A 72,089-nucleotide genomic window follows, 5' to 3' on the forward strand; every position below is an offset into this window, starting at 1 on the left:
AAAAGAAAATTCAGATTTCATAACTCTATATTGTAAATTAATTCAAGCAATTCTTTTTCGTTTTTTCCCATTTTAATATTTTGTTTCATTCGACAAGATTATTACTTGAAAATATAGAAAGTTGGAATTTGGTTAGGCTAAATATTTTGTGAGGCTCCATGTTAATCACTAAATTAGTAATGAAGCAATCTCAATAAGTTGCTGAATAACTCATATCTATGGATATTTATAAGGCCAAATTCCTTATACTTACTATTTGTACCTTTAATTTATCGAACTTATTTTTTATGATAAATTTTAAATATTTTACAATAAGAAAGCACTAAATCTTTTATATCAAATTTTTGGAACTTGTTTAAAATTATAAAAAGTTTTGGATAGTTTAAAAATATAATTAGAAAAATTTTTGTTTTTAAAATTGGAGAATTGAGCTACAAATACTTCTCTATTAAGAAATTCATTCAAAAAGGTAAATTTGACATCCATTTGAAATATTTTAAAGTTCTTGTGGGCAGCATAAGCAAGTAGCAACCGAATTGCTTCTATTCTTGCTACCGGTGCAAAAGATTCATCAAAATCAATACCTTCTTCTTGATCGTAACCTTAGACCACTAATCTAGTATTGTTACGAACAATACCATTATCCTCACCTAATTTATTTATGAAAAATCTATTTTGTACCCCTTACATTCTTACCATTTGAGTAAGGTACAAGAGAACAAACCTCATTCTTTTTTAATTGACTTAATTTTTCTTCCATGGCTTTTACCCATGAGAGATCTTCAAGAGCTTGCTTCACATTTTGAGGTTCTAGATGGGATAAGAAAGCAACATTGTTGGTTTCGGCATTTTTTCTTAAGGATCTTGTAGTGACTCTATGAGATGGATCTCCAATGATAAACTCGTGGAGTAGTTCTTCAAGAACTTCCATTCCCTTGGCTTTTGAGAAGAGGTTACAGCTTGACTTTAACTTGGTTCTACTTCATTCATTGTTCTGACTTCTCTGGCATCATCAGGAGACAAAACAGAAATGTCTCATTCGTTTTGAGAAGCAAGTACAAAACTAACAGTTTTCATAGAGGATCTGAATTGACATTTTCTTGATTCACTTGAGGACTTTCCTCAACTTCATTTCCTGCATCATCGTTCACTTTACCTATGACCACTATCTTTCCTTTATCATTGTCACTGAAGGTTACAAACCCTCTATCATACTCGTCTAACTTGATGAAGAATATAGACCTTCCGGTCATATGCCTAGAGCATTCGCTGTCCAAATACCACATGTTGTCCTTTCTTTTGGATGCTACGCAAACCTACAAAAATTTTCAAGTGACCTTAGGTATCCAAATCTTTTTGGATTCTTTGATGTCAAACCATCTCTTTTGTACAAGACCATTGTAATTTTCAATTATTTTATACACTTTATTTCCAATTATTCTTTCACTCATGAAACATTGAATAGAAAAATGCCCATTCCGATTGCATAACCAACAAAATCTTTTTGGTTGCTGTTTTTTCACATTGATTGGATTTTGAAATTTTATGTCATCCGAAATGGAAGCCATATTTGAAAGAGGAGATTTTTCAATAAATATTTCAGATTTTTTGTGAAAATCCAAACCAGCTTTATCATAAAGAGGTTTTTGACTAGTCAAGAGTTGATTCAAATTTTCAGAACTTTGAGCAAAGTTAGTTAGGTCTTCTTTTAGACTTTTTACCTTTTTGTGCAATCTTTCGTTTTTTTTCAAAATAATTTAAGTATGCAATCACAGAATATTGTTTCTCACAGCCCTTAAGTTCAGCCTTTAGCCGCTTAAACAGTGATTTCAACTTTCCTTAATTTATCTTTGAGAAAACCATTTTCTGTCTTTAGAATGATATTTTGATACTCAAGTTCATGATTTTCATTCAAGAAGCATCTAAGTTTTTCAGTGAGATGATCAATCATAAGATGAAGATCTTCAGTGGTAGGTTCAATGAAACGTACCTCATCAGTTTGATCGGCCACGAGACATGTTTGAGATTTGCTGTTTGATTTTTTCTCATCTTCAAAATCGTTTTCCAAATCTTTCCAAGAGGCCATCATCACTTTCTTCTTATCCTTCTTGGTCTTGTCTTCCTTTTTCAACTTTGGACATTCAAACTTGTAATGTCCAGATTCTTTGCAGTTATGGCAGATGATCTTGCTTAAGTCCCTCTTTGGTTTTCTTGAACTGCTTCCTTTGTTTCGTTCTTTTTACTTCATCATTTTCCTGAATTTCTTAGCAAACAAAACAAACTCATCGTCAGATACATTATCACTAGATTCATCATTCAGGGACTTAGTGAATGATTTGAGAGCAATTTCTTTCTTCTTTGAATCATTTTTCAAATAAGTGATTTCAAAAGCAAGTAAATTTCCTCTCAGATCATCATATGTCATTTGATCAATACCACTACTATCAGCTATAACTATAGCTTTTGTTTTCCACTCTTTAATGAGACTTCTTAGAACTTTTCTCACTAGCACAGGTTCAGGGTAAGTGATCCCCATAGCATCCAAGCCATTGATGATGACGTTGAATCTTTCAAACATTTCATCAATCGTCTCTCCTTTCTTTGTGGAGAATATTTCGTACTCTTTGCTCAGCATATCTATTCTGGTTCGCTTGACTAGTGTAGTGCCTTCATGAGTAACTTAAAGCCTGTCCCAGATTTTCATTGCTGTTTTGCATCTAGATACCCTTTCGAAATTTCTCGAAACTGATAGCACAGTTAACTAAGTTGACAGTTTTGGCGTTGAGCTCTATTTTCTTTTTTATCTTCTTCGTTCCATTCGGCCTCAGTCTTGGGAGTGACCACGCCATCTGCTCCTATTTTGGTTGGGACTTGGGGATCATTCAGAATAATCTTTCAGATATTGTAATCTACTGATTGAACAAAGATCTTCATTCTCTCTTTCCAGTAGCTGTAATTCTTTCCATTGAAGAACGAAAGTCTGTTGCTGGATTGTCCTTCTGACAGAGTGTAGGTCACCACATTAGAACCACTGTTGTTTGCCATCAGGACCTTTTTTCTAAGTTGCAAAGTTTGATCTCTTTGAGACCAAGCTCTGATACCAATTGATAATTATCAGTGGCTAAGAGAATGGGGGATTGAATCTTAACTTCTTTTTCTTATGTATAGTGCTTTTACTTTCTCACAAAACTTAGGAGATGTTTTTACTTTTGTCTCGTACTGAGTTGAGAGTATTTTCATTTTGTCTCATAAGTAACAGAAATAGAATCGAAGTAGAGAAGAAGAAATAACACCAGATGTATCTTGGTTCAGCTACTTAGTGCAATGTAGCCTCACCATGTTTGCCTTTTATAATGAGACTCAGACAGATCAAAACTGAGAAAAAAAATACTAAATGAACTACATGAAGGAAAAGAACTCTAACATCTTAGGTAGCTATGGGTGTGAACTCTGTACTTTTTACTTACTATCCTTACTTTCAACCCTAACACTGTATTCTTCTCCAACCTCAGAGATAAGCAGCGGCTTCATTAGAGAGAATAGAAAGAATTGAGTCTGTTGCATGCATGCTCACTTTTTCTCTCTTATCCTTTTTCTTCAAACTTCTTCAATCTTGACCATTGAGCTTGACATTGGCCCCAAGTTTTGATTCTGAGCGTTGATGAGTTTTTGAACCATGTTGACTTTACATTCTCCATGGTTGCTTTTTCTGTGCTTGAGACCTTGTGACTTTCTTCTTCGTTCCTCGTCGTAGCACAAATAATGAAATAAACTTTTGTTGTGCTTTGACTGAGAGAGACTGGCTACTTAGTTGTAGCTCCTTTTCTTTGCTTTGATTTGGCATTAATTTTTTTGCCTTTCTTCAAAACCTTCCTTTTGTACTTTTCATTTTTCTTCTTTCTTCTTCTTTGATTGAGTGATGTGGCCGAAGCAAGAGAGAGAAGAAAGAAGCTTTTGGTGGAAGTTTCAAAAAATTAATTGAAATAAATTTTAAGTTCCAGTTACCAAGAGTGAAAGTAACCGAAAGGGCTTTCAAGGACTTGGGCCTTTTTTGTTTTCTTTCTTTTTCAAAGTTCAGCCACTAGATTTGAAACAAATTGGTATAAGGCTAAACTTGTTTAGTGATCAAAATGAGCTTGTTTAATTGGGCCAATATGAAACTTAATTTTCTTTCCTTCACACTAAACCAAATATATCAAACAAACACTTGGTAATATTTTAATAACCTTTTAATTAATATTTTAATAATATTTGATCATCATTTTAATATTAGCTTTTCAAACTCAACAACTTTAATATATTTTATATATATCTATATATAAGAGGAGTGTTAGAGGCCAACAAATTTTGTAATTTGTAGCTATAATTAGTTATTATTAATATTTTTAATGGTACGAGATTACATCTAATAGTATAAAATTATTCATTTTTTTTGTGCTAGTTAAATATTGACTAAATTTTAATAAAAATACTACCTCCTAAACTTTCTCTATATATAATATGTCTTATAATAAGATAAGCTTAACTCGTGCATGACTTAGCAATTATCGAAATTGTTTGGCATTTAAGAATTATTTCGGTAAAATTTTTTTGAGAAATATTTATCTTACTTTGTGTTTGATAAATAAAAAAATTAGTACTCATAATTATATATTTTAAAAATTATAGGTACTTTAAAATGATATAAGAATATATTTTTTAAAATTAGTTTGTATTTTAAAAATTTAATATAATTTCATATATTAATAATTATCTAATTAAATTTAAAATTAATTTTTATAACCTCATATATAAATAAAGGAAATGGATCCTCTCCATTTTTTTGAACACTTGAGAGAATAAAGTGTGATTTCTCACCTTTAATTTTATAAGTGGAACCAAAATTAAATAGGAGAGAGAAAGCAATGAATGGTAGGATTAAACACTGAACATTATCCAATTTTTTTCCCACTTGAGAGGATCCACTCCCATAAATAAATTAAGTTTCATATTTTGCCTCATAAGATGAATATTACCAAAAGTTCAAATTTATTTTTAGTATGTGTTTACACATCCTCTTAAAATACATCGACAATCTTTTAATTTTTACACTTTTTAAGGGCAATTTACCATAATAAATAAAGTGGCTTCCAATATTATCAATATACACAATTTACAAAACGGATACTAAAATACATTTTTTTTCCATAAATTATGTAAAGCGCGATAGGGGACCTGCGGTTTACAAATACACGTAAATCGCTATAGTCTACAGGAGTATCGCGATTTACGTTCTAGGCCAAAATTAACATAATCCGCGATAGCGGTGTCGCGGTTTATGTGTGAATGAATAGTGTACATAAACCGCGACAGGGGTCCAGCGGTTTATGCGTGAATGAGCAGTATGCAAAAACATAAAATAAACTAAGTCCATGGTAAATAAAAACATATGTAACACATATATAAGTCCATGGAAATAAACTAAGTACCATCACATAATACAAAAGTACACGACAAATCAGACATACATAGGTATCATCAATGAAAACATAAAATAAACAGCTACGGCTCCTGCCTGTCCTCATCCTCCTCGTGAGAGTCATCCCCGAATGCGCCTAGGAGATGCGACCCTGTACCACATCGAGCAGCCCATCTCACTCTGGTTGGCCTCTGGCGCTGTTGTGCTAGAGGATTGACGGGCATGCCCACACCATATGTAGATGGAGGCGTCCCTCCCATGCTGAACCAACTGTCATACAGGCTGCTAGCAGGCTCATTCAGGTCTACATGAAATTGTGGTTGGGGCTGGTATCCCTTAGGGTCAGACATCTACAACTGGTACCGCTGAATCTCCTCCATATCTGGGCGGTACCCCTGCGCAACGTCCATCTGGGGCTGGGACTCCGGCACCTGATCCCGTGGGGTCTGGTGCTGAAAATGCGGAGGGTCGTCATCCCAGATGAGATCTGCAAAGTCGGAATAGAACTGTGAACTGCCGACCTGATCGTCCATATCCATCGTGAAAGTCGGCCTTGCCAAGTCATCATACATGTGTCCATGGATCTCATGGTATATCTGGGTGCTTGAAACATGTATAAAAGGAACCTCCTGGGACCCCGCCCCTGCCTGCTCAGTGGGTCTATCACCAGGACCACCAGATGTAACTCTTGATGCACCACCTCGACGCTGAGGACGGCCACGCCGGACACGATGATCGACATGTCCTACTCCGTCGCCACTAGCTGTGTCATCCTGAATCATCTCATCTAGCCATCGCCACTCCTGATCTATAGCCTGGGTACCAATGCGTCATTGCCTCTCCACGCACCTGTTATCAGGCACCCTGAACCTCTCATGAAACCAGGTGAAGTGGACTGTATACTGCTTTACCTTATTCTGTGGTGGAAGCTCGCCAAACAGTTCCTGAAACCACTTCCACACCGGTTTGCCTTCTTCCATAAGCTTCTCAAAATCTGTAAGGCACCCGGATACAGGTAAACCATCCACGGGCAGCCCCAACTGGTATGCTACATCTTGCAGCGTGATAGTGCACTCTCCAAAAGGCATATGAAAGGTATGCGTCTCAGGACGCCACCTCTCAATGAAAGCGCTGACTAAGGGCTCGTCCAACCAGAACCACCTCGCGTTGAGTCTCGCCAGGTGGTACAAACCAACCCTCTCCAAATAGGGTATGATCCTGTCATCCAGAGACATGTTCTGCTGCCTCCGGACTATAAATACACCTAGTCGGCTAGAGCATGTGATAGAAGAAACCAAACAAATAAAAATTCCAACACTAATTTAAAGTAATCTAACACAAAAAATACAATATTAAAGTTTAAACAGGTAACATACAGTTCCTATTTTCTAATCACAAAATTCAATAAAACCTGCATAAATGATTTAAGACTTTAATTTAAATTAATTAAATACTAAATTTTATGATTTTAAAATAATAATTTAAATCTAAATTTAAATACCTAAATCACAAGCCTTGAAAAAATATTATACGAAATACATTAACTAAAAATAACCAAACTAACCTCTTCGCTTATGCTGTCAGTAACGTGCGCAACGCCGTTGAGCTTGTAAAGACTGCGTTCCTCTGCTATAGTCCCAGCTCGAACAAGCTCAACCAACCCACACTTTTCTCTCTTTCTCTCTCTATAAGACCTCTCCTCTCTCTAAAAACATGGAAACAACCACAAATGAATAATCCGCGATACCCTGAAGCGTATTTATACTAACGCATAAACTGTTGGACCTGTCGCGGTTTACGCACACTACTCATTTAAACATAAACTGCGACACCCCTATCGCGGATTATGTTAATTTTGACATAGAACGTAAACCGCGATACTCTTGTAGCGGTTTACGTGTATTTGTAAACCGCGGATCTCCTGTCACAGTTTACATAATTTATAGAAAAAATACATTTTGGTATCCATTTTACAAATTGTGTATATTAATAATATTAAAAGTCACTTTATTTATTATGATAAATTGTCTTTTTTTAATTTTATTTTTACGTGGTCTACAACTTAAAATATTATTGAATTTTTTTTAATTGTTTTTACTCCTCCGAAGTCAACTTTAATATTTTGAATTTTTGACTTTATTATCGTCAGAAGCAACATTATCCATTGCATTCTCACTTTTTGTGTTTTGCATGTTACATTATTTTCTCAACTAAAACGAAAAAGAATTGCTTGAATTAATTTACAATATAGAGTTATGAAATCTGAATTTTCTTTTTCTTACATGAGAGGAAAAAAACTCAAATTGAACACATGCAGCTTTTTGTTTTGTTTTGCTAATAAAAACAAATGGGAAGGTTATTAGGTTAGGAGATAGTAAACAAGGAACAAACAAGTTAGAAGAAAAAAATCATTAAAAAAATTGGTCTCCTATACGGCTTTGCTACAACGACGTTGATATTTAAGACTACAAAATAAGAATCAATCATATATTTTTAGGTTTTTTTTTTCTCTCTAAAAGGAAAAATTGAAATTTCCATTTCATTTTAGATTTTATATTTAGAATCTTTTTTTGTCGGATTCATTGATGTTAGTTAAGCATGCAGCAATAAAGAAGAAAACCATAATTGGCAGAATCAAATCGGTAATTAAATCGGTAATTAAATCGGTAATTAAATCGGTCAGATTATTAATTTATTAGTTTATTAATTTAGTCAATAAATTTTTGGTTAAATGATTTAAATTATAATTAATAAATATAAATTTTAAAATATAATGAAAAAATTTCTTTTATTAATTGTTGATTTACGATTTTATTTGATTTTGATTGATTTTAATCCATTTTCTTTTTTAAACCGTCAAAATACTAGTGTTGAACCGAATTGGTTTATAGTTCAATTCATTAGTTTTCTTACACTTTGTTTAGATGGAAGATGGAAAATGAAAGGAAAGAAAATTGGAGAAAAGAAAATGGAAGGAAAGAAAATGAAAGGAAAAGTTGATTTTTTTTATATTGTTTGGATGAAGAGAAAATAGATGGAAAGAAAATAGGAAAAATTTTTTCTTTTGTTTGGATAGAAAGAAAAGTAAGGAAAAAAAAATCATAACTAAGTGAAATTACATTAACATCATTCTCTATATTATATATAAATAATACTATATCAATGTATTTTACCCATTGTTTCTATAAAGGATAAATATGTCTTTTACCATTGTTTATACTTTTTTAACCAGTTTTCATCTCATGTCCGAGAAGAAAACTTTTCCATTTTATGTTTTCCTTCCCATTTTCTATCTTAATCCAAACAGAAGAAAAGTTAATTTTTCATTCATTTTCCATCCTTACGTTTTTCTTCCACCCAATTTCCTTTAAACCAAACAATTCATTAATGAAGGGTTTAACCGAAATAAATGAGTAAATTTTTAACTTTGTCTCTAAAATAAGTATAATTCAAGTTAATAATGGGTATATATTTTGATATTATAAAAAATATTAAATTAAATTACAAATATAATTATAGGGACTAAATTAAATTATAAATGATAAAATCAAGACTAAATTAAGTATTTTATAAAATAAACTATTATTTTTTATAATAAAAATATTTACAAAATTACTTGATTGAACCTAACCTTTATTAGATATAATAAACTAAGTTAATAGATTATTTAATGTAAACAGGAAGAATGTTTAAGAAAATTGAATCACATTTGATATAATTACTTAACAAAATTACTTGATTGAACCTAAAATTTATTAGATATAAAATAAATTTATATTTTTTGTGGTTAAAATCCTCAATACTCAAACTGAGTATGAAATGAATAACTAAATTGCTTATAATAATTTTAAGAAGGAAATAAAATTTTGTGTCTGAAATGATTGTTGAATAGTAGATGTCACGTGCAGTGCATGTGAGAGTAGTGAAATGAAGGTGGGCTACGTGTCACGTTTCCAAACACAGACCTCGAATCAATCGACGGCTTCGGCATTCACACTTTGCAATTTTTCATTCATGATCATGGGTGAAGAAAGGTAAATATTGACGTGTATTTATTTTTATAAGAAGTTTTAAAAATTATTAAATAATTTAATAAATTTAATTAAATTATTATTTAACAATTTTTACTATCAATTTTAGATAAAAAAATTAGTATGTAAATTTTTATGTTGAGTAAAACCAATTTTTGGCCGGATTTTTTATTTAAATAAATAAATTAATTAATTATAATAATTAACGAAATAAATAATTTAAAAAATATTTATCGAAATAAATATTTTTCTTATTTCGTTTATCTTGTAAATAAGATAATTTTGTATGTATCTCGTTTATAGTGTAAACGAAATAAGACATATGGATGCGAAACGTGTATATCTCGTTTACAGTGTAAATGAGATACATATATTTTTAAAAAAATAATAATAATAAAAAATATTAATATTATCAATGATCCAAAATTTTAGTATGCAATTAGTATATAAAAAGGTTGGTAGAAGAGATTAAAATGGATATGTTTGATCAATTGGTACTCAAAAAGTTGATGGAATAGTGGGAAGCGTGAGAGATAACGATTTCCATTCTCTTCTCACTATTCCATTAATGTCTCTTAACAATTGGCAAGCGGTTATTTTTATTTTTCAAATTTAAATCAATCCAATTGGATCATAATTTAATTTAAAATTTTTTAAAATGGATATGTTTGATCAATTAATACTCAAAAAGAGTACATAAAAATTTTTAGTTTAAATTATAATCCAATTAGATTGAGTTAAATTTGAAAAATAAAAACAACCGTTCGCCAATTGTTAGGAGAGATTGATAGGAATAATAGGAAGAAATTGAAACGGTTATGTTATCTTCCACTATCCGAGATAACCATTTTAATTCTCTCTCCACTATCCCATTAATGTCTCCTAACAATTGGCAAACGGTTATTTTTATTTTTCAAATTCAAATCAATCCAATTGGATCATAATTTTTTTTTAAAAAAAAAATTATGATCCAATTGGATTGATTTGAATTTGAAAAATAAAAATAACCGTTTGCCAATTGTTAGGAGACATTAATGGAATAGTGGAGAGAATTGAAACACGTAAATAGTGGGAGATAACGTGAGAGATAATCGTTTCGATTTTAATCTGACTATTCCATCAACCTTTTTGAATACCAATTGATCAAATATATCCATTTTAATCTCTTTTATCAACTTTTTTATGTACTAATTGCATACTAAAAATTTGGATTATTAATAATATTAATATTTTTTATTATTTTTAAATTAAAAAAAATACATATATCTCGTTTATATTGTAAACGAGATATACACATTTCGCGTCCACCTGTCTTATCTCGTTTACATACGAGATAAGTGAGGGATATTTATTTCGCTAAATATTTTTTAAATTATTTATTTCGATAATTATTATAACTTATTTATTTATTTAAATAAAAAATTCATTTTTGGCCCTACTATCTTCATATTTATATTTTATAGAAATGTTTTTATATATTTTTTGACAAAGAATTTTATCGTTTCAAAAGATTAGTTTTATCGTATGAAAATATGGTTTCAATAGGCATATTTTTATTAGAATTCTCACAAGTTCAAGGCGATTTTTTTTTAAAGGTTTTTGACATTTATTTGAACTTTATTATATAAAAATGTCTAATTTGATTTAAAAAATTATGATTCATTGTTTTTTGAAAAATTATGATTTTTTTTTTTAAATATCTGAACTCAAAACTATCAAAATAAGAGAAAGTATTGGAACCAATATTAATTGTGTACAATGAATTAAAAAAAGATAAAATTAAAATTAAAAATTATATCATTAATTAATTATTTAATTTCAAATTTTAAAATTTGAAAATTAAGATTAGTATTTAAATCCATTCATACTATTTACAGTTATTTCTAATTTTACCATAACCTCCAATACACGTTTAAAATTCACCATCATCTTTTCCAAATTTCTTGCCGGCCAATTGGGATGATTATTGATGAAGGTGGGGTGGCTGCCGGTTGAAAAAGAAGAGAGTATCGGAAGATTTTTTTGAAATAACTAACTGTATTTTTTAAAAATTTAAAATTTGAAATAACTAACTGGATTTTTTAAAAATTTAAAATTTGAAATTGGAGAATTTGAAATTTAAAATTTGATATTTGATGTGAAATAACTTAATAGAGTTTTTAAATTTATTATTTCGTAGATAATTTTTATTTTTAACTCGTATTGAGCTAAATAAGCAGCTCATTGTACACATTATACAAATACTTCATTGGCTCCCTAGCGGGACTCTCAAAGTAAAAAGAAATTTACTTATCACTTAACTCAAATGCTATTAATGAGTAGATAAACATATTTGAAAAAAATCAACTTATTTCATATAAACTAATAATTTTTATAATTTTTTCTTATTTCATTTTTCATTTGATTTTGATAAATTAATAATATAAATGTTATAAATAATTATTCAATTTTTCTCCTTACAAATTATTCAAATAGTATAGTAAAAAATGACTATTTTGTTGAAATGACCAAATTAGATGTTTATATAAATTATTAAAATTAGTTTTATTTTACATGTGAAGTATTAGAAAATGAGAGTCGGTGAGGTGATGTCACTAAAAATTAGATATATATATATTTTAGAGGCAAAAGAAAAAGATATCTTGAAGGAGTGGGTTACGACCACATTTTTCTTTTTATTTTTATCTCTCTTTTTCCTTTTTTCCCTTTCTCTCCCATATTTATATATATTTGATTATATTATTATTATTATTATTATTATTATTATTATATAAACACTTTCTCTGCTTCATTTCCTCTTTTCACTTCATAAAAAAGGACCTTCCTTTCTCTCTCTCTCTCTCTCTCTCTCTCTCTTCCTATTCTTTTTCTTTTTCTTTTTCTCAATTTTAATAACCCTATCGGATTTCGGATTTTTGTGCAGAGTTTCTGGTGAGTTCAATTTTCTTTTCCATTTTGGATTTGGTGTTGCTCTGTTACTCTTTCCCTTTCTTTTCTTCTCTGCCTTTGTTAGCTCAAAAGCTGCTTCAGTTAGGTTTTCTTTATTTATTTATTCATTTGTTTATCTTGTTTTGGAGTTTGCGTTTCTCGATTTTGGTTTCAATTATTGTTGAATTGTTGTTATTATTATTATTATTATTATTATTATTATTATTCGGTTCTGTAGTTTCATCTTCTTATTAAGGTTACTGATTCATTAATTGAAGCGTTTCCCAATTGTGGATTATATACTGTTATGGTTTATTCCATTAATTAGTGTTTTACTTGCTAGTTTAGCTATACGTATGTACTTGATTATTGTGTTCTTTTGTAATCTTGTGTTAGTTTTTGATCTCTTGGTTTATTTGTTATCATCATTAGCTTTTTCAAGCTCCAAGTATGTTGTAATTTGTAGATGGGTTTTAGTTGGAAGAAGAAATGGATAATTCAGAAGAAGCAAAATGATATCTTGAAAGGACCACACGAATTAACACTTGATTCCTTCCTTGAACTTTATTTCCATGATTTCTATTAGTTTTTCCAATAAGATGTAATGCTTTGTAGGCAAGATAATGTGTTGTGAGCTTTGGCATCCTTGGTTTTGGTCATCTTTATTATTTCCCAAATGGTTAGAAATATCTTTGATGTTCATTGTATGTTTGAAAGGTATGATCAGCGGATCTGTTGCTCTATCTGATAACTTGCTTTGAAGTTTGGTTATTATCATTGCTCTGCTTAACAAGTATTTTAAATTCCTTTGCACTAAACTTCTTCTGAATGTTGTTTTTCCCATAACAGTTTTATATATTCTATTATTTTTTCAACTTTGAGGAGGAAGTTAAATATTTTGATCTATGACATGTATGTACAAGTGTTTATTCTCATGGCTGTCATGTAGTACAAAATTTTTCGATTGATGCTTGCCGTGGTGAATCTTTTTGTTTGTTAATAGATATTCTGTTTTTCAAGTGTGTTACTTGTTGCTTAATATTCTTCATAAAAATTGCAGCTAGCTATTCAGGAATCATGGCTAGGGTTTTGGCTCAGTCAGTTAATGTCCCTGGTCTAGTGGCCGGGCATCGGCGTGGCCAACATAAGGGATCAGGAAAATCCAGAAGATCTGTCAAAATGATGTGTGCTTTACGAACAAATGGACTAAGAATGGCAGGTTTTTCAGGACTACGTACAGTTAATCCTTTGGATACTATGTTGAGACCTGGACTGGATTTTCACTCGAAGGTGTCAATTGCAACTTCTTCACGGCGAGCAAAGCCTATCAGAGGTGTTCCTAAAGCCATGTTTGAGCGTTTCACAGAAAAAGCAATCAAGGTGATTATGCTTGCCCAGGAGGAAGCAAGACGTCTTGGTCACAATTTTGTTGGAACAGAGCAGATTCTTTTGGGTCTTATTGGTGAGGGCACTGGTATTGCCGCTAAGGTTCTGAAGTCTATGGGAATCAACCTTAAAGATGCACGTGTTGAAGTGGAGAAGATAATAGGAAGGGGTAGTGGGTTTGTAGCTGTTGAGATTCCATTTACTCCTCGTGCAAAACGTGTTTTGGAACTCTCATTAGAGGAAGCTCGCCAACTTGGTAAAAACAATTTTTTTTTTTTCACCGATCTTTATATAGTTATTTGTTTGTTTTGGTTGCAAAAAAGCATTCGTACATTAACAGTGGTTGATTCCCCGTATGCTTATCTTCCTATTTCTATGAAGTTTTCCCTTTTTAATTAATTTTTACTTGAAATAAGGTAGAAGTGATTGGTGATATGGGACACAATACAATTATCTATTTTTCTCAAGTGGTTCATATCTAAGTTTGATTTCTTATAGAGGATGATGAGCAAAGTGAAAAAGCATTTTCAATAAGCTGCCATATTGTGTAAAGTGCAATTGTGCCAAGAGTAATCTATAAGTTGGGTCCAATGTTGATGCAAATTGACACTTCTATCTTGTGATAAAATCTCGCTTCTAATTATTGCATGCCCATTGCGGCTTAACCTATTCATGGTGTGCCACAATCAAATGATTCTCTTGTCTGTAATACATGATAAATATTTTATGTTCAGTGATTCAGTTGTAATTATTTGGTCTTAGCTTGTGATGTTGAAGTCTTAAACCTTGATATTTACAGGTCACAATTATATTGGATCTGAGCACTTGCTTCTGGGTCTTCTTCGTGAGGGTGAAGGTGTAGCAGCACGTGTTCTTGAAAACTTGGGTGCTGACCCAACTAATATTCGAACACAGGCTAGTTTTATTCCCTTATTTACTTCTTTTCCCACTTACTTCTGCATGCACACTCTGCTTCCTTGGTGTTGTATAATACATATATACCTTCTTTAATCTTGTCTAATATGTTTATGCTGAATGGGCACAGGTTATTCGCATGGTTGGTGAGAGTGCTGACAGTGTTACTGCAACTGTTGGGTCAGGAAGTAGTGGCAATAAGATGCCAACATTGGAGGAGTATGGCACCAATTTAACCAAGTTAGCAGAGGAGGTAATTGAGAATTCCTAGTTAACTGGTACAGATGTGTGTGTGTGGATGATTCCGAATTCTTCATAAAAGCTCACTTATTTTCCTCTGCAATCAGGGAAAATTGGATCCAGTTGTGGGAAGGCAGCCACAAATAGAACGTGTCACTCAAATTTTGGGTCGTCGCACCAAAAATAACCCTTGTCTTATTGGAGAACCCGGTGTTGGTAAGACAGCAATTGCTGAAGGTCTTGCTCAGAGGATTGCAAATGGTGATGTACCTGAAACCATAGAGGGAAAAAAGGTTTGTTGAAATAATTTTATCATAACAGATCTTAAATATTTTGTAGTTAAAATCGTGATTTGTCATTATCGTCTTCAATACTATTAAACATCTTCAAGTTATTGGATTCATTCAAACTAATTATAAAATAATATCCTGTTTCTTCACTGATTTTTACGTCACAAAAAATATTTGTTTCCTAACATTGTTCGGCCATCGTTTACATCATGCTGTCTCATTTTTGTTCTTCTGATTGTGTGATAGTAATTTCATCTCACTTAAGTTTGGGATACATATTTTTTTAAATTTCAGGGGTGTCTGGTATGATTTTTGGGATTCTAAATAATGATTTTTTTTCTCAATTACATTTGGCATGCAAATGTCTGTTTGACACACTTTACTAATCTATTACAATAATGGCACTTGAGGAGAAAATCATGCATTTTTACATCTCTTCTTTTCTTATCTTGTCAAATTTTGGGAAATAAAGTATTGGTAGAGACAAATACTGTTTGAAGGGGTCATAGATGTATTTTTATTTGGAGTTAGTAGTTACCCTTTGATAACGTTTCATTATATTCTAATTATGTATCCTACTATGTATGTTTTAGGTTATAACCCTTGATATGGGTTTGCTTGTTGCTGGAACTAAATATCGTGGTGAGTTTGAGGAGAGGTTGAAGAAACTGATGGAGGAAATTAAACAAAGTGATGAGATAATACTTTTTATCGATGAAGTGCACACTCTAATTGGAGCTGGAGCAGCTGAAGGGGCTATTGATGCTGCTAACATACTAAAACCTGCTCTTGCAAGGGGTGAACTGCAGGTAATTTCCCTTTACATGTTAAAACTGGCTTATGGATAAACTGTGTGATGAACATTTATTTCAAAGTCAATATATTAAGGATATTTGGCTTTTGGATTTTACTGGTATCATCATTTGGGAGCCTTTTAATCAAAATGTGGAAAAAAGGGGACAAAACACCTTTCTGATAATAAAATATCCATAGCCACTTCATAGTCCAAAAAGTTAAAACATTGGAGGTCTGCTATAGGTTAGCTATCACATCTTAATTATGATACACGGTCAGAAGTTGGTGCTAGCTTGTACTCAAACAAATAATGGGCTCAACTTTCTAAATTAGCATTGGAAACTTCCATACAAAAATAGAAATATTGGCATTGAGTTGTTTCAGTGTGTTAATAATAGGATGCAGGATGATCAAATTATGCCTATTTTGATGGGTTAATTGTCTATGGCCAAGCTACACCAAAAATAATGAGCATCTGGAACTTGATTGATATTGCTAAATTCAGATGCTACTTTCCCTGGAATGTGTGCTAAAGAAGTGTTTTGTTTTCTCCAGTGTATTGGAGCCACAACACTTGATGAATACCGGAAACACATTGAAAAAGATCCAGCTTTGGAGAGACGATTCCAGCCAGTTAAGGTGCCAGAGCCAACTGTAGATGAAACCATACAAATACTGAAAGGACTTAGAGAACGCTATGAAATTCACCACAAGCTTCGCTATACTGATGAGGCTCTTGTAGCTGCTGCACAGCTGTCTTACCAATATATCAGGTTGGTTATTATTCATATGTTTTGCTCATCCTGTTTATTTGCTGTGAAATTCAATCTAGGGTAGAGAAAGCCGCCTTGTCCTTGTACTCAGGATGCTGTTCATGTTAGATTTATTGAATTTAGCATCAGCAATTGCAATTGTATAATACAATTGCTCTATGTTTTGCCATATTTCCCCTCTCAAAAATAATTGTGTATTGCAGTGATCGATTTTTGCCAGACAAAGCTATAGATCTTATTGATGAAGCTGGTTCACGTGTCCGGCTGCAACATGCACAGGTATGTTGTTTGCCTACCTTAAAACTAGCTGTTCATGTAGCAACTAGCATCCGTTTTTGACCTAATTTGGTTATATTTATGTACTTCTAGTTGCCTGAAGAAGCAAGAGAACTTGACAAGGAACTCAGGCAGATTGTTAAGGAGAAAGAAGAAGCTGTTCGCAACCAAGACTTTGAGAAGGTAATGTTTTTCTCTAAATGTAAAATGTGCAAATGTTTTCTTTCAGCTACGATGATCAAGTGGGATAATATTGTTTGTCTGAAAACAATGATTCACTGATGTATTTTGCTTAAGGGTTTACGGTTGTTTTAATACTCATTATTCAAGTGTACAGTTTCTTGACCCGTAGATTGACAAAAGATGGAAATTTTAATAGGCTGGAGAGCTACGAGATAGAGAAATGGATCTTAAGGCACAAATATCAACACTTGTAGAGAAAGGCAAGGAGATGAGCAAGGCAGAGAGTGAAGCAGGAGACTCAGGTCCCATTGTGACGGAAGTTGACATACAACATATTGTCTCCTCTTGGACTGGTATCCCTGTTGAGAAAGTCTCAACCGATGAATCCGATCGCCTCCTTAAGATGGAGGAGACATTGCACAAGCGTGTCATTGGTCAGGATGAAGCGGTAAAAGCAATTAGCCGAGCTATTCGTCGAGCCCGGGTTGGATTGAAAAACCCTAATCGTCCAATTGCCAGCTTCATCTTTTCTGGTCCAACTGGTGTTGGGAAGTCTGAATTGGCGAAAGCATTGGCTGCATATTACTTTGGCTCTGAAGAAGCCATGATTCGGCTAGACATGAGTGAATTCATGGAGAGGCACACCGTCTCTAAACTCATAGGTTCACCTCCTGGATATGTTGGTTACACCGAAGGTGGTCAACTGACTGAGGCAGTTCGGCGTCGTCCTTACACTGTTGTGCTCTTTGATGAGATTGAGAAAGCCCATCCTGATGTATTCAACATGATGCTTCAAATCCTGGAAGATGGTAGACTTACAGATAGCAAGGGAAGAACCGTGGATTTCAAGAACACGCTTCTCATAATGACGTCGAATGTTGGAAGCAGTGTAATTGAGAAAGGAGGCCGGAAAATAGGATTTGATCTGGATTACGATGAGAAGGACAGCAGCTACAACCGAATCAAGAGCTTGGTGACCGAGGAGCTAAAACAATACTTCAGGCCAGAGTTCTTGAACAGGCTGGATGAAATGATTGTCTTCAGGCAACTCACAAAACTCGAGGTGAAGGAGATTGCTGACATAATGCTAAAGGAGGTGTTTGACAGACTAAAGACCAAAGATATCGAACTTCAAGTGACGGAAAGATTTAGAGACAGAGTAGTTGAGGAAGGTTACAACCCTAGCTATGGAGCTAGGCCTCTAAGGAGAGCCATAATGAGACTTTTGGAGGACAGCATGGCTGAGAAGATGCTTGCTAGAGAGATCAAAGAAGGTGACTCTGTTATAGTTGATGTTGATGCTGATGGCAATGTGATTGTTCTCAATGGTAGCAGTGGTACTCCAGAGTCCTTGCCAGAGGAGGCTCTTCCTGTATAATGAGGTTATAACCTTTGATAATAGTAATACCTGTACTAATAATAATATATATACACATTTGATCTAAACCATAGTCATAGTTTCTGTTTTACTTGTCAATGGACGTTCAGCTTTTAATGGATCACAGATTCCCAGCCAGGTTTCGCCCATAGCCAATCAAAACTAGTAGAGAAGAAAGGGGTGACCATGGAAGAAGACAAATGGTATGTGTGAAAGGTGAGGTACGTTGATGAATTAATTACTTCAAAAGCTGGGTGTTTTTTCAAGTTTCCAATGGTTCAATCTATGTAATCTCCCTGCATTTGTTGTAAATTGTTAATTTGTTATGGTGTATTCAAATGCTTGAAAGGAAGTACATGTAATGATAGGTTCCAAGTAATTAGTACAATTGCTTTAGTCACAAGTGCCTCCATAGAAAAAATGTTGCTATATGATGGCGGATTTACTGTCACAACATTGCAAGATTACCAATTACAGAGGATTAATGCTTAGAACTTAATCCAAGATACTAAAAACAGTTTAAATTACTTAAATTGTTATAAAAACCTAGCTACTCCATGTGAAAAAGCTTCACTCTGGCAGTTCAATGCTCCAAAACTCGTTTGATGTACAATAGGAGCTAGATTAAGGTACTAAGATGTACTGCATATTTTTGTTTAACCATTAGGGAGGTTTGCTAATGCGACTGCTATGTATTAAATGACAACGCAGTGTTAATGTTACTTAATCCGATATTAGAACATTTTTGAAATAAAATAATAATCAACACTCATTCCTGATGGCATGATACCATATGACACGTTCATGTCTTCAGGAACCAATTTTTATTTTATATTTAATAAAGTAACAAAAGAATTGAACTATAACCGCATAATTAACAAGCCCCTTTTTCTACTTTACACTTTGCATAAAGAAAAACAGAGAAAATACAATGAAAAGCCAACAGAGTTGAGTAACCTTTCTTCATGTCTTGCTAGAGTAATCTATTCATCTATCATTGACTGAGACTGCCTCTGTGTTGGGCTAACACTGCCGCCGCGGCTAACCTTCAAAGCCGTCAGTGCCTTCTGTATTTCCATTGTCATGGCACTGTCTACACTCCCGGACGACAGCTTTTTATGCAACTTCTGGAGATGGAGCTTAAGTGAGCTGCTGCTTAATCCGGCATTCTTGCCGCAGATGGGGCAAACTTTCATCGTTGGTTTTCGTTGCTGCCACTCCATAGATACCTTTCCATGCAGTTTTTTATCCAGTTCCTGTAAGATCTTCGCAAAACCATCGTTCGGCTGTGCTCGGCGGTGTACTCGTTTCAGTGTGTTCCATGCTTCTAGTAGAGTGAACTTCCTATATATTGATATAAATTACACTGATTTGTTAGTGTGTCAAGTTTCAAAATGACATATTTTGAAAAGGAGTATAATATAATAATTAGCTATTAAGATTCAACAACATTTAACTATTTAACAAGATTGCATAATTTCAAATCTCTTTTACTTACTTTCTGAGCATTAAGTAAGCAAGAACCAGAGTAACACTTCTGCTTCTCCCCTCAAAACAATGAACTAAAACTCTTTGACCAATCTGCTCAACATAATCTATAAAATCACAAGCTTCTTCAAATATGCTGCTGATGTTACAATCTTCATTGTCACTCACCTGTTTTCAATGAGAAAGAACAGGACCAATATAAGAGTTAAATCACTGACATAACTTAATAAATGAAATGATTAAGCAAGGAGATTTCGATGGGTGAGACATGATAATACGACTTACAGAGAAATTTTTATACGTAAATAGATCAGGAAACTGAGAATCGGCCTGTCCAATTTCGTTAGTACACAAACACAATATATGTGTGATTCCCAAGCGTTGCAACGTGTATATAGATCTTGCAGCCAGTGCTCCACCAACATAGAGAGTGTTTGTAACGGCGGAAGGTTTCTCTGTATTCGCAGCCTCAGATATCAACACAATCCTCTCAAGTATATGCTCAAGTCTTATCTGAAAGTTCAAGGAGTAAATGCTTTATATGGAGATACATAAATGTACCAAGTTTAAGATGTTAGTTTTTGGTGTATTAAAATGAATTTACCTTCAGTTCATATGCATCAATGACAAAGTTGTCGTCACTACCTTCGAAAAAACCTGTATTGAAATTGTTGTCTTGGCATAACTTGATGACATCATTTTTAAGCATTTCATTCCACTGTTCCAGTTCTTTACTAGATTCGGCATCAACCTTGAAGATTGAAATTAGAATGAAGTATAAGACACAAGGAAAGTTAAAAAAAAAGAAGCGGATTTTACACAAGGAAATTTAATTTTCTAGACTTTAATTTAATTATTAATTACCTGCATAACTTTCGCCAGTTAGAAACAGATCTCGGTTCTTGTATTGAGGGAACTTGTTGAACCAGCGTTGAAGAAATACAACATTGTCCCTAGCTTAAGAAATTTAAAATTAAAAAAAAAAAAAAAAAACACTTTTTCAGAAGACAAAGTGTGTAAATAATGATTCAGGGACAATAAAAAGTTATAGTATTCCGATGATTCTATTCATATATTCCTTAAGGAACAAGAGATGAGTAATAATGATAATAACGTAAAGTTACTATACCAAATATGTGTGAGCATAACTATTCTTTTTCTTTTTTTTTTCTCTTTTTTACCATTAATCACTGTTTTTATGCCAACTTTTAAAAAAAAAAAAGCATAAGAAGCATGGATATGGATTATGGTATGTGTCTTTCCCAATACAGGGTATAATTTAAAAGGGTCTTTCTGATGAGCAAAAAACTTACTTTTCCTTTTGTAATTTATTTTCTTTTTCCCAAAAGATTGAAGTAAAAATGAAAATTAAATGGTCCGAAGTAAGGTTATGTTCTATTAAGGGTATTATTAACATGGAATTGGACTAAGACTATTTTTTTTTTTAATTTTAGGTTAGAGTCTTAAAAATAGAGAAAATAATTAAAATTTAATTATTCAATTGATCTATATAGTTTTATTAAATTTTTAATTCGATCTCTATATTTTTTTTTTTTTTTCATATCAAAAAGACAAAAACCCTAAAACTAACATAATATTTCTTCCAAAATACATGCGGTCGTCAAGATCTAATTATGGTTTTAATTACGAATACTTTTAATCTACCAAGAAATATTTAGTTCATTCTAACATTTTTTACATTACGAAAGATCTAATTATAAAATTAAAAACAGTATAAAGATCCACTTGAAAAAAAAATATATAAACATTTAATTACAAATTTGATAAAACTATAAAGACCAACAAAATAATTAAATCTTAAATAAATCGAGTTTGAATTTGGATAATAATAATAATAATAATAATAATAATAATAATAATAATAATAATAATAATAATAATAATAATAAAAAGTTGATAGATACCTGTTGCCTCGTCATTGATTTCTAAATAGGAGGAGGTAGCTTTGGCATAAGAGAACCCCACTCCAACTGGTGTCTCCAAATACAACATATTTGCTTCTGAAAATCTCAATTAGAATTATAATTATAATAATATATTATAAGAAGAACATCAATGAACCAATGAATGAAATTCACAACATTTTATGCTACTACTTATTAGAAATTGCATTAATATTGAATTATTATTATTAGTACCTTTATTCCAACTATATTCATTCTTAATAAGAAACTCTCCATTTGGCCTAAACGGTCCATTTTCAGAGAATGCACCAACTCCAAGTGATGAACAACCAGGTCCTAAATAAATAAACCATGAATAAAAACATTGATCAATATTATGGAAACAAATTAATATATCCAAATTCACTTGTGTTTATGAATGTAAAAAAATAAATAAATAAATAAGTAAAGTGATGATAATAATAATTATTATTTGATCGAAAGTTAGAAATGAGAATAATGATGATGAAGTAGTAGTACCTCCATTGAGCCAGAGAACAAGAGGTTTTGAAGAAGGATGAGTTTGTGATTCAACAAAATAATAGAAGAGATTCTTGTGCTTCTTTTGATCAACAGTTACATATCCTGAGAACTGTTCAAATTCTATGTTTTCTGGTTGTCCTGGAAGCATTCCAATTCTATCTTCATTTCCATCAAAAGAAGAAGAAGAAGAGGAGGAGGATGGAAAACTCAACACCTCCATGGAAGATAATAATAATAATAAACTCAGATGAAACAACAACATCACTGCCATGGCATTTGCCATGCTTTTGGATTTAGAGAGAGAGAAAGAGAGATCAGAGGAGTGAGGCAAAGAACACTATAGTCAAGAGTTTTTGTGTGATTTGTCTTCTATTTAAAAGGACAACTTTTGTATACCTATTAGATAATATCCTTTAATTTTTTTTTATAAAGTTAGGAATGAGACTCGAACTCGCAATCTTTAGCTTGTTAGTGATAATATTCTTTAATTAAGTTCATAGTTGTTGATGAAATATACATATTTTTTAGGCGAGTACTGAGCTCCATTTAAGGGTTTGTCGCTGGCCAATGGGTTGCTGCATGCACAAAACGGGATTCGAACCCCCGACACTTGCTTAAGTAGACTAGTGAGCTAACCACTAGACCAACCCAACTTGGTTATTTAAGTTATAGCTTGTTAGCGATAATATTCTTTAATTATTTTTTTTATTAAAGATAGGGAGACTCAAACCCACGATCTCATAGATGAGTATGAAAAGACTATGTTATTTGAGTTATAACTCATTGGTAATAATATCCTTTAATTAAGTTAATAGTTGTTGATGAAATATATTTTTTTCTAAATTAATAATTATTGGATATAATTAATTCCATATCAATTGATATTGAATAAGACATATGTTAGGAGAGAGTTAACTTGGATTTTGAGGTTAGTTAATTTGAGAAATAATGGTATATTTTCAGTGAGCAATAATCTAATAAACATGTAATAATCCAGTCTATCTGTTTGTGGATATTGTATATTTTGGTATTAATAGAAGATCAAAATATTTTCATAAAATGTGTGTTTTGTTTGTTTTTCAATCGATGTAGGACTTTACATTAATATCTTAATGAATTATTCGTAGATATTGTCTCTTTTAATACTTCGAAGTTTATAGTTTTGTTATTGATAAAGATCGGAAAAATAAAAAATACTTAACTCATCAAAATATATCTACAAAAAAAATATATCTTTATAAAACATATTTTATTTCTCTTTCCTTAAACGGATATAATATAAATCTTTTTAATTCACATACTAGTTACTATTATTATTAGTATAAAATCAATCCAAATAGAATTCTGTTAAATAAATAATAAAAAACGTGAACAACGTGAATAATAGACTACACTTTAGACCCATTACATAAAAAAAAGACACATTCAACCTCTAATTATTCTTCCTAACCCTAATTTTACCTCTCACATTTTCACCTTGTGTTAACACACGCTTTCTTTTCCGTCCCAACAAGTCTCAACGCTGTCATCTACTATAGTCAAAATATCTATATCTCATTTAATGATAAATATTGCATAAGTCAAAACAAAATTACATATATCATATAGGAAGAGTTTTAAGTGTACTGAAAATATCGGTGTTCCAGTTGTTTTAACCGTTGATCTGAATTATAAAAAATATATATAATATATATTAATTAAAATTAACGATTAAAACAATTGAAACACTAGTGTTCCCGATACACTTGAAATTTTTCCTATCATATATACATAAAACCTAACTATTAAAAAAGAAAAAAGAAATGGTAGCCGGTGAGTAGAGAGCATAGAAAAAAGGGGTTTGAAATGTGGGGCAGAATGTTGGATGGAATTTATGTATTCTATTCTAAATATGATTGCAGTGTTAGCTTTATGATTGCAGGCCTGAAAATGGTGTTGAAAGAGATGTGACACAGGTACTAATCACCAAGCTGTGCCTCCTTTGTCTCATAAACTAAATTAAAAAAAATAATTATGAGACATAGTCTAAGTTTTCATCATATGAAAATGAAATATGTATATGCCTTGATTGAAGGACTAGTTTAATTCCTTCTCAAAAATAATATTTGCATTTTGTTTTTTTCTTAATTGATGCATTAGCATCAAAGATCTTATATCCTTTTTGCACCTTGGGAAAAAAACAAAAAATAAGTTATTATATATATATATATATATATATATATATATATATATATATATATATATATATCCTTAGGTATCTTTCTTGAGTTTGTCGCTTCCAAGGAAAAATGAAAATGCTTTATGGGTTACTTTTCAAGAATTAAAAAAAAAAAAATAGCAAAATCACTATCATAATAGTTTTCCTTTTTAATAACTTTTTGAGCAAATTATTATAATGAGATTTTTAAATATTTGATAAATTTAATGTGATTTAATTTGTATTATTTTCTTTTTATTTGTCCATGTGACATTCAACTCATTTTAAAGAGATTAATCAGAATTATGTTTATAAATAAATATAAGTGCATCAAATACATTATTAGTAAAATAACTAAGTCAGAAAAGAAAAAAGTTTTCAATTTGAATTTTTAAAATAAAGAGAAGCTGAATTGAATTTCACCTATCCTTAAAAAGAAGTAAATATAGTTTGTGCTATTTTATTTATTTATTTTGTGGAATGAAATACATAAATAAATAAATAAAATGCCACATTTCTTCATAAGATTAAGACTTGAGAGATAACATAAATCTGAGATACACAGTTCCTTTTTGGATTTCCCAAAAGAAAATTGTTTGATTGATTAGCTTTTATTGATCAACAAGTACGAGCAAGATTTGGAACATAGACAAGATAAATGGTTACAGAATGGAGATTCCAATGAAAATAGAGCCATCCTATTTTTCCAATAAACCATTGCATTTGTGCCTTTGTCAGAGAACCTACATGTTCTAAAGTGTAATCAAATGCTTCACTGACTATAAAAAGAACAAGGAAAAAGAAAAATACTCACTAATGAATTTAAATGATTAATATATAGGAAAATTTTTATGGGTTTTAAGAACATTAATATTAATTATGTATATATTTTATAATAAAAATCAATAAAATATTAATATTCTTAGTACATGTGATAACTACTTTTCTAATGTATATACTAGCATGCTTTTATATTCTTTTTAGTTGAATTTTAATAGTAAGTTTAATTATTTTACTAATTCTTATAGTTTTATCAAATTTATAATTAGATTTTTATATGTTTTTATTAAATTTTTTACACTATTTTTAATTTTGTAATTAAGTATTTTTTAGTATAAAAATTAGAATTAACTAAATATTTATTCACAAATTAAAATTATTAATAATTAAGAATTTAATTAGATCTTTGTCTATATATTTTTTGAGAAAATTATATTTTGTTAATTTTAATATTTTGACATGAAAAACACTTAATTATAAAATTAAAAATATTGTAGAAATTTAATTAAAAAATATATAGAGAATTAATTATAAATTTAATGAAACTATAAAAATTAACAAAATAATTAAACTATTTTAATATTAGTGATAACAATTATATTATTATTTAGTAGTATATAACCCTTTCACACAGAATCTATGCTATTTAAAGAAACAAGATATGGGAATGAGGTTTGATTTTCTCAGGCCCATAATAAGTGTACTGTTGAAATTTGATATAGATTATTATTATTATTATAACACAAGTGGAATTGGAAATGAAATGAGCTAAGCCCTATTAAAAAGCCTAATATTTTTTTTATTCCCCTTTGTGGTGGTTAAGAGTTAAGACTTATCTTTATGTACTTATGTGGGAATGAACTTGTTCTATTTGACCAGTTGTGTAAAGGCATTTCTTATAATCATGATATTTGTAACACATTGATTCTTATTTATTTATTTAATTATTTATTCTTCAAATACACCTTTTTGTCCTTGTGGTGCAAAAGCAAGAATACCCCCCCCCCCCCACCATTAAAAACTTGTATATTTCTTCTTCTTTTTTTTTTAATTTTCATACAAACTCACATGCTAGCCTCTATGGAGCCACATGTCTCCCATGGTGGCCTCAAACCTTTCCACACCAGCTTCCATGTGGGTCCTTCATCAATTCACAATTCACAATTTCATTTGCACAAATTGTTGCTATTATTGTAATGAACTTCACATCTAGAATTTAGGGTTTTTTTTTAGCTTTTTCTTTTTATTTTTAAGTTAATTGGTTTATTAGTTTTATTACCAACTAATTTTAGCTAATTTTACCCAATTTGCATTACTTTTAGGGAAGTATTAAGTCTTTTAGCAATTTTATGTTTATTACATAGAAAAAGTGTCAATACAATTCATAAACAAAAACTCCCTACATCATGGAAAATGTGAGTTTAATTTTTATTATAAAAAAGCATTTTTTTTATGAATAATCTATAATTATTTTTATAACATTCAAAGAATCTCAAATTATATCTTCCTACTAGAAGGACTAATGTCAAACCTCCATGATTCGTTTAATTTTTATTATCAATATAAAAGCATTTTTTTATGAATAATCTATAATTACTTCTATAACATTCAAAGAATCTCAAATTATAAATTCCTACTAGAGACGCTAATGTCAAACCTCTATAATTTTTTTTTTCAAAATATTATATTATGATAGATATGCAATCAGGATATTTATATGGCTAATTTTTTTAGATATTGAATAAATTTTAGTATAACACTTAATTATTAGATTTTATGATATTTTTTAAAAATTTTGAAAATAATATAATTCGCAAGAGATATATTCTACTTTTAATATTTAAATATACAATACACAGGAAACATATTATATATTTTAATATTAAATATACAATACATAGAAAATGTATTCTCTTATTTTTAAAATTTTAAAAACACCATAAATTTAATAACCGAATATTACATCAAAATTTGGTCAATATCTAAAAAAATTACGTATTTACTATTTATAGGTGTTTGAAAATTGAAATGGACAAAATCACAAAATTCAACAATAGATGGTGAGAAGAAAAAAATGGTTTGGCTTTAGTCATAGTGTGTGTGATTGCTACAAAACCTTGTCTCCATAGACCACTCTATTTAATTTAATTTTATAGGCCTTTATTTTATCTCCGTAAGATAAGGAAGAAAAAGGAAATACAACATTTTGAATGAGTATGAAAAAATAAAACCAAACTATAAAATGACAAATTTGTTTGAGAATGATGCTTCTATTATACGTGCAGCTCAAGGAGCTGGTAAAGGAAAAGAGAAATTAATTAAATAAATAAATAAATAAAAAATGGTCCCTACCTAGTAAGCTTTTACAAAAGGTTTCTGAAATTTCATCATTACTAGCACTACTCTAGTGTGTCACTGATTTCTTTGGTATTCTATTTGACCCTCAAAACCAAATTCTAGTCCTAATCCTCAACCAACTCCAAAACAAAAAGTGATGGATAAAAGGAATAGTAGTAGGTGCTTATAATAATGCTTGGGAAATTTTATGTAAACTAGGAATAATTGAATATGAAATGAAATGAATGTGTATATTATAATTATAACAATGTGTATATAGAAGTGGTTAATAATGTGACTTTTGAGCATCATACTTGGAAAATGTGTGGGAAGAAGAGTGCTAGTGAAGCCTATACTTTTGGATTCTTGCAAATATGGCAAAGGCATGCCTTCTTTTTTATGAGTAATAATATTTGTGTTTTATTTAATTTAATTTTTTTTTACACTTGAAATTTTGGGTCCTTTTCATCATTCTTATTAAAATATACAAGTGGAGGCAAAGCTTATCCACTTTTAGTATTAAACTATGCAAAGGCTTTGATTCTTTTTATGATATGGGTAACATACATAGCCACTATTGGTGTCCAAACAAATAATAAAATATAATAATAAATTAAACTCCGCGTGAGTATAGAGCACCATATATATATATCTGAACTATGTGACTATATATTATCATGAGACTTGTTAGGTTAAGTAGAAAAAATATATGTAATGATTCTTATGCTCAAATTAGTATGGGGCTCCGGAGATAAGAATTTATAAGGCATATTTTGGATTTGTGGGGTAGGCTCATTTTTTCGGTTATGAAAACCACGAATGTGTTATGCTTGGTTATGGATTTTTGGGGTGTTAGACTAATGTGTGGGGTAGTTCTTTTTGAGCTGCAGTGTGAAGAATTCGGATTATGCTGAATTGTGTGTATGGAAAAGGTGATGATCAAATCGGAGGGTCCGTTGTAAGTAGAGAAATTTTGAATCTTCAACAAAGCAAATCGGATCGTTCGTGTTCTATATATAGTTAATTTTTTTTTTAGAAATTCGTGTTGTTAGAGCAAATCGGACCGTCCGACAAGACCCCTCCCACTCGCACCGTTCGATTTCTCTTCTACTGACACCACATGCATGTAAAGCACACCTGAATTTTATAACGGAGTCGTACCCCATCCTCACCTCCATAATAAAATTAAAAAGTGTTGTGGAGTATGTGATATTATTTAATGGATGATATAATGCATCAGGTTATTTATAAAGATGTTGAAATATGAACGGGTGGCATATGGATTCTGTATTGGATTGGATCACTTAAGAGTCTATAATGTCTCTGACTATGATTATTGACAAGGTTCTCAAAATGGTTATTAAATTTAAGTGGTTAGAAATTTAAAAGTTTAATTAAAGTTGAATTAAATATAATAAAATAATATTTTTTATAAAAACTATATATTTTTAAGAAAAATAAATTTTAACTAATTATTTAGTAAAATATTGAATCGATTGAATTGATGCAAATATTGGAGAAGTAACCAATTAAGCTTTGATGTAATAATGTATTGATGGGCTATGTAAAGAGGGGCTAGTAAATGAGGTAGAGAAAATTTTGACTAAGATGATTGGACGTGAGAATTTTTTACAATGTTGTCGGTTACGGGTCACTCTATTATTTAGATTGAGGTGATATAGAGAGAAAAAATAAATTCTTTTTATAGTTATTTTTGATTATTTTATTACTATTCAAAGTATAGGACCTATTTTTTTAATTTCTCTTTCATCCCATATAATGAAAGATCTTTAAACTTATATCTTTACCGTATAATTCACCATGGTGGAAACTAATATTAGACCTGACTTTCATACCTATATTTTTTTTTATGGTACTAATCCGTCGCAGATCTGAACTCTATTTAAGGGTTTGTCACTGGCAAATTAATTATTGCATGTAAGGAAGGAAAAACCAGGGAAGCCCTCAAAATGTTTGTAGGATGTTGCAAAGAATGCTTCAATAGATGGATATTTTCTTGATAAGGTGAATGAGGCAACTACTATATTTGATACTTTGACGAAAATGGACTTAAAACCTAATGTTGGGGGGGGGGGGGGGGGTTATAGTATCATAAGTGATTGATATTGAAAGAATAGAAGAGTGGATGAAGCCAGGCTCTGTTTAAAGAGATGCCTCGAAGAAATTTGATTCAAAAGTTGGAGACTTAAAACAACACTACATTTTGAATGTCACAAAATATAATAGTATGATCAGTTGGCTTTTGTAAAGAGGACTTGTTCAGTGAAGCCTTGATCTTGCTTTCAAAAATGGATAAACATGCTTGTTTCTTTGACACATCACTCATGAAATATTTATAAGGTCTCTTTTTTGAAAAGAATGAAAAATGGTTAGCAACAAAAGCTTTGTGAAGTGATTTCTAAAGGAATTATAAATAGAGATGGCATCGGATCCCCATGGGAACAGGATATGCCACCCGCCCCCTAACCCCCGCTCAGCCCGTCCGAAAAGTTCCGCGTTCCCACCCCGTATTCGTGACGGGTACCTGATATCCGCCAGATATTTGGTCCCCACGGAATTTTTAAAAAGAAAAACTGAAAAAAAGAAAGAAAAACATAATCCTCCATCAAAATGTAAATACAATCCATAATAATATAAAATCAATACCAGATTAACTCATATTCTTTTAATAGTTAGATACTCCAAGGGCACTCAAACAGTAAGAGGTTTAGTGGTTTTTTTTTTTTTTTTTTTGGACGTAGAGGTTTAGTGGTTTAAACACTTGCATCAAAAGCAACAAGCACAACATAAAATAGATCAATCAATCTGAACAAAAACAATAACAAATGTATCCTCATCCTATTCAATAGATTAAGCAAAGCAACAACATATTAAGGTGGATACTACAATGAAGATTTTATAATTGTCTTCATGTGAATATATTTCTTTTTGATCTTTGGATAATAGATTGTATGGTTAGATTTTGATATTTATAAAAGTGTTGTTTTTGTTTAAAGTGTGGCTAAATAAATAAACCACACTTTTAAACAAAGCATCTTCATGAAAAGATATTTTTGTCATCTTCATTTGAGTAGTTGCCATTATGTATATATGTATATCTGATAATAATATAACCAAATGGTTACAACTTACAAGGTACAAAGGCTATCCAGTCCTTCTTCTCGTTCTTCTTTACTGGCCCTTCCACCCAAGCATCATAACATCCCCTTCTGTTCCCATGCCATGTCCAGCAAAAACCTTCAATACTAGATTAATTGCTACACCTAATATCAAACAATTTCTCACAGAGAAAATTAACAATGGAACAAATCCTAAACCTCCAAATAAAAATTCAGCAACAATTGCACAAACAATTGAACAAACAGAGATACAAACTCAAAATTAACAAACTTTAAACCCCCAAATGTTGAAAAAAAAAAAACTCAAAAGAAACTAATTAGAGAAAGGGACTTAGTACAGAAGGTGGCGACATACAAGAGGTGGTGAGACAGAAGGAAAGAATGATGCAGCGTAGACAACGAGGCTGCGGGAGCAGCTATGATGAGCGGTGAAAAGGCTGCTGGTGACGATTCGGCTGGAGGCAGCAATGATGAGGAAGACCAATTAGGAAGCCGCGACAACGATGAACGAGCATGGAGTAGGAGGTGGCGACGCTGTTGAACGAGCGCAGTGTAGGACACGGCGACGATGAGGTGGCGACAGTGAGTGAGAGGGCGGTGAGAGTTGGTAGAATGTGCGGGGAGGGAGGGATGCGGCGCAGAGAGGATGATCAAAAAATGGGTTTCTCCATATATAAGTGATAATTTAGTCATTTTACAGAAACGGGTAATATACGGGTACCCAAGGGGCAGGAATTTATTTAACGGGTACTCGTTCCCCATCCCCGCGGATAGAAAAATCCCCCGATATCCGTCCCCAGACGGGTAAATCCCCGCCGATACCCGCCATTGCTCCAAAGCTGCTTTCGCAAAAAAATAAATAAATAAATAAAAATAGTACACGTCAAAATAAACCTAGATGAACTATGATTTTTACCCACAACACACAAACTTCATATATACAAGGAGGCAACCCACTATCTCCCGTAAAGAATTCTTATTAAATTGGAGGTGATTGTTATGATGCCTAAAAGGTGATGCTTAATTTTTAAAAAGTATAAAAGTAAATAATTTTTAAATATTTAAAATTTACTATAAAAGAACAAGTTAGTTAATTTAGGTACCAAGTAATAGACACCATAGAATTCACCTTAATTGAAATATTAGTTCAAAATTGTGAATGTGGTTTTGTGTAAAAAGCCAACTTTGCTATTCTCTTCAGTCCCCTGCATATCTCGAATCACGTTAGTTAATTTCTAGACTCATTGCACCAATAGAAAAATTAGTTTCTGACATTATATGCATAAACTTATTCCATGCCAACAATAGAAAGCCAATTTTATCAATAATGCATGAGGGAATGCATACCTGTGCCGAAGAAAGAAGGGTTTTGAGGCTAAGTTAACTAGTAAAGCTTGATTCTAGTATTGATCGTATTCCTGCAAATGGTAACACATGAATAGAACATTTTTTTCTTTTTTTATTATGGATCACCAGCCAAGTTATTCAACAATACATTTCACAGCGAGTGATCTAAGGGTACTGTACAAATAAAAAGAATGCATAAATTCACAAGAAGCAAAACTAATATTTACAGGAAGATGGAAAGCATATGCTGTTTTCATCAATGAAAAATTACCTCTTGATTAATTTCTTTCATCCCTCAAAATATCTTTGAAGTAATTTAAATGATGTCTCAGTTTCAAATTCCATAGAAACCTGGTATAAGCTGGATTTTGAGCGTTCATGTGATTGCAGTTGGGCAACCAATTCCCAACAATCATTTGAAATCTATGTAATGTAATGAATGCTAATGGAAAAATTGTGATTGTAGCACAAGCACAATGATAGAAAATTTAGCCTGTTGCTAATCTTCAACATCTTCACTTGAACATGTTTCCAGCAAAGAGTCTCCTCTTCTTGAACTTAGTAGTTTTAGAATGGCTATGATATCTTCGCTCTGTGGATGAGACTGATCCGTAGAAACAAATGAATGTAAGTGATCATTGACATTTATCCAAGACCAACCTGGCTCTTTTATTACCCCCTTTGACTTCATTAGCTTCCTTATGTGCGCAACTTCCTCCCATCTCCCCTTGGCAGCATATATGTTAGCCAGGGTGATGTGAGTTCCTGCAGAATTCGGATCCAAAGAAAGTATTTTTTCTGCTGCTCGTCTTCCTCTGTCAATGTCCCCATGAACCCTACAGGCTCTAAGTAAGGTAGACCACACAACATCATCACTACAGAAAGGCATGCTTCCTATCATAAGCTCAGCTTCACTCAATCTTCCTGCTCTGCATAGAAGATCAATCATGCAACCATAGTGCTCTTTTGAAGGACTGATCCGATACTCGTCAATCATTGACATAAAGTAGTGGAAACCTTGATCAACCAATCCAGCATGGCTACAAGCTGTCAAAACCCCAATGAAAGTCACATAGTCCGGTTTTAAACCAATACTGGGAATCTTCTCGAATAAATGAATTGCCTTTTGGCTGCATCCATGTTCAGCATACCCATTGATCATGGCTGTCCATGATATAATGTCATTAGTTTTAGTCCCATCAAATACTTTAGAAGCTTCTTTTAGACTCCCACATTTTGAATACATACTGATTAGTGCACTATGAACCATTGCTTCATGATCCAGGCCAATGCATAGGACATGAGCATGCACCTGCTTCCCAGGCTCAAGAAGCGCCATGCTTCCACTCACACTAAGCAAGCTAGCAAGAGCAAATTCATTCGGTTTTGGCCCTTCCCTTCTCATCCATGATAGATAGTCAAAAGCTTCTTTTGCATAACCTGCTTGAGAATAAACTGCAATTATAGTGCTCCAAGAAATAATATCTTTTATAGCCATACTACAAAACACCATTGAAGCCGAAGTTAACATCCCACATTTTGAATAAAGTGTAATGAGGGAATTCGACACTGACAAGGCATCCACCAGACCTAGATGCAATACATGGCCATGTATCTGCTGGCCCCATTCTTTAACAACAAGATTTGCACATGCAGAAATTACTGCTGCAAAAGTGTATTGATTGGCACTAACCCCTGATTTTCTCATCCTTCTAAATGCATCCACTGCATTCTCTTCTTCTCCCATCTGCACATATGTTGTAATAAGGGTTGTCCATGAAACTACATCTGGCATCCTCATTTTTTGGAACAATCTCATGACATAACTTGGTTTTCCACATTTATTATACATGGAAGCAAGGGTGTTAATCACAAACAAGCTCTCATCAAACCCTTGTTTTATTGTTTGTGTGTGAATAGCTTTCCCACAATCTAAAGAATTCGAATCAGCAGATGCTTTCAAAGCGATGGCGAATGCATATGAATCACAACCCACTTTTGATCTCCACATTTCAGAGAAGTACAATAATCCCTCTATACTATAACCACCATGAACAAGCCCTGCAATAATGGACGTCCACGATACCACGTTTCGGGTTTCCATTTCTTCAAAGACTTTGCAACCATGCTCTACTTTGCCTACTTTCATATACATGTCCACTAGTGAACTGCTGACAAATACCGAGTCTACCAAACTTGACTTCACAGAAAATCCATGCAATGATTCCCCGAAATATATGTTCATGCCAAGAGCACAAGCCTTGAGTGCAACACTAATCATAAACTGGTCTTTTTGAAGACCAGGCTGGATCCACAAATTTAAGAACAAGATCAACGCTTCAAAAGGGTCTGAAGAATTGACATAACCAGCTATTATTGTGGTCCATGAAACCTCATCTCTGTGAGGCATTTTATCAAACATGTGCCTTGCTTTATGCAGTTGAGAACATTTCACAAGTTGCTTCAGTTCGGAGTTAAGGTCAAGCATATTATGAACAAAATGGGGCGTGTTTGGATGGACGGAAAATGAAGAGGCACATCGATTATGTTCCCAAACACGTCCCCAGAAGCCTTTTGTGCCACGCAAAACGGCATCCTGCGGCCGCCATAATCGGAGGAAAGAGGATGCGGAGGGAGGAAGGCGGGGGAGCAACAGAAGGAGGAGGAAAGGCGGAGAGGAGGAGGGCATGAATGGAAGATGAAGTTCAGTGCTCTAACCACCATGTGAGGCTTAAGAGGTGAAGAAGAAGAACAGCGAAAGAGAATAAGAGACTAGTTAGACTTCATTTGTAAATTAATTATGATATTTTAAAATAGAATAAATTATCATTTGTATCATAAAAGATATAGACGCTGACAAATGTACTCATATAAGAATAAAACGACAATTGTAACCACGGAAGATGACCTCCGTATGCCAAGAGTACCCAAACGTTGGTTACGTAATTGGTCTGTTAGGTACTCTTGGCACACGAAAACCATCTTCCGTAGTTACAATTATCGTTTTATTCTTATATAGGTACATTTGTTAGCATCTGTATCTTTCATGGGTACAAATGGTAATTTATTCTTTTAAAATATAAACCAAACTTATTCCTACATTTTTATAAAAATAACATTTTAGTCATTAATTCCATAGTTATCAGAATCAAACCGGTAATTACGACCGGGTCATTGGCTCACTGGTTCAATGGGTGGGTCACTGATTCGCTGACCCGATCATAATTAAATAAAAATGTAAAATTATAAAAATAAAATTAAAATCAAAAGTTAAAACTTAAAATGCATGTGTTCACAAACATTAATAACAATCAAGTATCAATTTTTAGACATAACTAATGATGTAAAAAGAGATAATAAACTAGCCACTGGTACAAAATATTTTCTCAATTTAAATGAATAAGAGAGAGCAAAAAATAACACAACGGGGTGATCTCGACATCTATATCCTCATAGGACAAATTTGAAGCTTGACCAACATTTCCTTCATTTTGATTTGCATCTATATATACATTTGTGTATTTTTTTTCACAAATCAATACCAAGAATAATTCATAATAGCAACTGAATTCTGATGAAGACATTTTTAAAATTCTAGCAAAAAAGCAAACAAAAAACAAATAGAGAGCATGGGAACAACAATTTAACTAAACAATTTTATTCTGAGTTGCAGAGAGCATGAACCTCATTTTTCAACAACAAATTCAACTGTGATAATTTTCAGCAGCAAAAGATGATTTACAGATTTACAGCAACAAAAAATTTAGCTAAGTGAGCAAGACAACAACAATTCAAGATTCAGTGATGATAATCAGTAACAAATTCAACTCAGTGATAATTTTCAGCAACAAAAAAATAGTTCAGTGATATTTTCAGCAACAAATTCAACTTTTAGCAACAAAATCAAGGTGCAGTGATGAATTACAGCAACAAAAAATTTAGCTAGGTGATTTTTTCAACAAGACAGCAATATATTCAAGGTTCAGTGATGATAATCATAAACAATGCAACTCAGTGATGATTTTCAGCAAGAAAAAAATCAGCTCAGTGATATTTTCAGCAATAAATTCAACTTTCAGCAACAAAATCAAGGTGCAGAGATGAATTACAGCAACAAAGTTGCGCAAGAAAGAATAGGAGAATTTGTTGGAACTCACCAAATCGGGGACCAGCTGCTGACGGCGAGGAGGAAGCTGATGCAAGGCTCAAAGCAAAAATACGAGAACAACGTCCAGCCCCGGGACGTGCTGCTTCTGCCGCCAGCGATGACGAGTTGCGCGCGCTGACTGAGAGACAGTGAGGAGACAGAGAGCTACGATGAGCTTGAGTGCGAGACCGGAGGCAGTGAGAGAGACCGGAGACAAGAGAGCTTGAGTGCGAGAGTGCGACTGACGAGACTGAGACACTGAGGAAGAGGAAGGAGCAAGGTTCTGAGAACCGGACCGATCATCAAACCGTTCTAGTCACTAGTTCACTGGTTTACTGATCCAACCGATCTAACCGTAGTTCAACTGAAAAAACCGTTTTAAAATAAAATAATTAATAAATTATAAATAAACATCCTAAAATATAATTATAGTCTACTATAAATTTTAAAACATCTTCCAAATTTAAAACCTACATGAAATGTCATCAACCAAAGCCACATGATCTTATTAAAATACAACCAAATTGATGCTTTCATAATCAATTGTTGAAGTCAATTTTTTCCCCTAACCATGTATTTCAGCACAAATTTAAAGCACACTCACCATTTTTCTTTAACTAGCGTAATGTCTTCGCAAGTAAGGTAAAGAGCCATTGCATACCTCATCGCCGGGTGAACAAACTACAAGCACTGCCTGAGCAATACTCTGCTTTGCTCCATTGCTTACCACAATCCAATCAGGAGTATATGTAATTCCATTCTCCTCTGCAATAAAAATTCAGGAAAATTGTCAAAAGCCACATAAGCCCCCATCTCAAAAAATCAGTAAAAAAAATTAGCCAAAGTAACCAAAACACAAACACTTGAAGTGCATAAATTAGCTAACCCGTCAACTTATGACAAATCGCTCTGCGCAATTCAAATTTTCCGGCATTAGGGGTGTACCGTGTGTATCCTTCGCGAATACGATTAATCCCAGCCTACCATACTCACCACACATTAATCAAACATTCACGTGATCATTACTTCATGATCATAATTTCATTATCATACACCTAAATCAAAAGCAGAAAGATGCAGCAATAAAAGTACAATTCACACAAAATAAAACGAGAATTCACCTCATCTATGACGGCAGGTGTATCGAAATCAGGTTCTCCGGCGGCCAAGCGAATAACCGGCACTCCGGCTTCGACAAGAGCAGTGGCCTGGTCACTTATGGAAACAGTCTTCGACAAGAACAGAGCAGAGCAGATCCTGAGCAAGAGGGGGGAACAGCGCTAACCGGTGGAACAGAGCTGCGCGACGGAGGCAGGAGGCGAGCCCGGCGACGGTGCTTCCAAAGCTGAAACGGTAGCTGCACGATGGCGAAGGTGGCTTCGACTACAACTTGCGACGGCGGCGGGAGCAGTCCGGCGGCTGGACGGAAGTGAGGGACTGAGGTCGCTGGCGGTGAGAGGAAGCACGAGCTCGAGGGTGATGGGAGGGACTGTGTGCTGCGCCGTGGTGTGGACTGTGGAGTGATGGAGTTACGGTTGGTTGGGTAATGGTTAGGGGCTTGGGGCATCAGCTATCAAAACGGTGGCGTTTTGATGAAATTAAAAAAACCGGCTAGATTCTGGTTCGGTTCAACCGACCGGTTTTTGACTGGTTTGACGGTCTAATGCCGGTTTTCTAATTCTTCGATTTTTGCATATGATCGAATCGTTATTTCCATGGGTTTGCAGTTCGAACCGATTTTCAGAACCTTGGGAAGGAGACATTCATTGTGCAGATTAGGGTTTTGCCTCTCCTTTACTAGAAAACGACGTCTTTTTCAAATTTTAAAAAAGGGTTAAGTACGATTTTGGTCTTTAAGGTATAAATCGAAAATTTTTTTTATTTCCAACCTTTTTTTGCATACAAAATCGTCCCTAAAGTTTAATTTAGTTTTAAAATCGTTCTTTTGACCTAAATCTTAAAATTTTTGACTAAATTACCCCTAACAAAAATATTATAAAAAAAAAAAAAAGAGAACACGGGAAAGGGGGAAAGGCAGAAGGGAAAAGAAGTGGGAAGACTAGAGGGAAAGATAAAGAAGGGGGAAGAGGAAGGGCGAGGGACAGACGAGGGAAAGAAGAAGGGGGAAGGGCGAGGGACGGACGGACGTCGACGCTAGTGTTTGAAGAAAAAGAGGAATAGAAAATGAGGATTTTGGTGAAGAAGGGGAAATATATTTTGGTTCGAAAGACGATTTTAAAATCAAGTTAAACTTTAGGGACAAATTCCAATGCAAAAAAAGGTTGGGAACGAACAAAATTTTCAACCCACCTTAGAGACCAAAATCGTACTTAATCCTTTAAAAAAAAAACTAAGCATGACCCGGTCTAGATCATGAAAATCGGGCGGATCACTGGATTTGCTTAAACTCGAATGGATCGAATCGATTTTTTGCAGGTCTAATGTTTAAGCAATTCGAAAAGTGGCTCGACCCAATTAAGTAATCAAGTAATTAGATTTTTTATCGAACCGATTTGATCAAAGTAGATTTGATAACTATGATTAATTCTTTTAAAAAAATAATATGATTAAATGATTAAATTGTCTGAAATTGTTAAATTAAAATAACTAATATTTCTATTTATTTTATTAAAAACTAACTTCTCCAACATTTTAAAAAATTATGAACCAATTTATTAAATTCTTTTGTTATAAATTAATTTGTACAATTAATTATTCCACCACTTGAACTTGCTCTTTCCTGCATATATCAACTTCATATCATTAACGTTCTACATTTGATGCAAAACACTGATTGACCCTTAATTTAAGATGCAAGTGTCAAAATAACATTAAGTAATGTTTTAAACTTGACCCTAATCACTAATTTGATACTAATTTTGTGTGCAAAAGTGAACTTCAGATAAAGTGATGCACATCACTAATTGACATTCAAGTAGAGGTGCAAGAGTGAAAATAATATGAAATGATGCGCTATACTCGATCTTAATAACTACAACTAATTGGCACTTAATTTCAGGTACAAAGGTAAACCTCACGTGAAGTAATACTTTAGATTTGATCCAAACCAATAATTGGCACTCAATTAGGGATGCCAGAGTGAACTTCACCTCAATTCATACTCTAAATTAGATCTCAACAATAAATTAACACTCAAATTTGTTGGCGCTTAATTTTGGTTGTGATTGTGAACATCACATGAAATTATGCTCAAAATTTGACCCAAAATACAAATTGACAGTTAATTAGATGTCAAATAATGAGTTTCAACTCAAATCATTCACTTAATTTTATTCAAATAATTAATTCTCTGACAAATCTCCATCACACTTTAGCCAAATAAAGAGCCAAACTTCACTTGATGTTAGACTTAGACTTGTCCTAACTAACTTATTAGGCTTTAATATATATTTTATAAATTCTTCGTGATAATTATTAGTATTAAATTAAAAGCATAATTTAACATCATAATACCATTAAATTCTACCATACTTTACTGAAATTTACATTACATACAGCCTATTGTTGCCGATCAAATAACAACCGAACTTCCATAAATCAAAACCTCAAATCAACCAAATAAATTCGAACATTCATCGTGTCTGAAGGAATCATAATGACCAAGGCAGCTAGATGAAAAGAAATAAGAATTAACAAAAAAGGAAAAGAAAGAAAGCAAAGGCTTCTATTCTTGGCCATTTTCATTCCATAACAAACAGGCTCACTAGCTGAGATTCTGATCTACAAAATTTAATCAAATGAATTGTGGTAAAATTCAGTCTCACGTAGCTCACCCACTTATATTGTTACAGCTCAACACTCTTCCAATGCAAAGGACTATAGCTTTTCTTTTACTTTTTACCGGATACATTTACTTCGACTATTAAGATTCTTGCTTCTTTTATATGAGACCCAGATATAATGTTGAAAAACATGGTTGTACAGGAAAAAAAAGAGAGAAAAAACATGCGTAGAAAATAGAATAAAACAAAACAAATATACACGTAGGAAGAAAGAATCAATCAACAAATGAAGGATTGCGAAATCAAGACGAGGCATCAGAGTCTGTGGTTGTCTTATTATTAGCATCTGCCAACCCTTGAGTTTGATCAATTCCCTTCCGAGAAGCTTCCCAAAGTTGTTGTTCTATACCCAGTTTCCTCAACTCCACCAAACCTCGCTCAACTAAAAGGAAGCACAATGAGCTTAGAAGTTCATATACTAAACCTTCAAGAACACATCAGAAGGGGGAAAAAAAAAACTAAGGATAAACCCCAGTTTTGTCCCTTGACCAAACATGGAAGATAAAGTCATCCCTTATGATTTGAAAATGATAAACTTATCCTTCACTATTCAAAATGGTAAAATATTAGTCCTTTAGTATATGAACATAGATTAATATGTTCAGTTTTTTTGAATAACAAATTTGTCTAGTAAGAACATTGTGAAGGACAAATCTATCACCTTCAAAATCTCGTGAACTACTTAGTCCCCGATTAAGGAACACATTTAAGGTCATTCTCCCTTCGATTTTATTCGTAATATAACATTTTATGATTTTAAGGGACAACAAACTTAAACATCATAGATGGTATTTTAGTTATTGCAGCCAATTGGTAGGGTTGCAGATTCAGATAAAAGAAACAAAATAACCACCCAAATTTTTCTGGGAAAGACCAGGTACCCGCTTGTAATTTCATGGTTATTTACTCATCAAGTTATTTACTCTCTCCAGAACCACAAAAGAGGACGAGAAAGACAACAGCTTACCATCGACAGCATCATGTGAAGTTGCTGACTGCCCACTGCGTGCAATCCAAAATTGAAGTCGCTCATCTGCAATATCATCTTCTACACCGTGAAACAAAGCTCTTCGCCAGAAATAAGTCAGCCATGCCTGTAAATATTTAGAGTTTATAAATACGTTATGTGTGCATATACTATATCCGAAATAGCTATTCTTCAGGTTCAATTGTAACAAGAACAGGTCATAAAAAAACATGTATATTAAGGAGATTTTTTTTTTTTTTTTTTTTGAGATTCCATTCTTAAGACTGATTAATGAGTAAAAATGCAATAAAGTAATCAGTTGGATTTTTTAAAAAACGAATATATCTTGAATGGAAAGAAATTAAACAAAGAACCAAAATCTTAAAATCACAACAACTGATTCCCTGATAACGTCAAGACTCAAGTCAGGAAATTCAGACATATCCGTCTAAATCCCTGAATCCAACTTAGACATGATTCTATCCATCATCTAATGATTAGAACCTAGTAGAAATGGAAATGCTGAAGTACAATTCAAGGACAGTTACTAACCTCTTTGAAAATAACATCTTCTGCTTCCTCTTCACTTAATTCTGGAAGACATAAAAGAAGAGAATATCAACATTATTCACCAGGTCATCTGCCAGACACATTTCCATGTATCGAAGAATGGCTAGATGCAGTCATGGGTGTAATATGCAATCAAATACATATTACACAACCAGAATATTTTAATCCTTTAGTTTGTAGAAGGTAATCGTGATTTGTGTTCTATAGTGAAAAGGTTACCAAATGACGATGAGAAATGGTTGGAAAAAATACAGATGTCATATACTACAAAATATTAACATAAGACAAGCAGAGAAATCCTAAAAAGCATACCACCATAACTTTATGACATTTACGCACCAAAATATATATAAGAACTTATTTCTTACCAAATGCCTCCACATATTTGGCATCACCACGTGACTTGGAATCTGAGAATAAATTAATAGAAATGATCAATTATCAATTTAATTCAAAATTCGAATAATCTTTTACTGAACTATTATTTCTTTAGGTTAGTCGCAGAATGAACCATCATTTAAAGAAAAATTTCAAAAAATGTGTACATGAATCGAAGAAAACATAACTCTCACCACTATAAGGGCATCCAAAACAAATCATAAAACCAAGACATGAATAAACCAAAAACTGAATCAAAAGAGGAAAAGAAACAGCTCAAACAATAAGAGTTTGCACTAACCACAGCCTGTGGGTACATCATACAAAAGAACAAGAAGTAATAAGGCTTGGTTTGGTAAAACTTTTTGAAGAGGTGCTTGTGCTTTTCAAAAGCATAAGCTACTCGTTTTGTGTTTGGTAAATCAAAAAGATCATGTACTTGTGCTTGTAGCTTTTAAAAGATGGGGGTGCTTTTGAAAGCACCTAAGGTGGAGCTTTTCAAAGATAGCTTGTACTTATCAAAATTAAAAAAGTCTAATATAACTTCATACATTAATTAATTTTCAATTTAACTCTTACACTTATGTCTATTATAATATTTTTAAATTTTAAAAACTATTTTACCAAACGCAATTATTGTTGCTTGTGCTTATTGAAACCCATTTTTAATTTGATTTACCAAACATAGGTGCTACAACTTTTAGAAAGCTATATTTTAAAAGCTAGCTTTTATAAGCTACTTTTGAAAAGTAAAAGTTTTACCAAACCAAGCCTAAAACGGATCAACACGAATAGAAGCATGGAACTCGAGATTGGAGACAAGGGTAAAGATCACACACCCACAAAAGATGATGAACTAACATACCTAGAACAGACTGCCGAACTGAATTTGGGCGTCTATGTTGGGCTAATGCAAGCGCAACAGCATCCTCAACCTACAAAATAAAATTTGACCAAAATACTTTTTTAAAGTCAAGAACAAAGGAAAAGGATTTGAACCAAGCTGCACGTATAGAAGTTTGATTTCTTGATATTCACTCTTTAAAAAAAATGGTAAAAGCTGTTAAAAGTATGCTTCTCTGTGTCTAACATTTTCAAGAGGAAAATGAGATGAAGAACTGATTTACTGAGCAAACAAAGGATTAACTTTAATAATATTCATGGAGAACCTTTAAAGAAGCAAGTTCTCTCAAACCCATCTCAACTGAAAGCATACTCTCAATATTTCCCTCCCCAGAGAGATCATTCAAATCACGAACTTCTTTGCTTCTCTCTGGATCATCAGCACCTGGCACATGCTCTTTAATTAGATCCCACTGAAGATAATTTAACAGAAACAATTTCAAACTGAGTATTTACTCATGCTCACTTTTGTTCCAGGATTCCTCCTTAGCCTTTTGTCCAGCAGAGATGACAAGTTCGAAAGGTAGAGGCGCTAGAGAAGACCAATGTTCATGCTTGGATTGTGCTATGTCTGCACATATGCCTAAAAAGTGTGGAAGAAACATGGCACAAAAATTAAAAGCGCTAATATTATAATGGAGTTCTGTAAAATACACTTCACAAATTTTTAAGCCATGGTTTTTCAGATTAAAAAAAAAGCACGACTAGCATATTTTTTTCAGAGTAGCAGGAATAAAGATTAGATACTGTTTCTGTAAGAATCAGAGTGCGCTAGTAAGTTTGTTACCATGTTTTACAGCAAGACCCCAGTAGCGTGCAAGCCAACATCTCTTCAGGACAACTTCCTCCTAAACAACAAATAAGAAACATAATTGAGACAAACAGAAATACCTGGTAATTGTCATTTTATTGGAAAATACCAACCATTTCTTCTTGGGTCAAAATCATCCTCTGTGTCATTGTACGAAGAGCTTTTGCTTCAGCTTCAGCTTCTTGCTGTTGTTCCAAAGCTGCTGCTGCATCATCTTTTAGATTCTGACAAAGACAAAGAAAAGAAGATAGCTATAACTTCATAACGAATAACAAATAATTTAAATATGGAAAGAAATGCACGCTTTCTTCAAAAATTACCTGAATTTCCACGCGAAGGGCTGTGATTTCCTCATCTCTCCCATCCTGTGTTTGTTTTGCAGCCTTGAGAGCAGCCTGTGACAATAAATAAATATAAATTTGAGTATTCCACAAAATTCTTTGAAAAGAACAGCACTAGTGAGCTTGTTGCTCAAACTTCCAACCATCATTCAGTTCATATTTCTGCCACATATAATATGATTAATATCCATTCTTCTGGCATACCTCTCTTTGTCGCAACGCAGCTTCCTTCCTGCATAAATAGCACACAAGAACCTTAGATTAAGACCTAAACGAATAAACATATTCAGCTCCAGGCAGCATATAATGTGAGACTTCAAAACTAGCTTACCTGCTCAGAAGTTTGGCTTCTAGGGATACACCTTCTCCAAGAGAAGCAACCTGCCAAAATTAAAATGAACAAGGACACGAAAAATCAGCAAAGGCAGTACAAGGAGTAAAGCAGTTTCTATTGGTAAGTATTAAGTAAATGAAAAATCAAACTGGCATCTAAACAATGGTATTATACATTAATATTGTTAGGTTTCAAAGCTCAGTTAATATCTTTTTTTTTTGGGTTGAAAAAAGGAGGGGGAACCCTCACCTGTTTCTCAAGCTCCCTAGCTCTGGCCTCCACTTCTTGGCGTTTTTCCTCTGCAACTCTTAACTGTCAATATAGTCAACCAGATATGTTAAATATCACATATTTGAGCTTAAAACCAACTTTGTTAGGCAAGAAAGAGCACCACCTTTTCTAATATAACCTCATTCTCCTCTTGTAGCATATCCAGCTGCAAAATAAAAGATGAATCAGCTTCAAAGCACATACTTTATGAATTACCAAATCAGCACCAGTATAAAGAATATAAGATTCAATTTTTTGGAGACAGAGCATTTGATGCATTCAAATATATACTTCATCACGGAGTGCAGAAGCTTCACGTTGATCTCCTGTATCTCTCGAGTTAACTGGTTTGATAGGGACGTCTGGAGTAAACCTGAAATCATTAAGCAGTGATTAAAATTTGAAGGATAGAGACCAGATACGGCTAGAGTGGCCACTGCAGCCTACACACAGCTATAGATGCATGTATGACCTCAATAGATAAATAAGGATTGAGCTCATTCATACATCAAATGAAAATTTATTACATCTATGTCGGGTAAATATTTGAATATAAAACTAAAAAGCCTATTGAACCCCCATATAAATTTCCTCAGGAAATATGGACCTGGATATATTGTTCCTCTTATATTTGTGTGAAATAAATGAACTATTAATAATACTATAAGGAATAGATGTCTTGACACTCGTGAATCTCAAGAAAAGACCACGTTTATAGGGAGTGCAAGCCAGTGCCACAAACATGTCACTTGTTCAGGTATATTTGCCCTGTTGGTATGTAATGTAGTAGAATGGAACTAAATGAATTTCCTTTGTTTGGATGGAGAACTCCCAATAAGGTAGAGCAGAATATGATAGAATAGGTTCTATCCTATTACAACCTCCACCCCCTTCTCCCAGGGTTTATCTCTTTTTTCTCCTTCAGATTGTTTCCCTCCTATTCAGAGGACATGGGGCCTAAATCTAGTTCGTTAACTAAGAAATAATTAAATAAGTAATTCCATCTTAATGTATTTGATGCAACAATATTATTGGAATAAAAAACTTATTATCGCCATTCTTTGAATGTCTAAATAGTGAAATGAAACATTACTCCATTACATTACTAGAATATCTAAATAATGAAGTGGAATAATTATATTACTCACTCCACTCTCCATTCCTGCATTCCATCTTATTCTATAATGTTCTGTTCCATCACTTACCACCAATCAAAACATGGTCTCAAGTATAAAAGGGTGTTAGATCCAAGTTCAAGGTTGTGCTCACTCAATTCATTTTTATTAGGGACATAGAACAGTCTGAAACATCAAAAACTGCCTACTTGGAAACGCTACAAGCCTACAAGGCGTACAGAACCTTACTTGTTTAATTCCAATAGCTGCAATTATAAATAGTAAGGCTGGGGAAAGTAAAGTAATGCTTACAACTTTTTCTCTCTGGTCCGATTGGAAGGAGGATCAATTGGAGGAACAGCCATAGGTGTTCGGATTGTGGATTTGCTCGGCGGAGGTACTACTGCTGCCGCAGAGCGAACCGAAACTGCCGGTCTTCCAGCTGAGGTCGACCGTACCGAAAGAGTATGCTCTGCAAAGTTCCGACCTAACTAAACAAAAAGCACCAAAATCTTATTAGCACAACAAGAACCAGGTGAATAACAATTGAATCAGATCCATAATTTTAACACTTAGATCACACTCAATCACTATCAATGGCGCCAAACCAATCATCCACCGAAAAAAGTTCAAGAGCAATCAAATTTCCAGCATTGAGCATGCAAAATATTTGTTCCTTTTTTTCCATAATTCAACAAACGAATTCATGTAAACAATTCAGGAAAACGCATCGGAACCGAATGAACAGGAAGAGTCGCAGTGAGAATTATGAGAACTACCGCAGGAGAAGGAGATCTGTTAGGCCTGGCGAGCGAGATCGGAGGGATGGTGGTGGCGGTGGTGCCAACACCGGAGCTCTTGAGACTACTTGCATTGCTTGAGTAGGAAGAAGGAACTGGAGCGCGAGGAGCAGCGAACTGGAAGTCAAGGTCATCGTCGTCTTCGCCGTCGTCGTCGGCAGCGGCTGCCTGAGACGCCATCACCCGAGCCAGACGCTGCGCGGCGGCTTTGGCCGCCACGTTCTGCGTGCGCTTGACGGTGGACATTCCAGTGGAAGACGGACCTAGCCGCGACTGAGGATGCGCCGGAGACATCGCCGGCGACGATGAGCCGGTGCTACTGGAACCGCCGCTCCACTGCCGCCCGTATACCGGACTAGCGGTTCTCCTCCGATCCATCAGTTGAAGCTATGTATAGTAGAGTAGGGAGCTAGATTTTCTCGGCGGAGGATTTTCTCGAGAAAATCGAAGGGAAAGTCTTGTTTGTTTCTGGTTTGAGTCGTGCGCGGGTAGTGTAAGCATAAACGACGCCGTTTCTTTCTGAAACAGTTCGCGGGAGAGAAAGGAAAGAGAATAAGTGCGTGTCTCTTTTTTCTTTCTTCAAAGAGAGTCAGAGAGGTTCGTTTCTTTGTTTTTATCTTCAAGCGTCGACAGAGAGAGGTTTTTCACTTTTGCGGCGTGCGAAACGGTGTCGTCTAAGGTAATCAATAAAGGTAGTGTAAAGAAAACACTTTGAATTCATTGAGACAAAAAAGTTATCTTCTTCACTAAATTTCTAGTTTTGTTTTTAAATGTGGAAGACAAACACTTTTAGTGAAATAATTAGAGAATTGACTAGTGTTAATTCTAATATAAGACAAATAAGAAAAATTAATTTCTAAAGTTTAAGCGTTCTTTTTAATCAAAGATATGACTCGTTTATGGAAAACAATTGACTTATAAAAAAAAGTTGGAGATAAATAAACTAATAATTCGACAGCACAAAAGAAATTAAAATACTAGCGTTACGAGTTTACACAAAATGAGTTTAATTTTTTTATGAAAAATTTTGTCAATATTGAAATCTTTTATAAATAAATATGATAATTAGCTATAGAATAACGTTAGTTTCTCCTCTACTGTCTACTAGTTTGAGCGTGATTTTTTTTCCTACTTAGACTTTAGTTTCTAGCATTTTCCTCTTAACAAAAGTGATAATCCATTATTATTATTTTTTCCCCTTGGCCATAGCTCTGTTTTAAGTCACATGCAACAAACATCTCATTCTATATCATCCCTTTAACAAAGAAAAATATTATATGGCATATTTTCGGGTTAAACCATAAAAAATATATTTGAATTTTTTTTTTGTGACTATATTTGAATTATTTTATTACAGATAAAAATATTTTTAAATTATTAAAAAATGTGATTAAAAAAATACTTTCGTAAACTGAGACGTTGACAAGTAAATTATGTCACGCTTTTTTTTGTTAATAAAGCAAATCTCTAATCGCAGTTAGGTAATTTTGACATATTTTTATATTATTTAATGATATTTTTGTTAATAATAAAATTTGAAAATATTTTTGTTAATGTCAAAAACTCAAAATCATAGATGTAAAATTGGCCTAGATCGATCGGTTCAATAAAAAAATTGGCGAATCAGAGTCGATAAAAATGTGGTTTGAATCTAGATTCTCTTTGTACTACATACTCCTCTTGCCATTAATCTATGTTATTCCTTGTTATTTCATATGCTAATTATTAATTATATAATAAAATCGCATAATACTTTTTTTAGGGTAAAATACATAGATAAAATAAATGCAGTTCAATATTACACAATTGTCCTAAATGAAGAATGGTTATATGCATGTTCAAATTCAAATTCAATTTTATGTAAATCGAATCTATCTAATTCAATTTATGCCGGCTTAGCTGGCCTGTCACGCTTTCAGCCAGCTTCAATTCACAGTTAGGGGGAGCAGATTTTATAAAAAAAGCAGTTGATTACTCGGATTGTGATTCGATCTTTTTGATCACTCATTTTTGGAAAACCATTTTGGGCCTTACACACGGAAGATTGGATTTACAGGGAACAATAGTAAATCAAATTAAGTTGATTTGATTTACTACTTCTGCAACACATACATGTAAATCGAATTTAGTTGATTCGATTTCCATAAAGTTATTTTATAACATGCATGTAACCTATTTCATTTTAGGACATTGGTGTAATATTAATCTCTATTATCTAATTTGTTTGTGTGATTTATCCATTTTTGTAGATATTATTTTAATTTTATATTCACTTATATTTAAATTAATTATATTTTTTATTATTTATAATTATTAATATAAATATTATTAAATATGTATAAATAAAAAATATTAAATATTTTTATTAATTACAGTAAAATTATTTTTTATGATTATACGATATTTATTAATATTATTTTTTAATAAATACATATAGTATATAACAATATAATAAATATAAAAATACTTTAATAACAAAATAAAATTAAAAAATTTTTATCATGAAAAATATTAGAATTTTATATATTTATTTAATAATAATTAAATTATAACTTGTTGATTATAATTTGTTAAAACTTGATTGTTTTTAAAATATTAGTGAAGATATATATTTTAAATTTTAATTTTAGTTTTTTTACCATTTTTTATTTATATAAGACCGATTCTATCAGTTAAACTAGTGATTTATCGGTTGAATTAATAAACTAATAAATTAATAACTTAACAATTCCAATTCAATTCTTATAACTATGGTCAAAATAGTTATAGTGTATTTTTTTTATGGTGAAAACTCAAGTGCAGTCGACTTCATATGAAGTTGATAGATCAAAGTCATTAGATAATTTGATTAATTTGACTAAATTTTTATCTAATAACTCTCAGTTATCAACTTTACATAAAGTTGAGTTTTCACCTTTTTTAATTTATCGTTTTCACAATAATGTATGTGTTTATGTATGTTAACCCTTGTGTATCCAAGCAAAAGCAATATCCCAAACTATGAGAAGTTGAGAACACCTAGTATGTAAAGACTTGACACTAGTATTTCTTTTCTCTCAGTCATGTGTGCATGTACTATATCCAAAATTCTGCAGATTCAACTGTAACATAAACAGGAGGTCATAAAAAATTACGCATATTTAGGAGTGTTGGGTGCAGCTCTTTTTCTAACGTATGTTAACACTAAAATTGTGTACCAGATCGTCTTTTCCATATTTTTTTTATGGTGTTTTTAATCTGACAAATTAAATGCAAAATTTGAGTTCTATTTAAATGTTTATTGTTGATCAATGAGTTACTACATACACATGGCAGGATTTAAATTTTTAACAATTATTTAAATAAATTAATAAATTAACTATTAAATTAACTCAAGTTAGTTTATTCTTTTTATTCTAGACTGTGATTAACAAATAAAATACAATAAAGTAATTAATTAAGTTTTCAAAAAAAAAGAACAGAAATATTTGGTAACTAAAGAAAATCAGCCAAAAACAACCATAATTTACTTTATTTAGTATTCATTAATTGTTACAATAATTAATTAATACTAAATAAAACAAATTCTAATAATTTTTTTTTTGTCTACCTAACATTATTCCTCTTCACTTAATTCTGGAAGACATAAGTAATAGAATATCAACATTATATATATATATTACTTGTCAGGTCATCTACATGTTTCCATTTATGAAAGAAGAATCGCTAGATGCAATTATGTTTATAATAAAAATATTATTTACTCACTAAAATTAGTTATTTTATATATATATATATAGAGGTTTAATTATTATGCTGATTTCTATAATTTCAAAAAAAATTTAATTAGATTCTTATAGTTTTTTTTTAATTGAGTCCTTGCACCAATTTTTTTTTTTAATTGGGTCCCTATAAAATTAAGCCAATTACTATTAAGACCGACTTAATTGAAAAAAAATTGGTGTAGGAACCCAATTAAAAAAAAAAAAGTATAGGGACCTAATTGAAAATTTCACGAAACTACAAGGACCAATAGAGTAATTAAACTATATATATATATATAAAATTTAATTTATTTTTAATATATATTTTATATTTTAATAATATTTTATAATGATGACTAATTTTAGTGCATATCTATCATGGTTGTATTTAACTGTCTGTAACATGCAAGCATATATATGATGCACATACATACACAACTGGATTTTTTTTTTTTTGATTAATGCTATGCATTCAAATCTTTTTGTTAACAAAGTTTAATTAAGTTAATCTAATATAACAAAAATTAGTTATGCCTAGTATTATTCTAAATCTTATTATTTAACTTGATTGGACTTAGTTCATAAAAAAACTTGGATGCGTAATATTTTTTTTAACAAAAAAGCTAGACACAATAAAATGAAACAAGTTGAGAATAAAAACAAGAACTAAATAAACTAAATAAAAATTTATTTTATAATTTCGCTAGGTAGACAATAGAGATTGTGAATAATGTGAATAATGGACTACATCTCAGACCAACTAAACATGAATAAACCTAATTAATTCAAAAGAATAAATGACCATTTGTACCCATGAAAGATGAAAACGCTGACATATAGTAGACTGAAACTGATTTTGTACCCATGCAAGATGCGCTCTGTGTGACAAAAGTACCCTGCCTTGGATTGGTACTTGCTTCGTGCTTATACGAACCTACGTGGCACTCCAACCATCCAAAGCCCTATCTACGTGGAATTAAACGTTTTTTTTTTTTTTACTAAGGGTTTGGAGATTGAAGAACATTTCGCGGGAGAATCTACTGTGCCCTAGCAGAAGTTCATCATTGTCGGCGCTTCGTTCCCAACTCGGAGAAGACGTGTGGAGCACTCCGAAGCGAAGACCCTGAAACCAGGGGTTTCGTCGCCGTCATCCCCAACTCGGACAAGACGTCCGGAGAAGTACGAAGCCTTCAGCACGAATACGTAATAGAGAGAACTGTAAAGATTATCGAGCAAAGCTCGAACCCAGGGGTCTCGTCGTCGACAACGCATAGGTCACTACCTTTGGTCCGCAGAAAACAGAGGTATGCCATTGCCATTGTTGATTAATTTCATGTCATTGCCACTAGTCAAACAGATTCTATTACCTTATCAAATCCTGTAATTGCTGAGAATTGTTAGAAAAGTTGGTTTAGGGTTTGTGTGAGCTACAGTTATATACAATATTTTCTTAGCTTGTGATGATTAATTTCACTTCTAGGAATGGCCACCATCCATATAACATTGTGTATTAATCATAGAGGACGGTTTGCGAGAGGACCGTGTGGGAAGGTTAGTTATACTGGTGGTGAAGTCACAGAAATCAAGAGGGTTATCGTTAATACACTCAATCGTTTTTTCATATCTAATTTGCTGAAGGATATTGGATATACGTCTATTACTGATTTTTATTGGCTAGAACCTGGCAAGGAGTTTGATGATGGGTTGAGGGACCTAAGGGTTGATATGGACATAGTTAGAATCTATGAGGCAACCGTGAAGAATAGTAACAAAATAAATGTTTATACAGAGCATCCGTGGATCAGCCTGTGTTAGTTGAGGAGAAGAATATGACTCCATCAAAAATGAGAATAAAGACATGTGCTAAAAGGGTTCCAACTCCTAAGAAGAGTCTAAAAAGAAGATTGCTAGTAGTAGAAGATGATGACGATGCTAAAATTGTAGGTCATGTGCAAGTTGTGAAAGAGGACCAAAGAAGGGGTGAGGCCCAGATCAAGGAAGAGGCCCATGAAGAAAATAAACAGGCTGAAGTTGAGGCCAAATACTGGACAGTGTCAGTATGCCCCAAGAGACAGCAGATCCACCACTATCATCATCCCATGAAGCAGGACAGGTTTCTTAGCCTCCCTCAACACCTGTCCTACCAAATCAACCACCATCAAGTCAGTCCCAACCTTTCCAGCCACCTTTTGAAGAAGATCAGCAACCACTACACACTGATTGTTCATATCCATCCCCGCATTCTGAAGCCAATGTTTCTGAACCTCTTGCACCTGAACAACTGACCCAATACATCCCACAGCCGTGTAGGAATCCACTTTCACAATCAATCCCTGAGTCAGGCCCACCCTCTGGTTCCAATTGGACTCCCCAAAATAATCAAAGCAATCCTTCAAATGAGGTTGATGGATGACCAAAGGTGAACAAGAGGAGATCAACTAGGAGGCCTCCCCCTTTGGGGCAATCCTTCATCCCGAACTCTGATCCGGACAAGCCGCCAACCTTCTATGTCCCAGTTGATGAGGATGATTTTTCTGATGAAAATCCTGGACATTATTGCTATGAGTCAGAGGACTTGCATAGAATAGCAAGTGACGAAGATACTGACCAGACTCCAGTTTTTCCTCAGAGCAATGCTGATGCCCCGGTTAGCCAGGTGTGGTTGGAGTTGGGGATGGAGTTTGAGACTCTCAACCATTTCAGGAAGGCTGTCCGAAAGTTTAATATCAACATTTGGAAGGAGCATATTCTTTGCTCCTTGTGATTCTACAAGATCAAAGGCTATATGCTACGATGAGCACTGTCCTTGGCAAATATACAGTGCCAAGAGGATATTTCCAACAAGTTATCAAGTAAAGACCTTTGTAAATGAACAAACCTGCTGTAACAACCACCCCTTCTAGAAACCAAAAGTTAAATTCGAAATTTGAAAATCAGTTGGGAGATAAGCTTAAAATTTTGAATTTTTGGATAAGAACCTAGTAACCACCCTTCGTTTGAAATTTAAAATATCCCAACCACCCTATCCCCAAATGTATATAAATAGGGGAGCACACATAGGTAGAAAAATTACTCCTCTCAAACACTAATCCTCTCCCTTCTCTCTCTACAAAGAAATAATATTCTGCGGGCAAACACAAGAGGCAAGCTCAAAGAAGCCTTAGGAAAAAGAGTAGGGAATTATGTTTTTAAAATGCTTGGCATGTGTTATGTTCCATTTTTATTTTCTTCCATTCACGAATGTTATCATGGCATTAATTATCTTTCACTCATCATGTTGATCATGTCTGTCAACCATGTCATTCATTTCTTCTTGAATCATTAGTATATGTCTCCTTGTGATGTTCATTCAATTATTCACTATACTCATTTTGTGCTCTTTCATATGATTATATTGTTAATATTCCCTTAGGTCGAGAGTACATGCCTTCTTATAATGCTTATTCAATCTCCTATATTATTATATTAATATTCCCTTAGGGCCGAGAATACATGCCTTCTTATACTGTCTTGTTCAACATACCATATTCTATTATATGCATATGTGTGATCTCTTACATTATTATATTATTATTTATAATATTTTATTCAAATATTTAATATACCCTATTCTATTATGTGCATATCATTATGTTATTATTACTCCTTTCAAGTCAAGAGTACATGCTTTTCTTAAATATTTTATTCAAATATTTAATATACCCTATTCTATTATGTGCATATCATTATGTTATTGTTACTCCTTTAAAGTCAAGAGTACATGCTTTCTTAAATATTTTATTCAAATATTTAATATACTCTATTCTTATTATGTACACCTATATGATTGTTTGCACCATTATATTATTCCTTTAGGATCGAGAATACATAATTTCTTTAATATTTTGTGCAATTATTTAAAATGCCTTACTTTCTGCACTTTGATAGGACCTCTTTCAATCCATGCTATTATATTACCAAGATCTTTTAATTAGAAAATCCATACACATGCTAGAGTCTCATGATTTTCATATATCCCTTTATCATCACAATCGTCCCTTTTCTTGCATGATCTCTTCTTATATGATTTTTCTCTCGTGTATGTTTAAACAACCTAATTGTAAATTGAATCGAGGGAATGATCCTTCGGTAAGGGAAGGTGATCGCCAAAACGTTTGGGATAAGAACCTTCGGTAAGGGAAGGGGACTCTCACTTATACCGGTTTGAGCTCAATACCCTCCATAAAAGTTATAAATTAAGAAAGGAGAAGGCACGAATGAAAGTTTGATTTCTATGTTTTTCTTTTTAGATTTAATTATGATTATGTTGATGTTACTTAAGATGTTATCCTTCTATTTTCCTATATGCTTTCCTTTTTTTGCACACATGTTTTACAAGAAAGATGCATATTACATGCCATGTTATACGCTCCTTTTTTTAAAATCCCGCACGTGGGCTGGAGATGGATATGGAGGTCTTGCATAGCACTCCTACTGAGACGTTAGGTTCCCACTCCCTTTCTTTTCCCATACTGTCACCAGAGGAACATGGTACAGCGGATAGAGACGACGCAGTGCCCCCGAGGGTAACTTCTGAGTATGACCCCTCAAAGCACGCGTGGGTAGTTGCGACCACTACTACCGTGCTCCAAACTATCTACTTAGGTCGAGAACTCGTGGAAGAAGAACCCCAGCTGCCCGCCGTAACCTTCCTAGATAGGAACGCTTCAACATCTAGGAAGCGGTCACCTAAGGTGGTACACCTCGAGTCCGACTCCGAGACCGAGGAAGAGGAATCCGACAACCCTGACCAGAAGGAAGACACCATGGAGGAGGATCCAGAGGAGGAGTTGAACCCTTGCGGAAGTCCAAGGGTGGAATACGTGCCCTATTCCCCCACTTCGGCACCCCGTCGAGTTTTGGTTCATCCCACGCAACGGAACCGGGTCTTCACTACGCGAAAAGGTGTTGGAGGGAGACCCTTGGTACCTCGATTCGTGAATAACTGAAGAGTCCTGATCAAGGATAGGATATGATGCAAGTATGGGAGCCTCTTCGACGAGATTAGTTTAGGACGTAATTAGTTTCTTTTCTTGTTTTAGTTTCCTATAAGTATTTTGAAACGTACTCATGGTTAATATGTTATTTCACTTTTATTCAAATTCCAACGTTTTAGTGCTACTCATCTTCCGCTCTACGCGCATTTACTCCTTCCTTGCGCAACGATTAAGTCATTATTTTTCTTGATCAAGTGTGGCACCTTATTTTAAAGACCTCCGCGATAGTATAAAACTTAGGGTGTTACACCTACAACAGAGACAATCACTATAAGTCAGCAGATGGAAAATGGGTCATAGATGAGCTAGAGGAGAGGATTAAAATTCAACCAAATTTGACAGTGAAAGAGGCTGACCAATACTTCATAGCTGAGTATGATGTACTAATCAATGAGAGGAAAATTTATAGATCTATGAAGAAGGCAAAGGAGAGGATTGAGGGTTCCGATATTGCACAGTATGCACGACTTCGTGATTATGCTAATGAGATACTGAAGACTAACCCTGGCTCGACAGTAAGGATACACATGAATCCTATGCCTAATTCGAATCCTCTTTTTCACTATCTTTGTGTGCTTTGATGCATGCAAGAAAGGATTTGTGGGTGATTGTAGACCTTTAATAGGGTTGAATGGGACCTTTCTTAGAGGGTATTACAGGGGGCAGTTACTGATAGCAATAGGACACGATGCAAATAATCATATCTATCCTATTGCCTGTGCAATTGTGGAATCAGAAAACAAAAAAAGTTGGAAGTGATTTTTAGAGATACTTCAGGAGGATATGGGAGATTTTCAAGCGAATGGGTTTAATTTCATATCAGATATGCAAAAGGTACCTTTTTTTAATAAATTCTGATTCATATACTAAAATGAAATCTGGTGTATATTGCAATCTTGATGCTTGTTTAGAGTTATATTGATGTATATTCTGATGCATTGTTTAGTATATTGATGTGTATAATTGATGTATATTGACTTATATCCTGATGCTTGTTTAGCATAATTGATGTATATCAAAATTCTTGTTTAGGATAATTGATGTATATGATGTATATCAAAATGCTTGTTTAGGGTAAAAAGTCTAATTATTTTACACCTAGCTATATGCACCCTGTTGATAAATTAGCGTATATGATTGGAGGTTAATTTTATCCTCTGCCATCAATCATGGTTACTAGCTTTATAGTGGAATCAAAATATATCCTTTTGGATATTGGAAGTCTATTTTAAGAATCGTTTATTGGTTAAAGTGCTTTTGCTATAGCAATTAAGTGCTTCTTGTTGCATGGCGTTGTCTAGCTTATATATTCTACTTGGTTAAAGTGCTTTTTCTTCTGTTATTTGCTTTTCATTCATCAGTTCGTTGTGACTTTAATTATGCCTATACATATTTTTTACAACCAGCAGTGATTGTGCTTGCTTTTGTAGATTTTGTATATTGTTGTTAAAGATATATAATCAGATATTTATCGTATTTATTATAATTTTTTCATTGATTAGTCACTTATTAAACTTACTAAAAGATCAATTCTTGAACTTATTGAAGTCTGTCAGTCACTTATTAATCTTATTGAAAGATTCTTGAGCTGTTGATTTTGATGTATGCCTGCAGGGATTAATACCTGCTGTGCAAGAAATGTACCCAAATACAAACCACAGATTCTGTGCCATGCATATATGGCAAAACTTTTGCAAAAAATGGAGTGACTTACAGTTGAAAATGTGTATGTGGTCATGTGCTAAGGCAACCACAACACAAGGCTTCAATGCTGCCATGGATAGGCTAAAAAAGGTCAATGCTGGGGCATGGGATTACCTGGACAAGATCAGTCCAAAACAATGGAGCAGAGACCATTTTAGTGAATACCCAAAGATGGACAACTACACAAACAACAACTGCGAGGTGTTTAATGCCAAGGTGAAGAAGATGAGGGGCAAACTAATAATTACGATGTTAGAGGAAGTGAGGTGCTACGTAATGAGGATTTCGGCTAGGAATAAAAAGGCTTTGGTTGGGTACAGCGGAAGGTTAGCCCTAACCTAGCAGAGCAGGTTAGAAAGGGAGAAGAGAGAGAGAGCAACAAGTGGAGGCCTCTTCCCACCGGAGATGATGCGGGCAATGTTTATGAAGTGCAATGTCTATCCGTGAAGGTAAGTGTGGATTTGGGCAAAGGTACGTGCAGTTGTAGACTTTGGCAACTAACTGGGCTACCGTGTAAACATGCATGTGCTGCTTTAGGTTACCAAAACAGGAGACCCGAAAGAGTATGCATATAACTGGCTGACCATGGGTGCATACAATGCGGCGTATCAGTGTTCTATGCGTCCAGTTCCAAGCCAGGAGTTCTAGGAGCACCTTGACACCCTACCCATTCTGCCACTACGGTACAGAAAATGAATAGGTAGACCTTCAACAAACAGAGACAAGAGAAACGATGCCCCTGCTGATAAGAGTGACCTTATAGAACAAAGAGGAGGATTGAAACTATTGTCTGCAAATACTGCCTCTAGGTATGTGTGACCAATTCTTGACCCCTTCAATAGTTAAGCTATTGAATCCTGAAATTTAAGACCAATAGAATTACTAAATGCTATGATTATACTGTGACCAATTCATGTTGAACTTACATTGAATATTATTTGCCTTAGGCTGGTCATAATAAGAGGAGTTGTAAAAAGAGAAAAGAGACAATGGGTGAAGGGAGTGCTGCTTCGCAAGTGCCTGCAGGGGATGAGGATGAAGACATGCTGGCTGAAATATTATGGGAGGAGACATAAAGGCTGCAGATGCTGAAGCAGCAGCCACTGAGGACAGAAACAATTCCGCAACACCACACACTGCTCAAGTAAGTGCATTACATGAGTAAGAATTTGTTAATTTGCTTTAAGAATATATTGTTGACCTCTGATTGGTTTGTTCTTTAGATTTCGGCAACCACAGGGAATGTTGCCGCCAACAAGCACACAACAACAACCTCCAACAAACAACGCAACATCCAAAAAATAAGTTAAAAGAAGAAGTGTTAAGCGACCACCTCCGACTGCAAAAACACAGCAAACACCTGCCCCATCTGCCAACAAACCATCTACTACACCCTCCACACACAACTCTGAAACTACAACTCATCCACTATAAGGTACTAGTGTAGGGACAACCACACGACTCGTGCAGTTCAAGCTAATACCGGGGCTGACTCCAGGTGCTAGAGGCCGAGGAACAGCTATTAGAGGTAGAGGTCAAAGCAGAGGACGTGGCAGGATAGGCGCATTAAGCAGAACAAAAAATGGTGTCTCAAGTGGGAGCAGTAACTCAACCCCAATTTGATAGAAACTGATGGGTTTGTAGACGTATCCAAGAGAGGAATTTAATGCTTTTAGAATGTTATGTTTTAGTATTTTCATGTACTCGACATTGATCGTCGACTACTCATGCTTGCCTTTTGTTGTTTTGTTATATTAAAGAGCGACCCAAGACTCTTGTATTGTGTTATGCATGCTCATGGTCTGTTTTAGGGTAAAGTAGTTATGCTGGATTGAGGGCCTCTTGTGAGCAACCAAACTTGCCTTCATTGGCTTATGTGATAACTACTATTTTTGAGAATCAGAATCAACTAATTTCAATGGTTATTTTATGAGTCTTTTAATAGCACCTTAGTTTGATTTTGGAAGAAACTTTGAATTCGAAACTGAAACCATCATCTTGCCATGTTTCTTGTTTAGCTGATAATTGCCTTCTTAAGAAGAATAGAGAGATTCATATGAATTTACATTGGCATTGTCTAAAGATAAACTTTATGTCAATTTACATGGCAGCAACAACTACAAACTAAACAAAACGCTACCAGAAATCAAAGAATTGGTGTATATGTCAATGCATCAGAAATAAAAAAAAAAAAACTAAAACAACGTAACCATGACTTAAGCATCATGTCATGCTAATCTCAGAAAAAAAAAATTCACTATCTTATTACCAAAGATCCCAAATCACACAAATCTTACATTTTTATCACCAAATACAACTCATAAAATAAACAAAATGCTATCCCCAACGCAATGGTTGAAAGCAACAGTCTCATTCTCTTAAGTTCACCCCTAAATTTTTCTATCTTCCTAACCATCATTGAGGATGCTTGTTGATTTTTCCCACCAGAAGTGACAGTCAGTCCATCTTTGTGCCTTGAATAAGACTGCTCGGAATTTCTTTTTGCTAAAGGTCTTGCTAGGCCCTCCCATCCTTCTTCAATTTCATCGACCCACACAAAGTATTTGCAGTCTCTTGTCTAGAAAAAAAAAAGAGCCCAAATATCAACTATAATGCCAAAAATAGATTTCTCACCTCAACAATAACAGAGCCTGTCCATTACCGCCCACACAGGACATCTGATGAACCATCTATTAGGGATCGTCATGGTGCCAGACTCTAGCAACACAACAATCCTCCCATAGAAGCATTTGCCGTCGAGCTTATTTTCCTTCATCATCTTCGAACTTGAAGAACTGCTGTGACTTCCATCATTTGCAACAGAGTTAAATCTTCGCAAAGACATTCCAGGGCTCACGAGATAATTCTTTATCTCCTTAGGTGCATTTGACATTGGATGAAATTTAACTCGATTGCATTTATTGGGGTGTGGTTCAAATTGAAAAAGATGACTCCCTAGGGTTTCGACTTGATGTGTTAATCCTTATCAAACGACCATATAGCAGCGTTCAATTCCACGTAGATAGGGTTTTGGAGGGTTGGAGTGCCACGTAGGTTTGTATAAGCACGAAGCAAGTGCCAATCTAAGGCAGGGTACTTTTGTCATCTTGCATGGGTACAAAATCAGTTTCGGTCTACTATGGGTACATATGTCGGCGTTTTCATCTTTCATGAGTACAAATGGTCATTTATTCTAATTCAAAATTTAGAATATGAAAATAAATAAAAGTAATGTTTAAAAACACACACTACAAGAAATAAGGGGTTTAGCCACGGAAAAAAAATTGTGGCTAAACTCCAAAATAACAGTAGCAACCATACATTGGTTACGAAAGAATATTTGTGACTAATCGGGGGGTTGGATTTTCAATTTGCCACGATTTTGGAGTTATTAGCCACTGTTTTAAATATCGTGGAGACCTTCGAAGAGCTACGATTTGTATATCATTGCCCACGCGTAATGCGTGGCTAAATAAGAATAATCAAATCAAAAAGTATAATTCTACCACACTTCATCGTAGTTAATTTATACAGACCGAATTTTTCAGTCACAATTTTTTTCGTGTCTAATGTTGGGTTATTTAATCACATTATTTTTGTAGCTAACTCGCACTATTTTTCACATACAATCCGTGACGAATTTGTACTAATTTGCTATGTTTTTCCATAGCTAACTTTTTTTTAATAATTTGTAGCCTTTATTTTAGTTTGACCGTGGCTAATTGAACAGTTTTATTAAATTAAAATTATATTTATATATAACATTAATAACAAAAATCAAAATTTTTAAATATATAATATTTAACATTTTTCAATAAAAAATATACTAATAAGGATTTACCGATTCAGTATAATAACAATAATAAGAAAAATTTTAACATAAATAAAAAAATTCTAACATCTTCTAGAATAAATATATATAAAACTTTAACTATTACTTATTAAATACACCAACTAAATATTTGGCATATTACTGAATAGATTAGGCACTTTATCATCATATTTTGATAACAAAAATTTGACCTACCAACTGGATTTTGATTTCTTCATATTCATAACTTTTTCTCTAAAATTTTAACCTGTTGAGATACGTTGCTGAGACTCCACCGGTTATAAATCTAAAAATACGTTTAGACTTGTTAAAATATACAATACTACTAAAACTAATTACACACCATAAATTTTCAGCCCCAAGGACCGTTCCAATTTACAGCTCTACGAGCCATTACACCCGGAAACCGTATCAATAAGTTCGCACCATTATCTCGACCTTGTCCATCGCCATCAAGTTCCATCATAACTTTTTTTCATCATTTTTCAAATGCCAAATTTAAATTGTCGACATTTTGCGAGTTGTGATTTTTTCTATAGAAGTGTCTACAACCGAATACAAAATTGAATAAAAAAAACAAACTAAATATTAGAACTCAAAAAATCACAAAATCATGTAAAAAATTCAACAAATGATTCATTGAAAACTTATCTTCATTTCTTTTAAATTCAACAAATGATAAAACAATTTATTTTTATTAAAAGATTCATTGAAAACTTTTTTTTCTGCTTAAAAATTACTGATTTTTTTATTATCTATCCAAATTATATTATTTTAGCTAAATAAATTTTATATTTATAATTAACTCAAATATTAAAATATTATCTTAATCTTTATAATTTTTTGTTTTATCTAAATTCATTTTTTTATATGTTTGAATTTAATTTCATAAATTTGTGTTAATGTCAGAATATTTAAAAAAATAATAGTATAAATTAATAAATTTATTTAAAAAAATAGATTTATACAGAGAAAACATTGTTAGATGAGTATAAATTTCGAATTCAAAAGCTACAAAAAATATTATTTATGACAAAATGTTAAATTTTAGCAACTATGACGATATTTCATAATAAATAAAAGACACACTCATTTATTTTTATCACAATTTTAATATTTATCATTAAAATTTAGTGGCTAAATTTCATTTTTATAATAATAACAGAATACTAAGATAGAAATACAACGTTACTAAATAATATTTGATAGATGAAATATGAATAAAAATATTATATCTAAAAATATTAAATTAATATATTTTGTATCCATTCTAACAAAAATAATACTGAAATACTAATAAAAAATATAACTTATTTTTTTATTATTTATTATTTTTTTATAATTATATTCTTTTTAAAATTTTTAAATAAAAAATAAAAATAAATTAAAATTTTATAATTTATTTTAATTTATTATCAAATAAAATATAATAACATTAATTTTTATATTTTTATTTTTTATATTTTATTTTTAATATTTTATCTTATTCTATCCTCAAAATCAAATATACTCATAGTATTCCTCGTTTCACGCCTTATCACTCAAGGGGCTAGTTAGCTAAATAACTTATTAAAATGATAGAACCGTTCTTTATTTTATATTCTTTAAGAAGCCAAATTATCTTTGTTTAAATAGCATGTCCTTTGTCTTGGTAATGTACCATATAATGCTTTATTATCGATTGGATATACCTGCACAAACTAATAATATAAAAAAAAAAAATTGTAGCAAATCAAACCATAATAGTTACCTATTCTGATTTTCAAAGCTTTTACTAATTAGGATTTAACAATATACAGATATACTTTGTTCTGATGGCGGTGGACTGATGGTAGTGGAGTAAGATTACATTTGGGATTATATTAGGTTAGAAAGTAATTTAGACATTTTAAATGATTCTTTAAGATTATATTTGAGTAATTTTATAAAGAGAATTTTATATTTTCATATTTAATGGATAAAGATTAGTTTTATTTTTTCGTAAATAAATTTGTCAACATTCTAAATATTCGTAAGTAAAAATAATAATTTATTCTAATTATGTAATAATATTTTTCAGTGTTGATTATCTAATATTTTTTTTATTTTTTATAGTCTTTTATGGTATTTTTTAATTTGACAAGATCATGATTAATTCGTTGTAAATTTAAATTCTATTTAAAAGTTTATTGTTAACTAATAAATTACTACATATATAACACAAGATTCGAACCTCTTGACACTTATTTAAGTGGGATCACTACTCCACCAAGTTGCTTTAATGCTTTTCTAATAGAAATAGAAGTAGAATCTTTTTTCTTTCAAAGTAAAACCTTTTTACGGCTGAGGCTTTAGCTTAGTAGTCCATTATCATGTCTCTTAAAATGCTGTACCTTGGTTCAAGTCTCACTAGAGATAATAGACTGCGTTTGGTTAGTGTATATCAAAAGACATAGATACTGAGACATAAATAAAGAAAATATAGACATACAATACATGTATACATATTTTATGTTTGGAACATAAACACACAAAATACATAAATTATTAAAAAGTCTATAGTATCCATATTATTTACTTTCACTATTACTGTTACCAGACTCTTTACAAGAATTCTATTTAATAATCAATTCAACAATTTTTTTTAAGAAGAAAAATTAAAACAAATTTAAAAAAGAGTGGGCAAAGAGAAAGAGTAGGAGAGATGCGGCAGTAGAAAGGCGACAGAGGAGAAGCAAAAGTGGCGGACTCAAAAAGGGAGAAGAAGAACAGCAAATATGGAGATAATGTGAAAAACGGATCTGGAAGCAACCATGGCAAAAAGCGACGGCAGCGGTAATGGAATAGAAGCGAAGAATAAAGAAAAAGAGGAAGGAGGGAAGGAAGAGAGGCAATGATTGTTTGGTTGGAAAAAGGGAGGAGAAAGATGAAGATAGTGGTTTGGGTGTGAGGGAGAAAAAGAAGAAGATTTGCTGCAGAAAGAAATAAAGCATGAAAAATGAAAAGAAGGGAAAAGAAAATCTGTAAAAGACATAATTAAAAAAAATGGGAAAAAATTGTGTCCATGTCTTTTTTTTTTGTCGATGTCTAGAAAATTGAAATAATTGTGTCTATGTCTAAAAATTGTGTTTCACCCGTTGTTTAAGGATACAAATTTTGTGTATTTATGTACTTGCGAACTTGTGTGTATTGAGCTAATTTCATTTTAGAAGGTAGAATAGAAGGTTTTCATGTTTGCGCTCATTTCGAATTGTATTTCGTTTTTGGTCATAGGACGGGCGGATTTATCTGATCAAGGGCCGGGGCACAAGGGTCCTGGTACTATCCAGGTGCGAAGAACCCCGAAGGTGACTGCAATGAGCAGAATTCTCACTCACCGGCCTAAACGACGAGCAAACACTCGAACGTGAGAGCAAGGGATCACCCAACGAATGGACGAGCTCCATTCATGTCTGATAAAAATTCGTGTCTCAACAAATAAACAATAAATATGTATTATTGTATCTGTGTCTCAGTGTCTATGTCTCTCAAATCAAATATTGCCTAGATGAACCATTGACATTGTGTGTATTGAGTGTTGTATGACCAAAAAATAAAATAGAATCTTTTGGTTTTTTTTTTTAACTAGAACCTTTTGTTTTAGAAAGTAGAAATATATAGGCTTTTGTTTTTGGTTGATTGACATCCTGGCTCCAAATTATTTTGGTCAAATTCGGCCCAAAATTAAAAGAATAATATTTTTTGAAAATGGGCTTATTAGTAGGTATCGTTCCAAAAAAACTTCTTCACATGTCCAACAAAAAAATTTATCTTCTTCGAGAAAATACATTGTTTATAGTCTCAAATTATATATTTATATTGTACCTGTATTTATATAGAGTCTTGTTTTTGTGTTCTGTTTATATTCTTATAGCACGCGTGCTTTAATTATTTGACATCACAACCATGCATATACGGATTATACTGTACTAATTAAATGTCCATTTTTATAGCCTTAGCTCTTAGCTTGTAGATTAGGACCAAGCAATTTATAAACTTTGTTTTATGTTATGTAACAAAAATTGACACTTGCATTTTCATTATTATGATAATGCGAATAAATTATTAAAATATACCCGTATTTTTCACGTCAGTATTTTACTATTTGTGCTCAATGACAAGATTGTTATTTAAAATTTTTCAAAAATTTTATTATTTTTGTTTTCTAAAATTATTTTTGTTACCATTTAAATAATTTACTCTTACATATCGTTAGAATATAATTATTGATCAATTAGTATTATTTAATATATTTAAATATTTATTATAGAATATTATATTTTTATTATTTTAATTCTCTTAACACCTATAAATACTGTTCTATATTATATTATTTTAGATAAATATTTTTTTATTGTTCTTTCTTCTCTTTCTAACACATATAATCAAATGTCAACATTATTAAAATCAAATAATATAGATTTCGATTAGTGTAGGGGGAAAATATTAACAATTGAAATCTACCGACTATTCATCATTTTTCATGATCAATAGTATTGGTGTATATATTATATAGTTTGACAACTTTTTTTTGTCAGCATATATTTTGTGGATGACATCATTTTAGGAAATTAAACTTCATGGCAATTGTTACAAAGATATAATTAGTAGGCGTAAATAAAATGTTTAAATTTGTTTGCTTTCTAGGTATGTATAACCTTATCACGTACCTTGTAATATCTCAACTTAGTACATTAAAATTGACATTAACTTCTGTTCATATACGGATTTAAAATACAGTCAAATTTAAAATAAATAAAGTCTAATCAAAAGATGTTATCTGATTGATAATTATTCTAACATTTTAGAAGTCAGACATAAAAACATAAATTTAATTCTATTTATTAAAATAAATAACTAATTCTTAAGATATTTTTTATTAATCTAGAAGAGAGATCTTAATTATAGTTGTCAGAATCGGACCGGACCGGTCGATTCTACCGAAAAATTAATAAATCAAATTCAATACCGGTCTGGTCCAAGTTTGCGACCGTTTAAGGTAGAGAACCGGTCTAACCCGGTGTGAACCGATAAAAACTGGCAAAAATCGGACCGGTCCGAACCGCTCAGTCAACGTTGAAGGTGAATGTACAATGGACCAACAATTTGCAATTTCACCGTGCTCTAAACCCTCCAGCGCTGCCAAGTGTCAACTTGTGTTGATTTTTAGAAAATTTTCCAAAATGTTTCCAATGGGTTCAAACCCCTTCCTCCAGTATAAAGTAGGCATGTTTCTACCCTCACCTCCTCACGAGTAACTTAAACGGCGACACCTCGACACTAATAGAAATCGGACGCTCCCCTAAAAAAATCTAGACCTCATGATCAGGTCAAAAAATAACCTAATTTCAGATAACCCTTGTAGGAGCTTCCACAAAAATACACTTTGTTTTCTTTGGTGAAATGACACATATAGAATATCATGATATTATTATGGTTATTAAGGTCAAATTGCACCATCATATAGTGGTCCAAGGCCACAATCTACGTACAATCAATCGTACAGTACGTTCCTTGCTTAATTTGTCTTCTTAGTAGAGGAGGTTAATTACTTCAGTCATTTTCATGATGAATCAATTTGACGTGGTTTCTACATACAAAATTAAAGTAGATATCATACCACTTATTAACTGATTATTTATAACTATTTATAATCAATTTTTTTCAGTCAATTTTTTAAAATTATTTTATTTATTTTAAATTTAAACCCTAGATCATAAATTCTAAAATTGATTAATAGTTTAATTTTTTTAAAATCTAGGATGAGATAACAATTTGTATTTATTTTTATCAATTATAAGTCGATTGACACACTTACTCTTCAATTCTTCTATTAGCTCAATCTTTGTACAATTATTTTTATGTAAAGTTGATAGTTGAGAATCGTTAAATAATAATTTAGTCAAATATATAAAATTATTAAATTATCTAACAGTTTTCAACTACCAACTTCACATAAAAATAACTATACGTGAGTTTCTATTATTATATATTCACTTTATAATACTTATATTATATTTGGCATGATTTGTATTTTATATTTTTATTATTGTAATAACACACGTATTCCATCATTAGATAATGAGTAGATGAGTGTGAATATATATATAGACAATCCATAAGTATTTATATTTATAAGTTTATAGGTTAATTAATTGATTAGTACCGAATTTACCTAAATTTTGTTTATAATCAATATATAAACACCACACAACGTCAATAAATAAAAAATGAAAAATAGACACCACACACAGCACAACTCAATTGTTAATGAAGATGTGGTTAGTGTGATTTTATAAAAAGAAAAATGTGAAGCTGGCTAATTCTACAATGACCTTAAATAAAATAACCTTATCATATTTGAAAATATATAATATATTAATATCTTATCGTCATCTTTGAAAGATCACCAATCAAATATTAATAGAAAAATAATTGGACTTTAGTTATATACACTTATCATGCGTGATATAAAACTTTTTACAATCATATCAACCAGCTGTGAACCAAAATGAACCAATAACAGATTGCAATATAAACCAATTCCTTTAATTTCTAAGATACGATGAGTCATATGGATAACATTGTGTATGGTGGTTGGATATTAATCATAAATTTCATAATGTTCAACATATAATTATTTATAAATATCATTCTATCAGTTTAAATTTTTGTGATAAATAATTTTATGACAATACATAATGCATATCTTTTTCAAGTATTTAGAAGCAAAAATGTCTTTTTTTTTTTTTATTAATTTAAGCTAAATTTTAGATTGCTATACTTTAATTTTGGAGATTTTTTAAAAAAATAATTCTAAATTTTGGCCCAAACCTAATATACATGTATGCTTTTAAACATGCGATTCTTAAAAGTTATTTCCACCAAAGAGAAGCCATGTCATAAAGTAATAATCTTTTGTTTTTCAATCTTTGAAAGATTGTGATTTTGTGCTAGTAGCCATAAATGTCTAATAAATGAGTGGTGACTAGATCAAGTATAGAAGCAGAATATTGACAGATTTAATGGCAGAATTAATTTAGATCAAATTAAAGGTCTGATAAGTGAGTTAAAATGGTCTATACAAAAAGTGCCTATAATATATTGTGATAATCAAAGTGCTGTGCTCTTCGCAACAAATTCGATCTTTTCTTCAAAAGCAAAGCATTTTAAAATAAACTTGCATTTTATAAGAGATTATGTCACAAACAAAATTATTCAAACAAGCCATGTCTCTAGTTCAGTTCAAATTGCATACATAACTTTAGGACAAACTAAAAGTGCAGATTTAGTAATAGAGAACATGATAGAGAAACACATGTAGATTATATAGAGAAAAAGTTATGAACTCAATTACATACTGAGCAAGTAATCAGTTAGAAGAGTTAGTTGAGTTAGTTTAACTTTTCTTTTCTGTTATGCTGAGGCAGGAAAGTAGGGGTGTACATGGGCCGGGTGAAACCGGGTTTGGTGTGACCCAAACCCAACCCGAAATATATACCGGGCCTATTTTTAAGACCCGAACCCGACCCTAAACCCGATGAAATCTATACACTTTCGGGCCACGATTATACCGGGTAAAAACCGGGTGAAAACCGGGCCGTTAACATTATATTACCTTGATATCTTCTTGTAAGTTAGCATGTAAAAATATCCAAATTTCCAAGACTCCAATCATTATTTGACATGGTAAAATTCACTTAGAAATATATACTAAGAACCAACTCTTCTCTAAAATTAAAGCATAACCATAATCAATACTAATATTGCCTAATAACACCAAATATTTAAATCAATACAAATAACACAATATTATGCATTAGTCTAAAGTCTTATGCATTTTAAACATAAAATATTAACTTATAATCTTATATATAATGACTAATAACACAAAATATTAAGGTTTACAACACTTAAATTTCACATAATAATAGCCATCATCCATCACTAATAACACAAAATATTAATTATATATGATGACCGGGCCGATTTCGGGTGACCCAAACTATGGCCCGGATCCGACCCAAAATTATGACCGGGTCTATTTTTGAGACCCATACCCGGCCCTAGACCCGATGAAATCACACCAAATTAGTCCCTAAAGTGTTCGGGACCGGGTTGGGTCTTCGGGCCGGGCCGGATCATGCACACCCCTACAGGAAAGTTTGTTAGTGGCTCACTATCTTTGCTCGCATATATAAACTTGTAATAAACTAAATGTACAACATTATTGAATCAGAATAATAATCACAAATTTTCTTTTTTCTTTGCTCATCTTCTCTCTAAAAGTCTATTCTTTTTTTTCTCACTCACTAATTTTTGGTATCTTTCATAACTATTTATGGATATCATTTTATCAGTTTAAATTTTTGTGGAAAATAATTTTATGAAATAATATCAACATTTCTATAATAAAAAAATTTTAGATTATAATTTTATTACTTACAAAAGAAAGAAATTCAACTTTAAAAATAAGTTTGAATATAATTAGCCTAAACTGAGCCTAATTTTATTTTTCTAGAGCGTTCAATTGTTTTTTTATGTGCAAGAATAAGAGTTTCAATTTTAATAAATGGTAAAAAATTTGTTTTGGCTAAAACAAAAAAGATATACATAGTATAACAATACATAGTGCATATCTTTTTCAAGTATTTAGAAACAGAAAATGTCATACTTTTTTACTAATTTGAGCTGAATTTTAGATTATTATACTTTAATTTTAGAGATTTTTATAAAAATAATTCTAAAATTTAGCCCAAACCTGGCCAATATATATGTGTACTTTTAAACATGCGATTCTTAAAAGTTGTTTTCACAAAAGAGAAGCCATGTCGTAAAGTAATAATCTTTTGTTTTTTAATCTTTGAAAACTTATGATTCTGTGCTAGTAGCCAAAAATGCCTAACCTAAGTTCTGTGATACCATAAAAGAATTTGAGTGAGAGATTCTATTAGTTTTGTGATTAATTGAAGATTGGATACATCTTGTGTTATATATATTGAGAATGGATACTTTTAATTGTTAAAAAAAATTGAGAGTGTAAAGTGTGATATTTAATTTTTTATTAATTTTTTTATATTTATTTTTAGTCCTACTTATAAAATTAATAGTGAAAGATCACACTTTACTCTCTTAATTGTAAAAAAAATTAAGAGAATCAATTTCCATATATATTCACGAAGCATAGAATATGAGATTATATTTGTAAGATTGCGTTTAGAAGGAAAATATAAACCAAAAAATAAAGACCGAAAGATTAAAATTAAATTAAATTTTTATATTATATTTAATATAAAATATATAAGATTAAGTTATGTATTAATATCTTATTTAGTTTAAGATAAATATAAAAATAAAATAAAAATATTTATTAAAATACTTTTAATTATTAAAAAAATATTAAAATTTTAGTCCTCATTTAATTAATTCAATTTTTTGTATTTTTACTTTCTAAAGTTATTAAAAAAATTAAAATTTTATGTCCTATTATTTTTAATCTTTGATTATTAAATATAATACTAAATCAAAGTTCTTTTAACTCCCGTTCTAATCTTTAAAAACAAATACTACCTAGCAAAATTAATTACTTAATAGCTAAGTAAACTAACCAAAAAAAGGATAATAATTGCTACTATATACCATTTTTATATTAAATATACACATCTGATCTATACAAAAAAAAAAAAAAAAAACACCGCAGCAACTTATATATATCTCTATCTCTAATAATAATTAATTCATCCGTTGACTATAATTTAACTCAAGTCAAATTATAAATCGAAATCTAATTACAACTAAATACACACTTGTTATATTAAAATACGTGGAGAGTATTTATTTTGATCTTCTAACGAATTTATCCTATAAAATTAAATAATTACGTGCCAACTCAGATGGACACAAGAATTTTTTCGTAAATCTCTCTAAACAAGCTCACTAAAGAGCAGTTATCACATAATTAGACCTATTAAGTAACAGTTCCATAATATTAGACCCACTAAGTAATTGTCTGTACAACAATTTTATAAATACATCCACTCATAACATAAAAAAATACGCTATTTATTTTAAATAACTCATATTTATCTTCTATTCTTACTAACTTGAGCATAGAATTTTTTAATGACTAAAATATAACTTGATATCTGTGTTCTTAGGACAAAAAAAATTTTATACACACAGAAAAAAAAGTTATACCTCGATTCGAATTACTAGACAAAACAATAATCAAAGGTAGCCACATTAAAGTTCTAATTCTTATTAGTGTAGTGCCCTTGCATGGGTAACTAGTTGAAAACATGGTATACCACGCATGACATGCATTGATAAAGATACAACAACTAATTAATTATATTATATATTCTTTCATATTGTTGTGCTTAATTTGGGGAAATAATACAATACTCTAGTAGATGGAAAAACTATACATATATAGAAATCATTGTCAAATACTTCGTTCGTTATCAGATACATATCTACTTTTAAATTTATATTTGGACTAAAAAAATAAATGTATTGGATTTACAAAAATTAAAAATTTTACAAAAAGGCTACTAACTATATTTTGTCAAAAGAAAAAACCAAAATATCTTTGGAATATTCAATTCCGTATTTGATGCAGGATAAAAATTATAGAATATTTTAAAAATAATTTTTTAGAACTATTATATTTTTTTAATTGGCCTCACTTTAAAAAAAATAGCAGCTCTGATCTTATTATAAAACTTAATTAAAAATTTAGTGAAATTATAAATAGTTACATAATAATTAACTTCCACAAAATTATCAATATTATTGCATGCAAAAAATTAAATTTTGTTACACAACTTCCATGTGAGAAATTTTTTTAATTTAATTTATCAACAAAATTTGGTCACCAGTACACACAGCTAGCTGGGGTATGTGTATACATTAAATTAATTAAATTA

General features: G+C 32.3%; 5 protein-coding genes across 17 annotated transcripts; 1 reads left to right on the forward strand and 4 right to left on the reverse strand.

Moving 5' to 3' along the window:
- Positions 1 to 12,125: 12,125 nt before the first annotated feature.
- On the forward strand, positions 12,126 to 19,053 carry LOC112770728 (chaperone protein ClpC, chloroplastic). 6 transcript variants are annotated; one of them, XM_025815117.2, is made up of 11 exons: positions 12,128 to 12,420; positions 13,478 to 14,059; positions 14,603 to 14,718; positions 14,849 to 14,971; positions 15,066 to 15,251; positions 15,842 to 16,057; positions 16,599 to 16,816; positions 17,020 to 17,095; positions 17,186 to 17,275; positions 17,472 to 18,657; positions 18,764 to 19,053. In XM_025815117.2, the coding sequence occupies exons 2-10, from the start codon at positions 13,495 to 13,497 to the stop codon at positions 18,651 to 18,653; spliced, it is 2,772 nt and encodes a 923-aa protein (XP_025670902.1). In that variant the 5' UTR covers positions 12,128 to 12,420; positions 13,478 to 13,494; the 3' UTR covers positions 18,654 to 18,657; positions 18,764 to 19,053. The 6 variants fall into 6 exon arrangements, with proteins under 6 accessions (XP_025670903.1, XP_025670902.1, XP_025670904.1 ...); XM_025815119.2 differs by having other exon boundaries at positions 18,781 to 19,053; XM_072224656.1 differs by having other exon boundaries at positions 12,129 to 12,518.
- A 356-nt stretch (positions 19,054 to 19,409) lies between these two features.
- LOC112770730 (dual specificity protein phosphatase PHS1) lies at positions 19,410 to 22,957 on the reverse strand. The gene is made up of 8 exons (XM_025815121.3): positions 22,586 to 22,957; positions 22,301 to 22,402; positions 22,067 to 22,162; positions 21,006 to 21,098; positions 20,746 to 20,892; positions 20,427 to 20,654; positions 20,152 to 20,309; positions 19,410 to 19,997 (listed from the first exon to the last, which is right to left on the reverse strand). The coding sequence occupies exons 4-8, from the start codon at positions 21,009 to 21,011 to the stop codon at positions 19,637 to 19,639; spliced, it is 900 nt and encodes a 299-aa protein (XP_025670906.1). The 5' UTR covers positions 21,012 to 21,098; positions 22,067 to 22,162; positions 22,301 to 22,402; positions 22,586 to 22,957; the 3' UTR covers positions 19,410 to 19,636.
- On the reverse strand, positions 21,842 to 22,808 carry LOC112770616 (serine carboxypeptidase-like 45). The gene is made up of 4 exons (XM_025814946.1): positions 22,586 to 22,808; positions 22,301 to 22,402; positions 22,067 to 22,162; positions 21,842 to 21,852 (listed from the first exon to the last, which is right to left on the reverse strand). The coding sequence occupies exons 1-4, from the start codon at positions 22,806 to 22,808 to the stop codon at positions 21,842 to 21,844; spliced, it is 432 nt and encodes a 143-aa protein (XP_025670731.1).
- Positions 22,958 to 30,062: 7,105 nt separating the features above from the next.
- On the reverse strand, positions 30,063 to 38,099 carry LOC112771425 (putative pentatricopeptide repeat-containing protein At3g47840). Of its 8 annotated transcripts, none has more exons than XR_011876115.1 (6): positions 37,658 to 38,096; positions 37,423 to 37,516; positions 37,198 to 37,301; positions 36,547 to 36,900; positions 31,056 to 31,186; positions 30,063 to 30,496 (listed from the first exon to the last, which is right to left on the reverse strand). XR_011876115.1 is itself a non-coding variant. In XM_029295170.2 (5 exons), exon 5 carries the CDS (start codon positions 35,076 to 35,078, stop codon positions 32,889 to 32,891), a length of 2,190 nt encoding a protein of 729 aa, XP_029151003.1. In that variant the 5' UTR covers positions 35,079 to 35,119; positions 36,547 to 36,900; positions 37,198 to 37,301; positions 37,423 to 37,516; positions 37,658 to 38,096; the 3' UTR covers positions 32,478 to 32,888. The 8 variants fall into 8 exon arrangements, 4 of the variants coding, with proteins under 4 accessions (XP_029151003.1, XP_029151004.1, XP_029151005.1 ...); XR_011876117.1 differs by lacking the exons at positions 30,063 to 30,496; positions 37,423 to 37,516 and adding exons at positions 32,172 to 32,247; positions 32,390 to 32,460 and having other exon boundaries at positions 30,960 to 31,881; positions 37,658 to 38,081; XR_011876116.1 differs by lacking the exon at positions 30,063 to 30,496 and having other exon boundaries at positions 30,712 to 31,186; positions 37,141 to 37,301; positions 37,658 to 38,099.
- A 2,108-nt stretch (positions 38,100 to 40,207) lies between these two features.
- Positions 40,208 to 47,417, reverse strand: LOC112771051 (coiled-coil domain-containing protein SCD2). The gene is made up of 17 exons (XM_025815625.3): positions 46,808 to 47,417; positions 46,341 to 46,519; positions 45,205 to 45,286; positions 45,038 to 45,079; positions 44,893 to 44,955; positions 44,641 to 44,690; positions 44,514 to 44,541; positions 44,289 to 44,363; positions 44,082 to 44,192; positions 43,945 to 44,005; positions 43,624 to 43,740; positions 43,424 to 43,542; positions 43,120 to 43,189; positions 42,245 to 42,286; positions 41,859 to 41,899; positions 41,307 to 41,433; positions 40,208 to 40,721 (listed from the first exon to the last, which is right to left on the reverse strand). The coding sequence occupies exons 1-17, from the start codon at positions 47,204 to 47,206 to the stop codon at positions 40,582 to 40,584; spliced, it is 1,746 nt and encodes a 581-aa protein (XP_025671410.1). The 5' UTR covers positions 47,207 to 47,417; the 3' UTR covers positions 40,208 to 40,581.
- Between the last annotated feature and the right edge of the window lie 24,672 nt (positions 47,418 to 72,089).

The sequence above is a fragment of the Arachis hypogaea genome, chromosome 18, assembly GCF_003086295.3.
Source record: "Arachis hypogaea cultivar Tifrunner chromosome 18, arahy.Tifrunner.gnm2.J5K5, whole genome shotgun sequence".
NCBI lineage: Eukaryota > Viridiplantae > Streptophyta > Magnoliopsida > Fabales > Fabaceae > Arachis > Arachis hypogaea.

Bases quoted from the DNA above. Each gene is read 5' to 3' on its own strand.
- LOC112770728 (XM_025815118.3), top strand. From the start codon at position 13,495: ATGGCTAGGGTTTTGGCTCAGTCAGTTAATGTCCCTGGTCTAGTGGCC. The intron at 14,719-14,848 runs GCTAGTTTTATT...GAATGGGCACAG, and splicing joins CAACTAATATTCGAACACAG to GTTATTCGCATGGTTGGTGA. The intron at 17,276-17,471 runs GTAATGTTTTTC...AAATTTTAATAG, and splicing joins GCAACCAAGACTTTGAGAAG to GCTGGAGAGCTACGAGATAG.
- LOC112770730 (XM_025815121.3), bottom strand. The intron at 20,310-20,426 runs GTAAGTCGTATT...CATTGAAAACAG, and splicing joins TTACGTATAAAAATTTCTCT to GTGAGTGACAATGAAGATTG. The intron at 19,998-20,151 runs GTAAGTAAAAGA...ATCAATATATAG, and splicing joins GCTTACTTAATGCTCAGAAA to GAAGTTCACTCTACTAGAAG.
- LOC112770616 (XM_025814946.1), bottom strand. From the start codon at position 22,808: ATGGAGGTGTTGAGTTTTCCATCCTCCTCCTCTTCTTCTTCTTCTTTT. The intron at 22,403-22,585 runs GTACTACTACTT...TTATTTATTTAG, and splicing joins TGTTCTCTGGCTCAATGGAG to GACCTGGTTGTTCATCACTT. The intron at 22,163-22,300 runs GTACTAATAATA...TGAGATTTTCAG, and splicing joins TGAATATAGTTGGAATAAAG to AAGCAAATATGTTGTATTTG.
- LOC112771425 (XM_029295172.2), bottom strand. From the start codon at position 35,078: ATGCCCTCCTCCTCTCCGCCTTTCCTCCTCCTTCTGTTGCTCCCCCGC.
- LOC112771051 (XM_025815625.3), bottom strand. From the start codon at position 47,206: ATGGATCGGAGGAGAACCGCTAGTCCGGTATACGGGCGGCAGTGGAGC. The intron at 44,193-44,288 runs GTAATTTTTGAA...TGTCTTTGTCAG, and splicing joins CCCTTCGCGTGGAAATTCAG to AATCTAAAAGATGATGCAGC. The intron at 43,190-43,423 runs GTTCTCCATGAA...TTTATTTTGTAG, and splicing joins GAGAACTTGCTTCTTTAAAG to GTTGAGGATGCTGTTGCGCT.